At 47.7% G+C, this 64,015-nt stretch overlaps 1 protein-coding gene across 2 annotated transcripts; it reads left to right on the top strand.

The window, feature by feature from the left end:
- Nucleotides 1-8,985: 8,985 nt before the first annotated feature.
- On the top strand, nt 8,986-33,586 carry SDC4 (syndecan 4). Of its 2 annotated transcripts, none has more exons than XM_034787197.1 (5): nt 8,986-9,144; nt 28,240-28,390; nt 29,674-29,714; nt 30,007-30,196; nt 30,644-33,586. In XM_034787197.1, the coding sequence occupies exons 1-5, from the start codon at nt 9,058-9,060 to the stop codon at nt 30,793-30,795; spliced, it is 621 nt and encodes a 206-aa protein (XP_034643088.1). In that variant the 5' UTR covers nt 8,986-9,057; the 3' UTR covers nt 30,796-33,586. The 2 variants fall into 2 exon arrangements, with proteins under 2 accessions (XP_034643088.1, XP_034643087.1); XM_034787196.1 differs by having other exon boundaries at nt 8,987-9,144; nt 29,671-29,714.
- The last annotated feature ends 30,429 nt before the right edge of the window (nt 33,587-64,015 follow it).

Below are 64,015 nucleotides of genomic sequence, written 5' to 3'. Positions count from 1 at the left end.
CCCTCCCCCTCCAACCTCCCGGAGCATCCCCCCAGCATCTCCCTCAGCTCACGAACACCCCCCCCCCTCCAATCTCCCTCCGCACTCACGAGCCGCAGCCGCCAGCTTCCGATTCCCGACCCAACCCCACCCGGACAAAGTCCCCCGCCTCAGCCCCGCGCGGCGCCCTGGCTCACCCAGGACGAGTCGGTAAAGGCCACCTCGCAGCCAGGCCCGGCTCGGCTTAACACCACGGACCGCAGAGGCCGCAACACTCGCCTACAGCGGCACCAACATCTCTGCCAGTTACCATAGAAAAGGCGCCAGATGCCTAGAGCAGCATCACCGGGACCGGATTTCCGGAAATACCACAGAGACGGCGCTCGGGCCTAGAGAGGCGTCTCCGACCAGGCCCCCCCCTTGCGCATGGGCAGCAACGTACAGTGCTCGGCGCCCTCTCAAGGCGTCAGGAGACCGGTGACACCTGATCTCTGACCTCGCCAGGGCTGCGCACAAAACGAGGCGTGACTTTGTGAACTTTGGCTCCAGTGCAACTCCGCTGGACACCGTGGTGTGACCTCTGACCCTGGCTGCCTATCAGGCCTGGGCTCATTTTGACACTCTGCAGGAGAATGATGGCCTTCTGACCTCCCCTGCCTAGCCCAGGTGCTGCTAACATGAGGGACAAGGGGTGTCATAGTGATGCCCTGACCTTTGTCCCTGTGAAGGTGCCACAGGATCAGAATGTGGTACTGAGGGGTAGAATCAATGGGAAAGACCTCACTGCTAACATGATTAGGGTCAAACAAATGATAACCTACAAGTTAGCAGCCTTGGTAGACCAACAGGTTCATAGATGGGCCCACTGTGATCATCTAGTTTGTCCTCCTGTATAACACAGACTATAGAACTTCCCAAAAATAATTCCTAGAGCAGTACCTTTTAGAAAAAACATCCAATGTTGATTTAAAAATTGTCAGTGATGGAGAATCCACCACGATGCTTGGTAAGTTGTCCCACTGGTTAATTGCTCTCACTGATAAAAAGTTATGCTTTATGTTCAGTCTTATTTTGTCTAGCTTCAACTTCTAGCTATTACAACTTGTTATACCTTTTTCTGCCAGACTGAAGAACCCATTATTAAATACTTGTTCCCCATGTAGGTACTTACAGACTGTGATCAAGTTACCCCTTGACCATCTCTATTAAACTAACTAGATTGAGCTCCTTGACTCTATCACTATTGGGCACATTTTCTAATCCTTTAATCATTCTCAAGGCTTTTTTCTGAATCCTCAAGGTTATCAACATCCTTCTTGAACTATGGGCACCAGAACTGGACCCAGTATTCCAGCAGTGGTCGTACCAGTGCCAAATGCAGAGGTAAAATAACCTTTCTATGCCTACTTGAGATTCCCCTATTTATGCATTCAAGGATCGCGTTAATCTTTTTGACTACTGGGAACTCATGTTCAGTTGATTATCCACCACAACCCCCAAATCTTTTTTCAGAATCGCTGCTTCCCAAGATAGAGTCTTCCATCCTCTAAGAATGGCCTACATTCTTTGTTCCTAGGTGTATACATTTACATTTATCCACATTAAGACACATATTTTTTGTTTGTGGCAAGTGATCCAGATTGCTCTGTATCAGCAACCTGTCCTCTTTATTATTTACCACTCCCCCAATTTTTGTGTCATCTGCCAACTTTTTCAGAGATGATTTTATGTTTTCTTCTAGGTCAGTGATAAAAATGTTAAATAGCATATAGCCATGAAACTGATCCCTGTGGGACCATACTAGAAACACAGCTACTTGATGATGATGAATCATTTCTCCTCCCTTGGTGTTCACACTTCAACTGCTAGCAGAGCACCTCACCCTCCCTGATTGAACTAACCTCGTTATCTCCATACTGATTTATACCTGCCTCTGGAAATTTCCATTACTTGCATCTGAAGAAGTGAGGTTCTTACCCACGAAAGCTTATGCTCCCAATACTTCTGTTAGCCTTAAAGGTGCCACAGGACCCTCTGTTGCTTGATTCAGGTCACCTTGTTACCAGAGATATACACAAACTGGAGGTTGTTTGAAGAACCGTAACCAAAATGATCAGAGAGCTGGAGGGCTAACAGGAGGCAGATGAGACATGGTGACAAAATAACTGTCTGCAAGATCTGAGGGGAAAAACAATGAGGGAGAGAAATTGTTCCATGTGTTACACTGGATTATAACTAAGATTAATAACATGGAATTAAGAAAGGGAAAATTGAGGCTGAATTTCAGGGAAATCTTCTGTCAATGAGATGTATCAGACTGTGGAACAGTTTCCCAAGGAAATGTGGGAATTTTCCTCACTTTAGACATTTTAAACAATTCTGTTTTCCAGAAATGTTTGCTTATACTTGGGGCTGAATTTCTGACCGGAAAGCTACGGAGCCATTTGTCTTGGTGCACTACTGCCATGTAGTCACTAGGTGGCAGTTATCTTTTGTTATGTATTTGGTGGTTTGGTTTTAGTAAAGCAGGTTTTCCTTAAAGGTGACTGGCAAATACTGTGCATGTGTACATATATATCTATATCATCTAATGAGGTAGATATCTTGAGGGATTATAGATGTAGAATTCCATGCTGATCTGAATGGCCCAAAATAACCAAACCGAGGAGGGGTACTGCACACATTTTAATGTCAAATCTTGATTTTGTGCTGGACTTGTGATCTACAATACTCAGAGCTGTCTTGGATGACATAGTATTCCATCATGCTCTCTACTGATGGCATCCCATCCACCAGTTAATCCTGTTGAGCCAATCTATGTGGGAAGGTAAATGCTATATTTTGGTTTAGAATATTGTTCCCATTATCGTTAAGATCGTAGTCCAACACTCTTCATTCTGGGGTTTGATTCTTGAAGCTTTTTTTTTTTTTTATCATTTTCCACATTCCAAAAATTCATTTGGACACTGTGATCAGACGTGGGTAGTCGCTGCCCTCTATATGATGATTGAGGGGACCTGGCAGCTTCCTCCCACTACCCTTGCTATCCTTAATGTTTGGGTAAATATGGCCTTTAAGAATTTATATTGGATTTACTGTGAAATGTTAAATGGAGCTATATAGCAGTTACTTGAAGCTTCCTGGCTTTTCATTATTATTATTTATTGCTGGTAGTGCCCAAGAAGTGGGCAGTACCAGTAGGCACTACCAATAGGAACTTTCTAAACAGAAATAAGTCACAATTCCTGCTCAAGTACCTTCAACTCTAAAGTATGACAAAAGAACGGAGAGGGCTGCAACATATATGTAGGTCTAGGTACTGCTTGACTGCACCTTGGACTAGATAGTATATGTCCATTAGATTCCCCATGGGCATCGCAGCGGAAATGGGTCTTCAACAAGGACTTAAATACAAGGAGCTTCATGAGAGAGGGTGTACCAAGCATTCAAGGCAGTATGGAATACTGTATTTTCGTAGGGAAGGTCACTGCACATGCTGATTTACTTTAGATGGGAAATTCCCCAGTTAAGTTAGAATTTGTTTTTCTCTGGTCAGGTGAGTGACCTAGTTTTTTCCATGGTTTTTGATTTGTCCTCTTCTTGAATAGTGTGAAATTTATTTAAATAAGGTATTGAGCTGTCAGGCCAAAAGGAAACCTGGATGCTGTACATAAAAAGAATTCAATAGTTCAATTATCCTCCCCGTCACTATTTGTTCATTTCCTGTGGACCATGAGTAGTTAGTTCATTAGCTAATGCCCAACACTGAGATGGTGGAGACACCTCAGGTTCTCTGGGGGACAGGGGAGGGGAAGAATCCCAGGTCTTTGCGGGATGTAGGAGGTAACAAAGGAATTATAGGTCCAGGTGAGATGGAGGAGGATGAAGAATAGCCAGGTCTTTGTGGTGTGAGAAGGTACTGGAGAGCGGGGGGAATGTTCCTGGCAATAAGAAGTTAAGTTTCATTCTCTCTGGCAGATTCTCCCGTGACGCTTGGTTTTTCCCACTGACCCAGCTGGGAAGTTCCTTGTGTAGTTTTGATGCTTGCTTTTACTTCCCCATTCTGGGTGACATCACTGCAATGATGCAAGCTCAGCTCTTGACAAGTTTCCACCCTCTGAAGCCAGCTGCTTCCCTCCTCCCTCAAAAGGGCTTGTGCAAGGAAGAGGAAGCTCTTCATGGCTGCACCATTTTCAAAAACGTGGCTCAGTGCCCTCCATATAGCTTGATTCTGATGTAATTTCTAGACCTTACAAAATGAGTGTGGGAAAGTCCCAGATCCTGGCATGGAAGCCCACATAGTTTCTCTGCTGCCTGCATATCACAGAGAATTGCAAGCCATAGCACTGCCTCTTTTAGTACTTTGTACACATTAGTTTCCAGTTTCTAGCTCTGCTGTGCAGTGGGAACTGAAAGCCATCAGCTAGACTTTAACTTCCACTTCCTAGTTTCGTTTCAGTCTTTACAGACTGACTTTCCCTTTGATTATGCAATTTTTAAGTACAAACTGAAGCACTCAAATACTATGGTAGTGGTGACTTTAGAAATGCTTGTATAATAACAGAGGGGTAGCCGTGTTAGTCTGAATCTGTAAAAAGCAACGGAGGGTCCTGTGGCACCTTTAACACTAACAGAAGTATTGGAAGCATAAGCTTTCGTGGGTAAGAACCTCACTTCTTCAGATGCAAGAATGCTCCCAATACTTCTGTTAGTCTTAAACGTGCCACAGGACCCTCTGTTGCTTTGTATAATAACAATCTCCCATCAATCCACTATAGAAAACCCAGCTAGAACTCGTAGCAACCAGCTCTCTGACTCAGCTTGTGATCATAGAAACCATGTGATTCTGTCTGACATTTCTGAGAATTACAGAATTTGAATCCCTGATAAACCACAAGACTTCCACTTGCACAGCTACTGGACAATGGTTGAAGGAGCCAACCAAGCAGCAGTCACCTCAGAAGCAGAAGAGTACAGACTCCAGACAGTTGCTCACTCCCATTCTGTGTTGAGAGAATGTAACAGTGAGTTCTCCTCCTCACATATTTGGAGCAAATGTCAGGGAACAGATGGGAAAATGTGCACCTAATCTGCCCCCAGGATTTTAAGGAAGGATGAGGAGGACAAGCCCAGAGAGGACTAATGTGAGCCTCAAAAGCAGAAATTGGGGGGTAATTAACAATCCATTTTAAATTCTCTTTCTTTCTTTTAGCCCCAGCTAGAGGAGGAGGCAGCTTTCAGGGAATGTGGGTTTGGGGATGAGGCCACATAGAAACACTATCACTTTCTGATGGGAGACAATTATATTCACCCTTTTAATAGAACAGCTGTTTTCTCCTGAATCAAAATCCTTTATTTTCCTAAACAGCGGCCAGTTTTATGGTTATACCCCTGGATCATGAAGAGCAGCACCCCCTGGACAAGTAGCTAGTAATAGACCACTAAGGTCATCTTGGCAGGGAAAAAGGAAAGGGTAGATTTTCAAAAAGCTCAGTATCCACAACTGAGGCCAGATTTTAAGAAGAGCTCAGCTCCCTTTTAGGCACCAAAGCAAGTGGTCAGATTTTCAAAAGAGCTCAGCATGCTGAATGCATGTTAGGTGTGAGGTTTTTAAAAATACTTAGTAATGGGTTCTGACTACTTCAAAATCCAGGCCTATGCTCTTTTAAAAATCTGACCATAGAAACTGTGCTGAGCAAGTCTTGGCTGGAAGTTGTCTTTCCCTGGCCAGTCCACTAGGAACTATGATGGATTTGACTAGATGTTAGTCTTTGTTGGCTTTATGCATGGCCTCCTGAAGATAACAAAGCCCGTGCTTTATATGTGACAAAAGAAAAATGTGGTTTTAGAACTAAAATCTATCTGGAATCATAGTTCCTCCTCCTGGATGTTTTTGTCACAGATTCACAGTTAGAAGTGAATTAACTTTTCGAGATTTTTTGTTTTTTACCCAGTTATGGTTTGATTTTAAGATTCCATGAACAGTGAATTATTATTAAGTAATGGGACTGGAACAGCAGAGGCTGAGCCAAGCTGACTTTTGTGCAGTTTCTTTGAAAACTGTAATCTTACATTGTACAAGGGCTGATGTATACCTAAAAATGCCATAATTCACAAGTCTGATCAAATCACAACATTGAGATGTGACTTTTTATGCCACTTGATGGTAGTGGATTTCAGAAGAGAAAATGTCAGTTATTCATTCTCTGTGCCCATTTTATCCTGTCGCTCTCTGTGAGTGTCATGTACATAAGATTTCTCCTGCATTGTTCTAGTGAGAGTAAAATATAAACATTTTGAAAGGGGACATTTGAAGGGCAAAATGAACAAAGCAATTTTGTGTCATGACTTCACAGCATAGTGTTAAGATTTTTAGGGTTGTATTTCCTACCATGCAGTTTCTTTTTGTGACAGTAGAGAGAAAAGAAGAAAGATAATCTACAAAATGTGCTCAGGAAGTCTGTCATTACTGGATTTATGCAAATTTACTCTAAAGGTTGGAAACCACATTAGAGGCAATTCTCATTTCCCACTATATTTCTGACTGAGTCTGAGCCAAAGATTTTATCAGTTTGGTTACAAAGAGATGAGGTTCTTATTTAAAGGGACCTTGTCAGTTTAAAAAGCATAAACAAATGCCCTTACTTGTGTTACTAATACCTTGAGTTGATTAAAATTGAAATGTTTAAAAGTCTTTCTTTTTACCATCTGTGATGACTATTTGCTCTGTGCACTTGCCTCTGATTAGACACAGAAAACAGACCAAGCAGTTTTGCTTTCAGGTTCTCATTCAGGAACACAGTGATGTAATATCCCAGTTTCCAAAAACAGCAGTGGCAATTTTAAATGTAAACCGAAAACTATTTTCATTTTTTTATCAAATGTAACAAACATTTGTATTCATGTCTGGCTGTGTAAAAGTTACAAAACCTACATTTTGGACCTACATTACTTACTCGTGTTCTTTTATGGATTCCACTTATTTATGGCAATATTTGTTGCAGCTTAAATATTAAAACAAAAGCTACCTAAAACCCCAATTCTGCAATGAGCTCCATGCAAGCAGAACCCTACACTTGCATGAGATTCATAGCAGGATCAGGATCAAATTGCTGCCTGTCCCAGATATTAACAACATTGAAACACTTTTGTTGTTTTTAAATATCTGACATGAAGTCTGGAAATATTCCTTAAAATGCTATTGCATTAATCAAAACAGATATAGATTTTAAATGCCTTACTGTGAAGCTGCCAGGAAAAAAAATAAAACATCTGTTTGCTGCTATCATACATGAGTAACAGATTATTTCCATGTTTATCAAAGATATTTGTATCTCGGCACCGTAGTATCTAAGCGCAGTGTTAAAATGTCTGTTGTAGTTGCAGTTAGTATTCAGGGGCAAAATAGATTTTCCTGGAAGTTATTTTGCATAAAGATTGCCTGATGATGAAAACTTGCCCTGGAAACATTACCAGCCTTCACAGCTTAGTCTTAAATGCTGGAGAAAACATTGTCATCATGGTTTGTGTTGTTTTAAATGTTGTTCTGGATTTAGATATTGGCCTGAATCCTGTAATTAAATCCTTGTGGCAGACCCTTATGTTGGAGTGGTGTCTTATTGAAATCAACAGGGCTCCTCATAGGGGTCCGAGTGCATTAATCAAATTACAGGATCAGGGCCTCATTCCTGTCATAAAACATGTGCCCTGCTTGTTTCAGTTGAATGACCAACAGAACATTTTTGGTACCCTTAAAATACAACCACCTTTATTTTATTTTAAAATGTCTTCCTTTTTTTCCCCCCCCCCCCAGAAAACTAAAGTGACCAGTCTTTGTTAATTTCATGGTGCACTCTTGTTAACATTAATTCCCATTGGCCCCTTTTGCAATAATCTATTATTTGTAAACAGCCAACAGTATGATAAGCATTGTATAACACCCAGAAGTACAACCAGGCTTTACCTAGAAGGATTTAGAATCCACAGGAGAGACCCAGAGAAGATGGGCAGAAAAGGCAAATCCAGAGGGGAGGACAACAGGAGGATTTAAAAAACAAATCCTATTGTTATAAATATATATATAAATCATATTTAGAATGGTATTTTCATATGCTGGTTTCTCTCTCATACGTTGATTTTTAAGAGAGACAGTCGAGGTAGCATGGCCCAAAATCTGACTTCCCATTTCCCTTTCTTCCTATGTATTCATAAAGTTCTTATTGGCGTAAGAGGGTGGGGGTGTATGGGAAGGTAGTACAGGGCTAGGTTGGAGGTGGAAGGGGGATGGTGGGAATGTGAGGGGAGTTCAGGAAGCAGGGTGTAAGGGGATGGCAGGACCTTCAAGGGTGAAGGTGAAGTGTTAGAGTTGCACATGGCGGCATTTAGAAAGGGGATGTAAAGGAGCTGTAAAGTGGTGGTGAAATGGGAGGGGGTGGAATACAAAGGACCAGGGAAGGAGCTGGGAAGGGGGCCGTTAGATGGAGGGAGGAACAGGGTGGTATTGGGCCCCAGAAGGTTGGGGAGGGGACTGTTAAGTGAAGGGGGGGAACAGAGTGGTGTGAGGCCCTAGGAGCTTGGGGAGAGGGTTGTTGGGAGGGGAACAGGGTGCTATCGGGCCCCAGGAGGTTGGGAAGGGGACTGTTAAGTGAAGGGGGGGAACAGAGTGGTGTGAGGCCCTAGGAGCTTGGGGAGAGGGTTGTTGGGAGGGGAACAGGGTGGTGGCGGGCCCCAGGAGGTTGGGAAGGGGGCTGTTAGGTGGGAGAAGGCAGGATGGTGTTGGGCCCCAGGAGATTGGGGAGGGGAATTGTATGGGAGCAGAAGGGGAGCTTGCGAGGCGGAGGGGACTGCAGGGTGGGTGGTTACCCATAGCCCAGGAGTGCCCCTTCCGGGACTAGAAGGGCAGCAGCACGTCCCGGACTCCCAGCAGCTTCGGGCATTCCCCTCCCGCTTTGGGCCTGCAGCTCCGCCTCCCCCGGGGGCGGGGCCGGGCCGCCTATAAGATGCGTGGCTGTGAGGTTCGTTCAAGCCGTTTGATCGTGTTGCTACAGCCGCCTGCTCCGCTAGCGGGACCCGAGCACCATGCAGCTGCTGTCAGCAAGGCACCCCGGGGCGCTCTGCGCCGCTCTGCTTCTCCTGGTAGCCGCCAGCGCCGTCTCCGCCGAGTCGGTGAGTGCCCGCCCGCGCCGGGGGGTGTCGCGGGGCTCCGAGCGAGGGGGGCAGCGCTCGGGTCCGGACTCCCTCTTTGCAGGCTACCGGGGTTGGGTCGGCCTCTTGCCACTCGCTGTGTCCCAGATGGTCCCTCCCGGCCCAGCGCCAGGGAAGGGCTGGGGAGCGGCCGCACCACGGCTCCAAGTGGGACAGCTCCAGGAGTCTCTTCCCGTCCCCGTCCCCTGCTGGTGGGGTGCGTGGGTAGGGCAGAAGGCCTCCCCGTCCCGGGGGTGGACAGCGACAGCCCTTGGCCGGACGTTGCCTCCTGCCCACCTCCTGCGGCCGCCCCCGGGCTCCAGGATCCGCACATGGCGCAAATCGTGCCCAGCCCTCATAGCTGGGGTATGAGTAAGGCTGCCCCAAACCCCGGCTCTGTGGCAATCGCCTCCCGTCACCGGGACCTGCTGAAATCCCCCTCCTACGGCGCGCCCCGCAGCTGCGGTTTTCCTTTAGCGTGTGCCAGTCCCCGATTTCCCCGGGCCGAGAATACCGGGCTGCCGAGGGGAAGCCCAGATAAGCGGCTGAGCTTCCTTCACCAAAGGGCTCCCGCACCCATACTCCAGCTGGGGTAAGAACAGCATTGCTCCAATTCCATCCTCGCCTCATGATCTCCAACTAGATCTAATTCCTCTCTTCAGGGGGCGTAATGGATTATAGCCAGCCTTGTTAATGGAGGAGAAGAGAAGTGTTACACAGGCTTTCCCAGAGCTCAAACACCCCATTCTCCGCCTCCCCCCCCCCATCTTTCGGTATGTTTAAGCTGTGGAGCCAGGATTCCAGGATTAGCTCCCCCAAATATCCTGTGAGACTTTGTCCTTACCTGACTTAATATCATATGTGCTGGTGGCAGAAACCTGGCTTTTCCCATCAGGAGGAAATTAGGTTTTTCCAAGGGAGAACAGAGGCCTTTCTTTCCAGATGATTTTGTGCCTGCTTCTGAAGCAATTTATAGCCATTATCCAGGGAGGGAACATACTACTTGGCAGGAGGCTTTGAAGTAAATATGGCCACGATTTTCCCCACTTCCATAAACTTGGAGTAGGTGAAAGGGGCAGATGTATCTAAGGGTACATCTACACTACAGGGGGGAGTCGATTTAAGATACGCAAATTCAGCTACGTGAATAGCGTAGCTGAATTCGACGTATTGCAGCCGACTTACCCCGTTGTGAGGACGGCGGCAAAATCGACTTCTGGGGCTTTTTGTCGGGGGCGCTTACTACCACCTCCGCTGGTGGAGTTAGAGCGCCGTCGGGACGCGATAAATCGATCCCCGAGAGGTCGATTTCTACCCGCCGATTCAGGCGGGTAGTATAGACCTAGCCTAACTGTCCCTGTCTTGTGGTTTTAAACTGTCCCTAGTTTTTCTGGCTTGTGTATTGAATGGAGTGGGATGAGGGAGAAGAGTAGCTGGTTTCCATCTGAAAATATCCTGATGATAGCACCGCCTGGCTTGATGGATCCGGAACTACTCACCGTTATTTATGTATTGATGACCGATTTCTATTGTTTAATTGAGTAACACTTACTTGGCTTGCCATTCAAATGGATCTGCCACTTGCCTTTGCACTGCTATGCTTCCAAATACCTTTTTCCTGTCTACCTGAGTTTTACCCCTCAGGCTCAACTCCTATCCTGCTCCCCACTTGCCTGTCTACACCAAGTTCCTTGTTTTCTTCTCAGTCTGTACCACATTCTCTTCCTCTGCTGGGTCAGAGACTCCTTTCCTCTCCCTTCTCTGTGCCAACATTGGGTCCTCCAGCTCCTTCTGATTATTCATAAATCTTCCTCTTTTCTCCTCCTATCAGGCGATACCTCTTCTGATGCTGACCCTACTTTCTTACCAACCAACTTACCCACCTTCCTGCCCTGCAGGCTCTGTTTTATCAACATTAGTCCCATGCCTTACAACCTTCCTCCTACTCACTCTGCAACTAATCTACCACAATACATGCTCTCTTTTGTGCTCCTTTACCTCTGTACCTTCCCCTTCTGATTCTGCCTCTGTGACTATCGTGCCTTTGGATGGACCCTGCTTTTCTTGCTTGTCTGTACCCCAGTAGTTCTCAAAGAAGCTCAGGAGTGGGCTAACAGGGACGCTGCAGGTTAGGCTTGAGGTGCAATGGCAGAATTTGGGAAAAGGGGGGGGGGGCAGAACTTGCATATCAAGGATATAGATTAGGATTGGAGAGCAAAGATGTATGGAGATCAAAAGCTGAGGGAGGATGGAAAGGAATTTTTTAAAAATCCCTCAACATTATATTTTGAACTTGTAAGGTGCTCAGATATAGTGAGTGCTGTAAAATGTAATTACAAGCGTCTCTACATGTAGTTCTATTGGGACCCCTCATTTTTATGGGCATTAGACCCTCTCTAACTTGCAAAATGAATCCGGATCCTGTACAAACACAGGCGTGTATGTAACTCAGAGGGTTTCTGGCTTTTAACTTTTAATTTTAACAATTGTCTACGCTCCAGTCAGAAGGCACCCTGCTCTGACTCCTGCTTTGGTGCTGGTTAGTAGGGACTGCATTGGAACTGGGGCAATTGCAAGAGATTAGAGTACCCCAAACTAGGTTTAATTGTCCCCATTGTTTCACTTGCAGCCTGAGGCTCTGTAGGCAGGTCACCACTTATTACTTTTTGTTCAAGTTTCTGCCCTGAAGCGCTAATCCAAGATGCTGGTGGTTTAGCAAGAAAGCTCTCAGGCTAGAATACATGAAGTGTCTACTCCTTTAACATTTGGCAGCCCTCTTTATGACCAGCTAGCCCGAGTGAATTCATCAGATACCGAATCCTTGTCATGGCTGCCATCAGGCACAACTAAATCCAAAGCCTAGCACAGGGCAAAAACGTCTTGGGTAGTACAACTTTTGGATGCTCTTTGACCACATGTGGTATGAAATTAACATTGCAACCTAGTGTGCTTGGGGAATATAATGGGCTGTGGATTTGATAGGCTGTGCCCTAAAGAGTTCAGATGCCTCCAAAGAAAACACTTCTGCATAGCTGTATCTATAACTCCTTATGCTGAGTTTACAGAACACTCAATACAGCATATTGCCCTATGCTTCATTAGTTTGGCTGTATTCTAGTGTTGGCATATTGACTTTATTTGCACCACCAAGTTTGCTTTAGTAGAATGGGCCAACCCCCACTGAGGAGCGGTCTCTGGTGATACAGCATCTAGGTTAGTGTGGGAGGAGTTAGTCCCTTTTTGTAGTGTTGGTACAACATGCTGGATCACACAGCATGTGGCCTGTAATTTTTGTACACCCAAGATATGGAGAGGGTGCAGACATATTGTTGAGACTCCACAGGACATGGAGTCTATTTTGTGTTTGTGTAAGGGCAGGCCTTGAGGGCTATGTGATCCTGTATGGTGATGTTCCCGCAGAGCCTGTACAATGCAAGAGCCAGAAATGCTTTGGAGCAAGCTCTACTTCTTTCAAGTGGCATGTGATGCCCCATGCGGCTCTCACTGCAGCCAGGTTTTCTCTGGCTGAGGCAGCCTTACCACATGTAAAAGGGCTGAAAATATTCCTGAAAGCTCCATGGCATAATTCCTATGCTCTGTTTATGTTAAGTAACAGACTGGATCATGTTAACATGATGTAATATTTAAATGTGAGACCATTCCTATGAGCTCCATTGATCCTACGTACCTAAAACCAATCTTTGAGGTGCTGTGCTTCAACCTTTTAGGGGTTGGCATGCCAGATCATAGCACCATTTCATATACTAGTCCTGCACTGATAACATCCAGATGATCTCTTTAATCAAGCTCTTATTAAATGGGAGATGTGAGGGGAGAGAAGGGGTCTGAGTGAAGCAGGTAGTAGGCTCTGCTTTTCTGCTGCAACACCTGCCTGCTTTATTACTAATGCTTCAAAAAAGTGTTCACACTTCCCAGAACTCACTGGGCAACTGACTGGCTGAGCTGATGTTTTGTTGATGGTGGTATTTGGAAAGTAATGCAGCATTATTAATGTTTAAACCGGTTTGGCTTGTCCTTCTACCACCAGTCCCTGAGGCCTGTTCTTTCTGCTCTTTGCCCAGTTTCTCATCTGTCCCTCCCAATCAAATCAAGATATTGCTATCTGCATGTATAACTTTATTTTCCATCTGCTTCACCTTCTGACTTGGGCAGGCTCATGGAGTGGGTGTGATTTAACTTGGCCAGAACAGTACCTGTCCGACATAGAGCAACAGACTGTATTACAAAGACTAATGCACCTGGAACAGAGTTTTGAAGGAAAAAGAGGAGATGATGGGCTCTTGTCACTAAATCAAATGCTTTTTAATGCATCTTCTCAAACTAGCAGCTGTATTGGAGGGAATAGACCAGTGGTTTTCAACCTGTGGTCCATCAGAAGTGTTGTCGTTATCATAGATGCCCACAGTTTAGTGCCCTTTTCACGGTGCATCAAATGCCATGCTGAGCACGTGCCGCATTTACAGTTGAATTCTGTTCAGTCAGTCTTTAGTCTAAGACTTCTGTGGTAGGGGTCCTTGGACTACAGGTTGAATTTCCAAAGAGGTCTGCACCACCATTTGAAATTCATTAGGGGTCTGCAAATGAAAAAAGGTTGAAAACCACTGGAATAGGCAGTTAGTTGCTTTTAGTTTTTAGCACTTCACAGAAATGTTTCTAATATGCAAATTGGTTACACCCAATAGGGTGGGAGTGATATCTGTGTAGTCCCTCAGTTGAGTACTCTGAATACTAAGAACAAGATCTTCATCAGTAGCTTTTACGCAGGAGTCCCCAGAGCCCTTACTTGTGGCCCAGAGAATGAAATCCTTTGGAAACTGATTGGCAAGATGGATCCTTGAGAGGAACTTCTCTCATGAAGTAGTCTCCACAATGGAAGCTGGGGAACAAATTCCTTGCATAAGTCACTTTGCTGAGTCCCCTATTTGAGAAGAGGGCTCTTCCATTCTGAACAGATGGAGGTAGCCCAGGGCTGAACTCACTTTTTCAGAGAATTCTAATATTCGAGACTTCCAAACCCATTATGTAGTTCTGGGTCTCCCAGTTTGAATTCATCCTTAAACTTGGAACAGGTACAGACAAGGGCTACTAGGATGATCTGAGGAATGGAAAACCTGTCTTATGAAAGGAGACTCGGAGCTTGGCTTGTTTAGCCTAACCAAAAGAAGGCTGAGGGGAGATATTATTGCCCTCTATAAATATATCAGAGGGATAAATACCAGGGAGGAAGAGGAATTATTTAAGCTCAGTACCAGTGTGGACACAAGAACAAATGGCTATAAACTGGCCATCAGGAAACTTAGACTTGGAATTAGACAACAGTTTCTAACCATCAGAGGAGTGAAGTTCTGGAACAGCCTTCCAAGGGGAGCAATGGGGGCAAAAGACCTATCTGGCTTCAAGACTAAGCTTGATAAGTTTATGGAGGGGATAGTATGATGGGATAGCCTAATTTTGGCAATTAATTGATCTTTGACTACTAGCGGTAAATCTGCCCAATGGCCTGTGATTGGATGTTAGATGGGGTGGGAACTGAGTTACTACAGAGAATTCCTTCCTGGGTGTCTGGCTGGTGATTGTTGTCCACATGCTCAGGGTTTAGCTGATCGCCATATTTGGGGTTGGGAAGGAATTTTCCTCCAGGGCAGATTGGCAGAGGCCTTGCGGGGGAGGGGGTTTGCCTTCCTCTGCAGTGTGGGGCACTGCTCACTTGCTGGAGGATTCTCTGCACCTTGAAGTCTTGAAATCACGATTTGAGGACTTCAATAGCTCAGACATAGGTCAGGGGTTTATTATAGGAGTGGGTGGGTGAGATTCTGTGACCTGCGTTGTGCAGGAGGTCAGACTAGACTATCATAATGGTCCCTTCTGACCTTAAAGTCTATTATTATCCTTGTGCTCTACCTTGTTCTACTCCTCCCACATTACTGTTAGTGCACCAGGTCCTTGAGGTGGCTGGCAATGGCTTGGCAAAGATACGTGGACTGTTTGTCTGCTGAAATCCACCTCCAGTCCAGCAGCTGTGAAAACTGTTGTTTATGGCTGGATACCATGGACTCTTCTTTCTGGTTTTGGGTGGGGAGAGGGGACAATGGCCCTTCCAATGTGCATGACTTGAATCCATTTCAGGATATGCTCTCTTATCCTGCTGTTCCTGCATAGTGTCTGGTGTCTTGTTGCCCTATTTCTGTCCTATTTCCCAACTGTAAGGCTGAGATCTGTTAACTTGACTTCTAGCCTAACAAAGGGGAGGAGAGTGTCTACCTTCACAGTGCAAACTTCAGCCTGTTTTTACCACACTTCAAACTCTTATTGCTGCTGAATACTCTATTGAAATCTCACTTGCTGCTAGAATCCACTTGGCTGACTCGGAATCCTCACTTGGTTTGATTCTCTCTTGCTTTTTAAAAAATAAAAATAAAAAGTCCTAAAGTGGGAGAATCTTTGTGTTGCTCTATACGTGGTGCTTACTAAATGCCTGGTGTGATTTTTGGCTGGAACTGCATCTCTGGGAATAGTGTGGTATAGTGGGTGCTAGTATCGGTAAAATAAGTGACCTCTATTGTCAAAGTAGCCCCTGTTTCACACTGAGATGAGTGGAATTAAATTTGTGTAGTGATTGACAGCTGGGCAATTCTCTGGTGCATATAATGGACTCCCCCAAACTGGAAAATATCTTCACAGCAGTGTAGAGGTGTGTGACTTCATGTTAGCTTTATCCTGTCCCTACAGGAGGCTTCTCTCCTGGCTGATCTGAAAAGGGGTTTTATTCCTTTTGGGTACCACTTTAACTATGTTGGTTTAGCAATGGATTGTAGTTAGGGAAGTAGAATCCCCTATGTTGACACAGTTATATTTGTATACAGGTGCTGACAGAAATAAGCAACATGGTAGACCTTTTTTCTGTCATCACCCTTCTACTGCTATAACTGTCAAACGATAGAGAGTTAGGGAAGTGTACAACCACAATATAGTTAAAATAGTCAAAAATTGTGTAGACTAGCTGTGAGTATATCTGACCTCTAAACTGTTTCTATCAGTGAGCAAGTGGATGCTTGCTGAAACCTGGTAGAATGCAGACCCTTTAGATTAAGGCATGAAATGATTTCCACTAGAATGGAGCTGTTGTGGTAAGGCAGGGCTGAGTTCATTGCTAGTGAATGGGATGGGGGCAGTGGGTTAAATATTTCACACTTTAGATGTGGTAAGTTACTGCATTGCTGGGCCATAAAAGATCCTACTTGAATGTGGCCGCCTTGGCTTTTTATTGGATTAAATACTTCAGACTCCCATTTCCAGTTAGGACAGAGTGGGTGAGAATTTTCACTTAGTGTTGGATACATAGCTTAAGTTACATATTTAGAACCTAATGCCTCTTCGTCATACAGATGAGTTGCTGAAGCATTAAAGCCACAGCTGCCTCTGTTCAGAACTTCTCCAAGAACTTCTTACTAATAAAAATAGAGATTACATTCTGATTTGGACTTGTGGAAGTCACACTTCTAATACAGAAGCTTGTTGGAGTCTGAAAATTACTTTTTCTAAGGCAGAAGTTTGCTGTGGTTCTGTAAACCTCTTGTCAGCACTTCAGTAATAGTTTTTTCTCTTCTGAGAATCAGTGACTCAAACTTTCCTTGATGTTGCAGTTCTGGAGTGTGAGGAGGGGTTGAATTTTCTGGAGGGTAGCAATTCTTTAATTAACAAAACCACCCCCACCCTCTTTTTTTGGTGCAGTGATGACATCCTGTATCTGAGGCTATTCCAGCTGGACAGATGTATTATGAGTTTTTTTTTTTTTTCAGTCTATCACATCAGGTTCTGGCTACTTTTGATGACCAGAGACTGAATTATTGGACCAATGGCCTGATGTAGTGTGGTGGGAGGAAGATGTACCTAGCATGATGGACCATTGTTCAAATTTGATAAGGCTAAACTGCAACTCCTAAATGGGATTTCTTCTCCCTGTCTGGCATTATGAAATTAGGAATTTGGTCAGTACAGCAAGCCCTCCTGGCACTGTGATTAGAGTCACCTGTTCTAACGAGACTGGGATCTTTTCTTAAAGTGGTAAGGATTCCAATTTTATTTCTGAGTCCATTTAAAAAGACTGCTTCTACTTGTGGTGGTAGGTGGGGGAGACTTCATTTGCTAGAATTCATTTATATGAGGATTTTTTCCAAGAAAAGAAATATTTATTACAAATTGAAATGCATACTGGATACAGAATATTCTCTCTCATGCTCTGAAGCCTCTTATAGAGGAGGCTGTTTATACATTCTGTCTTGGCACTAACTCTAACTAAAGGTCAAGCATCAGAAAAACTGTCGTATAAACATTAACAGTAATAATGTGCCTTGTCATTGCATGCTGGTAACTAAATGCCTTGTTAGTGCTGTGAGGTCCATGGATTCCAGAAGCCAAAGAAGGGGTGAACAACAAAATGTTCTGGTCTTCTAGATTACTAGCATGCATTTAGAAAGATTTCCTCTCTCTCCTCTCCCCCCCCCCCGCCCAAACACGCAGATGATTGGAAGTCAAGGAGGGAGAGTGTATGTGTGTAAAGCTGAAATATTCCTTTGTTGGAGGGGGGGGGGGAAACCAAGCCCTAGAATGCTGGGGTGCTGTAAGCATGTTTAACTTTAGTAGGGGTGACTTGCATGATTCTGGGAAGTGTGAGTACCTGGAAATAGTTAAGACGTGGGCATTAGCTTTCTGGGCCTGGACAAGACCTTAGTGGCGCCTTTCTTAGCTACGCTTAAAGGCTTTTCTGGTTTAACTACACTCTTAATTAAAAATAAATAAATAAAGTCACATCTATGCCAGCAAAACCTTCCTAAACTAACATAGCTAAGTGTAAATCAAACCTAAATCTCTAGTCTCTTGATGTGATTAAACTTAAATAGATTGTGGGGGAATTGAAACACTTTCAAGGTGCAGTATCAAGATCTCAACTGTACAAACAAGCCTAGATTAGTGGCATGTCAGGCCATTTTAGCTCTGTATTGGGCCAGCTAGGAAAGGCACCAAACTTCTGCTATGTGCCTTATTCTCTTTGAAGTCTGATCTTCCTAACACTGTTATAAAGGTGCAAGACACATGAGCTAGTAATGTAATACACACGTAAAAGTTTTTAAAAAAAACAACCCCAAAACATAACAGCCCTGCAAAATAACTTGTGGGATTGAGTTATGCTCTAGGAAGGTTCTCCAGATGTTTCCCTCAGGTGAGGGAAGGAGAAGACTAAACTTTGGAAAACAGGTAAATTACATTGCATTCTTTGACTCTGGCCTTTTTATATACCAAACTTTGATGTTTGAATGAAAATCCCCTGATAAGAGGATCATCTCCCTGGGAGAACAGGCAGAAAGGACTCTTCCCGCCCATACCCTGAATTTGGACACTGTGGCTGGCTTTATTTATCCTGCCTTGAGCTGCTTATCTGAATCTCTCTTTAAAACATGAGTAGATCCCTGTGGTGAAGATGCTGAAATTAGACTTGGTAACCAATAGATACTTAAGATTCCAAACACCTATAGCTGGTTCAACAGAAAAGGTTATGATGCTACTTAATGAGTCCCCTTGCTTTTAAATAGATCCCTGCATGTGCCCATCTGTCATGGGAACTGTACAACCTCTTTTATGGCTCTGTTTGCTAATTATCAGACTATTAAAACAAGAAATCCCTCCCAATCAATTCTTTCTCCTCCTCTTTGCATCTTCTGGAGGTGTTGTTTTTTTTAAAGTGACACGGATACCTAGTCTTAAATAAGTGTGGGCTCTGTTAGGCAAACGCACATGGGTCAAAAGATAACAGAGCCCAGAGAGCATGAAACTCAGACTACAATGTTACCAAGAGCTTGCTCTGGATTACATATTGGAACTCGCTCTCCTTGGGTTCTGGCTACAGTAAAGCCCTCTTGCTGAATTGGTGATGGCAAATTGACTTCTGCTTAGTACGTTATAATCTATTGCTACGGGATTATCCTTTCACTGCAGGGTTGGCTGATGGCGGGGGTGGGGGTAAGCCCCTCATTGCCACAGTATTTAAAACATCACAATAGGAATGTATAGGAAGAATAACAAGTGATTCTATTCTTACTGTTATCCACCGGCTAAGGTTCTTGGTAGGGAACCTGAGGTGGAAATGCAGAAGGACTGCACTGTAATTGAAAGTGAGTCTCCCAGTCTCCGACAACTAGAATATGCCTGCCTACGAACTTGTTCTTGCTCCAGTCTCGTTGCCACCCAGACACCTGGACGGTAACTGTCTGCAGAAGTCCTGGCCTGCCGTTCTGTCTCTTGCCATTTCCTACTCGGCACAGGCTTCAGGATCTAACCTAAAGGTCTGGGTTTATTTTGGCAGTTTGTTGACCTGAGGACACCCTAGCCAAGAAGTTATGTGATAGTTTGGGTGTAAAGGTAGTTTTTGCTTAGTGAGAGCTGCTGCTGCTTTAAGTATATTGGAGGAAATGCACACTGGCACTTTCTGTCTCCGAAAGCTCCTCGAACAATTGGCTCAGCAGGCTCCAGCCTATTTAAGTGCATGCACGTGCAGGGAAACCTTGATTAAACTCTTCCTTGGCCCCTTCTGGCTTTAGTGCCATCTATCCTGTGAATAATGTGGCGCAAGCTGACTACCAAAGATGATCGGAGGGCACAGTGAGCCAGCTAATGTGGATTTGTTACAGTACTTGCTATGCAGAGGAACGCTGATATAAGATGTGACCTGGATTGAAATAAGGTTATTTGCTGTGCTCCCAGGCATAGACTGAAGATTTCTTCAGTGTCTCTGCTAAGGAGTTTATGTATCTAAAGAGGAGGAGTTTTGGAGTGAGGAAAAGAAGCAACCCACTTTCTGCTGGTGAGATTTGGGGCTTGTCTATTCTCTCTGGGAACTACAGTGGCACAGCAACAATGCTGAAGTGTAGATGCTTTCTACAGTGATAGAAGTGGTTTTTTCCATCATAGTAGGTAACTCACTCCACCGAGCAACAGTAGCTAGGTCAACAGAAGCATTCTTCCATCAACCTACCCACATCTACACCAGGTGCTAGACTGGCATAGATACAGCACTCAGAGGTGTGAATTTTGCACACCCCCGAGCAACATAAATGTCAATCTAAAGTTTAAGGGTAGACCAGGTCTTTGTGCTCACCACATACAGAAATGCTCGTTAACATGGGAATAACTCTACTACCGCAGTGTGCAGGACCCCTCAAAGTTAGAGTTCAGTCACATGTGACTTTTTCCACAGTAGCAAGCAGTCACACAAGACGGAAGTCTCTAGAAACTCTTGCTTCTGAAGCGGTAATTTCCTTCTAACAGAGCTCTTAATGGGAGAGGAGGATATTGTCTGTGCTTTAAAGGGGCAGATGGATGGTAGCATACCCCATGGTGCTACAGTGCATCTGTTGGAGAAGCTGGAAGGGAACAAGAAGTAGCTCTTGTTTTGGAGGTGTTTTGAGCCTGATGTTACTCCAAAACATCTCTTTAGGAGAGAGCAGTCTGGTGGATATTGTAAAATATGCTAAAATGGTCTGAGGTTCGGTATCTGAAGATCACTGAATTCTCTGGAAGTTTCTTCTTGAGGGCTTGTTAAAGTAACTGTCTACTACTCTCCCTCCCAGCAAGAGAGAGACTAGGCAAGCCTGGGCACAGCGGTGCCATGTCGTGAGTAGGGGGCAGAGGGGAGTGCCAGTATGTAAGCATGTGAGTTAAGCTCTGTCTGCACTGCTTTGTCACTCCTGCCCCTTACAACTTCCCCTCAGGTTGCTCCCAGATCATTAGTGTAGACAATTTTGCATTTTAAATTTTAACTATGGTGTCCTTTACATCTGCTCAAACTGACCAGCTCTAGCCAATGTGATGGTTAAAATGCTCGCAACTGTCAGTTTGTGGTCTACACTAGCACTCCCACCATTGTTACCTATGGTAAGAAAGTGTAGTGGAAAAAACATGTAGTAGACAAGGCTTTCAGGGAAGAGATTAAGGAAAAGAGAGAAGGAAACTGGAGGAAAATCATGCAAATTATAATGATGCAAATCAGACAGCACATACAGTAGAAGAGTCGAAAAACTAGAATGAAGGAATAAAGGGGAAAGGTGGAGGGGGGGAAAGCAAGGCATTCTAGTATTAAAATACATTAAAAATAACAAGACAAGTATAATACACAAAGTTTAAAATCTTTTCCAACAGATTGGAGTAGAGAGGAGCCCCATGTAAGTAAATCAACAAAGGGCTGTGGGTGGAAAATTCCCTCCTGTTTTAGGCTTAGCTCCTTTGTTTTTAGGAACATGGTTTTTGTTCTTTTGCCTACCTTGTCTTCACGGCTCTTTTAGCACATGCGCGCTGCAGCTTGCTGGCCTCAGCACTTCCATGACCGTATCAGATTTCCAGTGGTTTACACTTAGTTTGACAAGCTGGATCCCAGCCATGTGTCATGGTAGGACAAATCCATTTTGGCCAAGATTACTTCAACAATGGCTTAGTTTCTGGGATTTCCTGATACAAGAATAGCAACTCTGTGGTGGCCTGGAACTAAGGGCGAAGGGGCAGAAGTGAAGTATTTAAGTGAATTCAGTGCTAATGTCAGGACAGCCATGGAGATTTCAGTCAGTCACATCACAAGCATCAGCAGTGAAGCGACAAGTATGTACTCTACCAGTGTGCCACGCGTCCCTGCCCTTGAGGGGTTACATCTGGTGCTGACACAGTTCACTTTCCATGGTCTAGGTCCTTGGCCTCTCTGCTGACCCATCCAGCAAGAGGGCTAATTAGTGTCAGTTGTGATGGCTTTTGTGTAGGCATGCTGCTTTTAAACGCAGATTCTTAGAGTACAGGCTCTAGGGCTGGCTTCCGTATTGTGTAAGCCCCATTTTGAGAATCCTTTAACTTGAAATCTAGATGTGCATTTTAGTAATATGACTTCTGCTGCATGGGACATTATGGGTGTCTGGGGAGAATGGGAGTACGCTCTGGTGTCATAAGATAAACAACGCATGCCACTCCTTTCTAAAGGCTCCTATTGAAACCTCTGAAGTGAAGCCAAGAGCAAACACACTAAATGATTCAGTTTTAGGTCAGCTATGTTGTAAGGGCTCTTGTTTCTATCCTGAATTCCCAACTAATATGTTAGCCTATAATGACTCTGTTCTAGTCCCTAAATCCACAAGCTTTAGCATATTCTCGAAACCATTCCAGCCTGTCTGGGTAATTGGGGATCCAACAATCCTCCCGACAACTAAGTTGTGTGAGTAGTTTTCCTTGAGTGGTTACAGTTTAAAAGCCCTAGGCCTCACTGTGGACAGCTCAATGGAAAATTTCTGCTCAGTGTGCAGCAGAACTACAAGAAGCAAGGAATTGGCTGGAGAAGACTACTGAAAAGATTCAATACTATTCTATAAATCCATGGTATACCCTCACTTAGAGTACAGTGTTCAAACCTCAGAACACAGTGTATTCAGAGATAGCAATGGAAATGACTAGAGGAACACAGTCTTGCATTAAGAGACTGAAAAGGTCAGGACTACTGAGTTTAGTGAGAGGGACAAGATGGTTCTCACTATAAAATGGTGTATAGAGAAGGTAGATCAGGAACTTCTAACTTCCCCCATGTCTTGTAACACAAGAACAAAGAGACGTTCAATGAAACTGAAAGGTGGCAAATTCAAAACTAGGAAATATTTTCACACAATGCACCATTAGTGTGGAACTTACTGCTTGAAGATATTGAGACAAAGATCAAAGTAGAATTCAAAAGGATTAGATATCTATTGTGATCTGGCTGTACTGAGCAGGATAATTGCTTCAGAGCACAAATCAACTACTGACAAGATTAGGAAGAAACTTCCCATCTGGGCAGGCTAGTCCATGATTTTTCCAGTATGGAACATCTCACATCTTCCTCTGTCAGACCAGGATACTGGACCAGATGGATCCCTAGTCTGATCCTGTATGACTCGTTCTCAAATTCACTCTGTGAGGAGCAGGGGGGACTTGCAGCAGGACTTGTCTGGGTTGGAGTCACTTTCCAGTGGTCATATGAATGGATGTGTATGTGTGAGAGACACCTTCTGTTGAGCAATCTGATGAAAATCAGTTCTTGATTTTCCTAGGTGTTAAAATTAAGAATAGAATTCTTTTACTATCAGTAAACATGATTATCGGCAAAGGAGCCATCAGACCAGCTCCCCATACCTCTGACTTTGCAGGGTGCAAATAGTTAACTAAGTGCTGATTTGCCTCTCTTGTCACTTCCCGCCCTCTCAAATTTGGCCCATGTCCATGTTCTTTTGTCCATGTTCTTTTGACTTTCAACTCACTCCTGTTTACTCCTGGGCTTGTGTACACAGTGCTGGGAAACAGAAACGCTGAAGCAAGTTTTAGGGCTCCATTATCTGGGTTGTTGGAAACGCTGGAAAGCGCTCCCTGCACTTCAGATGCCTGGGACTCTGCATGTGCAACCCCCATCCAGCTCACTTTCTACCAGCCTTCAAAGAAGCATGGAGTGAATTCAAACATTGGTGTGTTTGATCAGAGACAATGGCCAGCACTAAAAGTTGATCATGTGCATTTCATGCCCTTGCCCTAGAGAATGTTACTCATTTTCTGCTCCTGTGAAAGGGCACGTAAGCTATGGCAGTGGTGTGTGGGCTGGAGGAGGCAGGCTTGGTTAGAGTTTACTGTTTTTCCTTCTCAGAACTAGTCAGTGGCGGAGGAAAGTTACATGTTAGATGGGAATTTTGTGGGCGGCAGTGTGAGCAGACTTCACTGTGAGAAGCAGCGAGTGCTGATCTGGGTTTCTGAAATCAAGCCAAAGCCACTCTGAAATTGGACTCCTCATCCGGAGAGGGGATCAGGTATCACAGCCCTGCCAGCTCCTCAGCCTGAAGCCTTAGGCTTCTTCTACATGAATGATCCATGCAGAGGTAGGGGCCTCCTGTGCATCTTGGCACGTCTAGTGTGCTAATCCTTGTAGTACCTAAACATTCACTTCCCCTGCGTGGATCCTACTGAAGCAGCATGTGAAGGTAAAGGCAGAGTGCGTGCATACCTGCACACGCTCTGGCTGGCAGCTAAGAAGTAAACCTCTTTTTGCTAGGCAGGGAAAGCTCCTGCCCTTTCTCCTTCCTTCTATTCCCCTCCCCCAATGATGTATGTTAATCTTACTTGGCACTCACGTCACTGTGTGAGTAAAAGCTGCTTAACATCCAGAAGAAATCCTGGAACTGGACTTTGGCAGAAGCAACATCCTTCTGTAGTTAAAGGATTCTATTTGCTAAAGCATATTGGCAGTAAGGCTTGACTTCAGCTGCCAGAAGTAGGTGAGGCTGTGCAGTCATTCTCTCATCATAAGGGTGGCTGAACTTAGTTCCAGCGCAGTAATAGCAGGTGGCAGAACAACTGGCCACAAGCCATTTCGATCCAATGCCAGCCTCCAGCTGGTGACTGCCGCAAGTGTTAGGCCGAATGTGGCTGTGGGGGACATTCGGCAAGTGCCAGATGCTTTTGAAAAGGGGAAGTGGTTCTCAACCTGTTTACCAATGTGTTGTGTGCTGCATCCAGTACTACCCATATGGCCCTAAGGATGCCCTGTGGGCCGCAGGTTGAGAACCACTGGGTTATTAACTCTGTACCCCCATGGGCTGCAAATTCCCATTTGGGAGGGAGTCTGAATACCTGGAAACTGCCTCCTAGGGCGGCCTGTAGAATATATATATGGGGAAGCAGGGAGACTTTCCTCCAGCTTTAGAAATGCAATGTCCCTATTAGACAGTGTTAAAAGAAACAGTAACATTGCACTAAGCCTCTCCCTGAGCCCACAAACCCCATTGGGGTCTCTCTCTCTGAACTGCTCCTGTGTGCCCTTTGCAGGTGTGTATGTGAGGAATGTCACTGTTCCAGATCCACCCTGCAAAGAGCACAGACACTTCACTGTTAACTCTTTCCATTCAGAGTCCTCTGCAAGGAGGGATTTGCACCTAGCTCCAGGGAGGTGCCTGCTTGTTGTGGGTATGTTTTGAGTTTGTGTAGGGAGAAACCTGGAATGAACTTCACCACATTTACCCACACAGGAAGGAAGTGAGATGCCCAACAGCACCCCAGGACCTCAAATAATCTCAACTCCAAGCCCCTAAGAATACTCAATTAATCTTCTATGAGTAAATGTGTAGAAGTGTAGGTCCCTCTGCTACTGCTCACCTCCCCCAGTGTAACTGTCTGGATGTTTTCCAGGAAGTTACTGTAGATGGAGCATGAGCTTCCCACTTGCATTCTCCTGGGCCCAGGGCCAAATGAGCAACGGCATAAAACACTCCATAGAATCTTATCGACTGCTGTGAGTCAGTAACTTCGTTAGTATTGGACCTCACTCACTTGTACACACTGTCTGTGTGTATTTTGATGAATAAGTTCCTGTGATATCTGAACCTGGTGCATTCCAAAGTACCCACCAATAACAAATGTCTACCATTCTTACTCATTGTTGGCTTGATCTAATAAGGCAGGTTACTCAGTCGCTTCAGACTCTCTGATCCAGCCTAGTTATCGCTTGAGCCTCCCTTGTTAGGCGTTTGCTTTCTGTCTGCCTGATGGCTCTGATTCACCAGTTGTGAGTACAGTCTGGGTGAGCTGACACAAAGATGTAACCTAGCACACCTGCCAATATTTTGTATGCTCTGCAAGGGAAAACCTCCTCCACCTATTGCCATTGTACTACATGAAAGCTAGTTGGTAAGACAACTCCCACCTGTTCATGCTCTCTCTGTGTGTGTGTGTGTGTGTGTGTGTGTGTGTGTGTGTGTGTGTGTGTGTGTGTGTGTGTGTNTGTGTGTGTGTGTGTGTGTGTGTGTGTGTGTGTGTGTGTGTGTGTGTCCTCAATATTTATTCCACTCTATATGCATCCGAAGAAGTGGGCTGTAGTCCACGAAAGCTTATGCTCTAATAAATTTATTAGTCTCTAAGGTGCCACAAGTACTCCTGTTCTATTATCTGGGGGGACACCCTGACTTACTGAATAGTGGCCAATGGGAATCAAACCCTTTCTGTATCTTAATAAAACATCCGCAGTCTGGGATGAGAAGCAGCTTCATCATTCCAGCTGTGGCCTGTGCTGAAGTACCATTTTAGGGAGCCCTGGTGTCTTGGCTAGCTTCAGATGCCTCTTTTCTAACTAAGGTTGGCATAAAAGTTGTCCTATAAATGACCAGTGATGCTGGGAATGTTTGTTCCAGGCTGTATTTCTAGCAGTCTTAGTTGGGGCATGAGATGGGGAATGGGAGATGAGGAGTCTGGCAGCATCAGACTCTTCTTGGTTTTTCAGGATGCTCAGTTGAGCGTTCTGGTCCCTTTTGACTCTGAAGAGGTGGAATGAACCAGAGCTGCCTGAAAAGCTATTGCATCACTGTTCTAGCCCCTGGAATTCAGGATATGAGGAGAAGCTTCTCATACCCTGACTGCAGAGCCTGGTGGCTGGGGCAACCCCAGTATCTACAGATGTGGAAGTGGATTGTTGGTGTGAGGGGAAAAGACCACTTTTTTCTGGCACTGTAATAAAGCTTTTATGGATTTACCTATACTACAGTTTTTAGCTCTGCAGCCTGTGCCCCACAAGTTGAGCAGGGCTAGCTGCAGCCATGCCGCAGGTCTCTTATTGCAGTGGGACCATGCCTGGGGCAAGGCAGCAGACAGGCTGCTTTCTGACCCCACCTCCCCCCCTCACTCTGCCTTGAAGCACTGAGAGTACTTAACACTGATGATGAAATGGTTCCAGTAGCTACCAGATAAGGCAGCATTCCATCTGGAGGAAGGGAGGGTGAGCTGCTTTGGTGGAGAACCAACATTTTGTGTTCCCCTCCCCACCCCCCAGTCTCCACTTCCCCCCTCTCCATTTAACCCTGCATCTCCATGCTTGTAACAAGTGGCGCCCCTAGCCACACTAGTGCTCCCAGTATTTCTATCACTAGTGGAGCAGAACTGGTGATAGCAATGGGAATCATTAGCAAAATAAGGCTAGTGAAACGAGTGGTGGTGGCAGCAGCTGTCCGTTCAGTTTGCATTGTACTTCCAACTGTAAGGAAAGGGTTAAATTCCTTAACAAGCAAATGACTTAATGGCTGTGGAATTGTGAATTGCTGCTGGAATTCCACAGCAAATGCTGGATTCTGCCAGTTTGGAAGTGTGGACAGTCCATGATCTCAGTTATGGAATTCTCTCCTGGACTGGCCCTAAAGGGTCACTAGAGTTATACAGAATAGTTATGGGAACTTGTATAATCTTGGTCTAAATCTTCTACCTTCACCCCCTATGCCCTGCAGACTGGCTTCAATGTGCTGTTGCTACCACGCTAATGCACATATGTCTGTTAGTCAGATCCCAGTATCATGGTTTTAGTTTCAGATGGGAACTGCTGAGCGATTTGCTTTTTGAATTGTGTGTTGTTGAGGGGACACTTTATACAAATGAGTTCCTGTTTGTAATGCCTTTGATCTTGTCGTATTGTTCCCCAGAATATACAGATGTGAGGAGCAAACAAATTTCTGTTTTAACCTTTGTATGATAAAGTATCTGAATTGTAAATGAAATAATGATGCTATTAAACATACTGGCTTTGGGGTTTTAATGCTACAGGGAGAACCCAATCTAGCTCTTGACACAGGCTTGGAAAAGATTCTCTGGGTATAGGTCCCACTACTCCTCCTCCTGCCTGTCACACTAAACTTATTCCTCCCTTCTACCTCAAGGGGTTTTGCCATGAGCTCTTGCCCAGAAAGCTGTTTTCAGTAAATTCAGACCCTGGTCACTTCATGGGAACCTTCTGAACAGTCTTTCTGGAAATCCCCACCCTGGCTGATCTTTGTTCCTGGCCTCAGAGAACTAGGGGAATTCGGCTGTTTTCAAGCTAGTAAAGGTGGTGCTTTTCGCTGGGCTGAATTGAACTTCACCAGTAAATGGTGAAATATTACTGTGCTGGCTCAACTGATCTGGTTGCAGATGGCTGCTGGCAGCCTGAGAACTGTCTGGGTTTCTGCATAATGTCTAATGCTGGTTTTCCCTTCTCAGGTGAGAGAAACTGAGACCATGGACCCAGAGAGGTATGGAGAGGACTATTTCTCTTCTGGAGCCTTGCCAGATGATGAAGATATCAGTGACCTCAGGCCTGACTTGACCGAAGAGAGTGACTGGTTTTCTGGTTCTGGAGATGATGATGATGGTATGTAGGCAAGAAATAGTCTTTACATTGGAGTCTTCCTCTGACTATTGCATCTTCATATCTCTGACCTGGAAAAACTACATAGTCCCCTGAGTCTCACAGGCTCTCTAATCCAGTGGCTCTCAAACTTTTTTTTTACTGGTGACCTCTTTCACATAGCAAGCCTGAGTGTGACACCCCCCCCCCCTTATAATTAAAAACCCTTTTTTTTTAATTTACACCCTTTTAAAAGCTGGGGGGAAAACACGGGTTTGGGGGGGGGGTTGACGGCTTCCGCCCCCCCCCCATATAATTTCATGACCCCCTGAGTGGTCGTCCTCCCCTCCCTCCCTCCCTCCCTCCCCCCCCCCCTGGTTTGGGGACCCCTGCTCTAATGGGACTTCCAATGGGCTACACAGTCTGTAAAGCTAAGCTTAGCAAGTCATTGAGAGGGATCAACAGAGCAGCCTAATCAAATACCTCCCATATGGAGGCTTCCTTGGGTGCAGTACACTGATAGGAACGGCAAAAGGGCACCGTGCCATGATGTGGGACTCCTTCTGTCTTCCCTCTCTATGGGGGCATCCAAGTAAGTCACCCCTGTAATGAGATTACATGCTATCTTCAATGGGTAGACAGACAATGCATTACTTAAATCCTTTCCCCCTCTTAATATGAAGGGGCTGTAAAGTTTAAATAGTTTTGTTAAATCTCATCTTCCTCCAGCCCCAACGTTTCTGAATCTTCCCACTTTGCCCCTAAAACCAGTGTAGTAGTGAAAGCTAGTTAAGTCAGTGTTTTCAGATAACTCTTTATGGCTTTCAAAACTCCTAGCATAAACTAGTTTAAACAGCTCTTTGTTGCCCTTTTTATGTGCACATTGTGTTCTCAAAAGGTAAAGAACAAGCTCTGAAATTAGTACCAGGCATGTTCAGGCAGATCTTGATGGTTAGTACCTTAGGGATGGGTGTTCAAAAGAGTGCCCTCCTGAAGCCAGCCTAGCACACAAGAGCATATTCGCTTTCTGAGCAAATCCTGGTACCCTGCAGCAAGAGCCACTTGATGGAACTGAAGATTTCTTCTCTGAATGAGGTAATCTTGAGCTTGCATCATGTGGCTTTGTGTAATCAAAATTATATTTAACTGGTGAAAGTACTTGCAGATAAGAGGGAACTTTAATCAAAGTAGAGCCCTCGTTAGACAATAGCAGCTAGTGCTGCTATATAGTGTGTGTCTGGGCTTTGGGAAAACACTCTGAAAGCAAAGGGAAACTAATTCTGTATTGTTTGCATGTTGTTTAGATGCTGAAGATGACATGACTTCAACCACTGAAGAGAGTCCTATGGTAGGTGGTGGTGTTTGAGCACACTCAGAAAAACCTAGCCCAACAGCCCCTCTGTGTGGTATCTGGCCGGCCTGCCTGCCTGTGAAAGGCTCTTGTCACCTTAACCCACTCCTCCTCTTCCTCCCACACCCCCCAAAGCAGCTGGCTTCCACATCCAGTCCACTGAAATAAGGTGCTCACAATGCACTGAACTCTTAAATGACCTCACCTGTCCTGCCCCTCCTGTCTCTCCTGTTTTGAAGTGTTTTGTAGCTGCTCATGACAGGGTGTGGTTTGTCTCTGCTTTATTCAGCTCTCGAGTGACAACTATATCCCTGAAGATCCTGGTAAGGGGACAAAGGATGTGGATGAAAACCTGGTGGTAGAGAATGAACTAACTCCACGTAAAGTCTTGCCCCCTGAGGAACTGAACCCGTCCAACAAGATTTCCATGGCCAGCACAGCTAACAGCAGCCTCTTTGAGAGAACAGAAGTTCTTGCAGGTAACTTCAGTCCCCGAAGTCTATTGACTCATTAGCCACACTGTAAATGTGGGAGGAAGGGGAAATGGGGATGCCAAAAATGGGGTTTGATTGTTCCCACTACTTTAGAGGGCAAGAATGCTGACCAAAAGCACACAACCCAACTGACTTTGTTCTAGTAAGCTGGGAGGCACTGAGTATTAGGGAAGCTTCTGTCCTGCTTTAATCAGAAGAAACTTTTTTTTATTCAACTCTGTTTTTTAATTATGGATAAACTGGGTGGAAAGTGACTTCTGGTCTCTAGATGCCATTTGGACTGAAAATGTCACTTTCAGCAAGATGGAAGCTGCCAGTAGAAAGCTCCAAAATGCTGGAACTCTAGGATAGATTTCATGGGTTTATGAGGCAGCTTCTCACAGGGTAGCAGTTTCCTCCTAAATGCTATATTCATTCCATACTCTCTTCCAGCTCTTATTGCAGGTGGGGCAGTGGGGCTGCTGTTTGCTGTCTTCCTGATCCTCCTGTTGGTTTATCGCATGAAGAAAAAGGATGAGGGGAGTTATGATCTTGGCAAAAAACCAATCTACAAGAAAGCCCCTACAAATGAATTCTACGCTTAAAGTCACCAGCACCTTGTGCCCCTCTGGGGAGAAAAACTGACTGTTAAAGCATTTGGACCTCAGCTGAGATGCTCCAAATCGATGCTCTCTTGGATCTAATTTCAAAGTGATTTTTAAAAAAAATATTTCTGTGCGACCCTTCCATCCTGCTAAACTAACAAGGGCACAACAAAATGCAAAGCGTCTGGGGGGAAACCTTGTCATGGCTATATTGGGGGGGCAAGGGAAGGAGTGCAAAAGATTGCCAAATTCTGTATTTTTGGTTGAGTGGAGGGTGTATATAATGCAGCTTATATGGAAGCCAATTGTGTGTGTTTGCATCTGGTGTGCATCTCTCCAATTTGCCTTGTTTTGTAGAAGGTTTTTTATTCTATTTCCCCTGTAGTATTTGGCCTGCTGCAGGACCGCCACATGTAAAACATTTTCTAGAGAATATCTATGAATCTCTTACACTACACTGTACCATTGCCTTATCTGGGAGGAGCTGTGCCCTTGGGAGAAATAACTTTGTGGCCTAAATGGCTCTTAAGGAGAAGTTTCCTCTTCCTTTTTTGGCCCTTGGTAGGGTCACAATCCGCAAAAATCAGGAAAGCCTCTTGGCTTGCTTGACTCTGAGACTAACCTTTCCCTGTACCAAGTCTCTTACAGGTGGAGAAATATTACCTTTTAATGTAGGATTTTATAAAAAAAAATGTTGTTAGGAAAAATAGCCTAATGTTTTATGTTTTGTAGAAACGGTTCTGAAATTTAAAAAAATCTAGTGTTAAAAAAAAAAAAAAATGTTAGGAATTTTTTTTTTTTAATCCTTTTAGTTTCCTTTGGCTGGGCATTTCTCTAGATGTGTGTGTATATATATTGTGTTTTATACAATTCATATTCTGAACTGAAGCAGCATTGACTACAGTATGTTACAGGTTTCTCTTTCTATATAGCAGCTACTGTATGCAATTGATATTTATGGGGATTTTCCATAATTTTTGGATTTGATTTTTATAGGATTATTTATGGTTCTTCTCATGTTTTGTTTATATTTTTTTCATTTTTATATATAAAACACTAATATAATGAATCTCTTATGATTGTCAAAACTATTTAAGCTTTATTCTGTGAATTTTTTTAATTATAAACTGAAGGCAATAACTTCTGCAAGAATTACTCTGTATGCAAAATTGGATTCTTAAAACATGATTAAAGTATATTGTAGGGAAAGATGGGGAATTTTTTAGCCTGTAATATATTGTAATCAGTCCTATAGAGCTATATATTTTATATATATATTTTTCCAGCAAAGTGTACAAATGTTAAGAATAAAAAGGCTAGAGATTTTTGGGCTTGTGCAGCCTTACTATGTGTAAGGGAGGGCGTATTGGTCTAGTTTATATGCTGCTCTTTGTGCAATGTCTTGTTTATGTTGAATGCAGTAATATTTTCCTTTTTTGTTCATAAACAGCTGGGGGTCAGGCTAATGGTTGCTGAACTAGCCAGGTCACTAACACTCCGCGTGCCCTGAATGCAGTGGCCATCAGATTAACTTCCATGAATTAGAAACAGTTGCTGTGTTTGAAAATGTCAGCCTTGCTCCTTCATAGCCAGGTGGTGGAGCGGAGATCCCTTGCCCCTCATTTCAAAGTGACACTTCTAATTTATGGGATGGGATGCAAACAAAAGTTGGAAGCTCACTGTGCAAAGGAAGTAACCTTTACCTTTTCTCTAGCAAAATTGCTGTTCAGTTTATAGGCTAAGCTATTTTTAAGAGTTTGAACTAGTCTCCTTTATTCCCTTTCCCTTCAGAAGGATGGCTTTCGGTATTTAGAATATTGTTTGTTCGTGTCTCCTGCTAAGGTGGCTCTCTGGGAACACTGACTTCCTCAAGCCATTTGCAGTTAACTTTTTTTTTTAAAGATGTTCTAGTGTATCATTTTAAGCAGATCCTACCTCTCAGAGTTGGTCCAGTTCCACAAAACATTTTTAGGACAGGCATGCATCTTCTACTCACTACAGGGTTTTCTGGCAGTCTTTGGCTAGTTCCAGAATTGGTGTATAAAACACCCACTTATCTTGGTCCTGTTGCATCAGTCTTATTTGCTAGATCTGAGTCGCTGCTTTTCCAGATAACAATGAAGATTACAACATAGCTGACTGTAGGGTGGCTTTTTGTGTATGTGGGGAGAGTGGAGGCAACTGCATACAACGTAGCCCATAGTGGTCTGATGTCCTCTTGCACAAGACTGCTTGAAATCATGCTGGTTCTGAAGGCCCTGGAGAATGTCTTTTTGTAGACCTTAGACCTGATTCTCTTTCCATTTGTAGTTCTGCACCTGTATAATTAAACTGGAATCAGTGCAGTTGCACCTGATTCTAGTGGTGTAAAGGAGAGGACAAGTGGATCTCTTCTATGTTCTGTAGCTATGGGGCAAGGGGTCTCCTCTCTGTGGACTCTCTGCTAAGGTTTGATCCTGTAGCTTGAGAACCCCTGCAACAAAGTCTCTAGCAGGAGTTGCCCCTTTTATTTTTATTTTTAAATGGGTTCCTTTCAATTCAAAGACTAGCCTGTCCCAGGGCCTAGCTCTGGAATGAATGAATATGTGGAAACTTTATTTTTTTTTTTTTCATTCTGCTGTTATGGAAGTAACCCATTTGCAACTCTTGTCTACAGACAGCGCCACCTGTGAAGCATGAATTTTTTTTTTTAAATGTGTGAAAGAGATTCTCTCATGTAATTGTGCTTTTTTTGTTTTGTTTGGGGTTTTTCCCACTGGTACTTGATCAAATAAACTGGTACTTTCTAAAACTTTTTGTTGTGTGTTTTTTTTTTTTTTTTTAACATAAACAATACCTGGCACTTAGGCCTTACCTGATTCAAATTTGTGTGTAATCTAGTTAAATCCATGCAAACTGTTGTGTGGAGATGCACATTGGTTTAAAACTGGTTATTTGGGTTTAATGCCTGCAAGTCTACTGCCCAGCTAATTGAATAGGTTTAAAACCACACTTCTAGAGCTTGTCTACATGAGGAGTCATTCCTGAATAGCTGCTCCTGATTAACTCCATGTGTGGATGCTCTTATTCCAGAACGAGCACTTTAGTCCAAATTATCTTAATCCAAATTAGTTCACTTTAAATTCACACTTTATCTTATTCCAGATTAACTAAGGGTTTATCTACACATAGAAATTAAACTGATGCAACTCCAAGAACCTTAGAGCTACTGTTGCCTTCAGGATCCAATGCACCTAGTCAGCCTCTTAGAACCTCATTGCCTGTTCTCTAATAGTGTGAGGCTGCTTAAACACAGCCACTCCATAACCATACGGTAAGGGAAGGCTGCAAAACTGCCTGGCCTAGGGGCTACAGCAAGACTGCTCCCTAGGAGAAGTGATGCACCTTCTACAAGGTGCTATATTTAACTGGATTAGAGCCCCTGTGGGAGTTTTAGGGTATGTCTATGCTGGAAACTTCAAAGTGCTGCTGTGGGAACGCTCCCACGGCAGCGCTTTGAAATGTGAATGTGGTCGTGCTGGAGAGAGCTCTCCCAGTGCTCCTGGTAATCCATCTCCACAAGGGGATTCGCTCTGAGCCCCAGCACTCGGAGCCTGTCTATACTGGTACTTTAAAGTGCTCAGACTTGCTGTGCTCGGGGGGTGATTTTTCACCTCCCTGAGCCAGCAAGTTAGAGCGCTATAAAATGTAAGGTGTAGACAAGCCCTTATTCCCTTCTAGATGCCCCAGGTGCTTAGTGGGCAGCATTAGCAGATGTCTAGGGAAATGGGATGGGGCTCTCCCATTCAGACTCCTACGTGGTTGTAGCAGAAATGTTTATTTCATTCCTCATTGTTTGCTAATGTTTTATGTCCTGTCTACTAGGCTCTTGAGCAATCTGCTTCTTCTATAAGGCCAATATATCCGCCAACTTCTCTGAATCATGTGTGATGTTTACTCCTCTGGGACTTGCTGTTTGCCGAGGGAACTGAGGCTGATTTATTCCTAGGTTCTCCATGTTCACATGCCTCTTGCTACAGTCATGAGGGGTGGGTGGATTTACTTTTCTGAATAAGCTCTTCTGCCCAGACTTCCTCTTTTTTGAGCTGAGGAAATGGCCTGAACTTTCCAAAGCTTCCACCACAATAGTACCACAGATGAAACAAATAATAATGCAAAAACTTTGTGTTGTAAAGGGAGCGTGGTGGCTTTTGCCCACATCAGTAACCTGGGCCCTGCTCCATTTTCCCCAGTCTCTGGGGAAAGGGCTTTCTCAGACACTGGGTTGAATTTGCAACATCTTGGGGTTGGAGCAAAGTAGCAGAACTCAACTGTTCAGTTCCAGCAGTCACTGCCCTCCAGAGTTTACAGCACAGGGACTCTGTGCATAAGACTTTAGAAAAAAGGCTGATTATACTACACCTATGACCCATGAGATGTAACTGAATCATTTCACCTGCTGGAACAGGAGTGGTATAAACCTGCTGCACTTCTTAAAAATAAGTCTATAAAGTCCCACTTCACCCAGCTACTAATAACTCCAAACCCTCCCAGATTCCAGTCCAGCCAAGTCACATGGCTTTGGGCAGCTCTTACTTACATAAAAACAAAGCTGGCAGGACAAAGTTCAGAGGCAGGCCCCACCACTTGGAATCAACGTAACAATTTTTATCCTCTTAATGAGCTCTCTTGTACTCGGAGCTAAAGGTAACCTATGTTTTAATCAAAAAGAAAAATCTGTTCATGTGCTTCCCCAGATGGCCTTAAATATACCCCAAAGTGAAATGAATGTATATCTCATGGGGGGAGGAGTGTCCCACTTTCAAAAATGTTTCTATTTCCGGGCCGAGGGAAGCAGGAAGCTGCCAGGGAGAGGGGATCTGCCCGCCAGGTGCGGAGCGCTGGGCCACCAAGCCCTGAGCCACTGCAGGAGGTGGCCGTGCTGAGCGTGGGGCACGAGGGCTGAGGAGCCCGGGCTTCGCTCCTCCGGTCACGCCCGCTGCCCCCCCAAATGGATCCTCTGGAGTCTGGCCGTGCTGCCCCCCCCTTGCCGGCAGGAGCCCAGTGGTGGCCCTGCAGGCTCCGCTTTTGAAAAAATTGCTGGGCTGCCCAGGTGAGGGAACTAGGAAGCTGCCGGGGAGAGGGGATCTGCCCGCCAGCTGCTGCCTGCCCCACTGCTCTTCTCCCCCCAGCTCTCGGGAGAAGCGAGCAGTGCCCGCCCGCCACCCCTTCCCCCGCGCCGAGCCCCTCCGGGGGGGGGGGGCACAGCATGGCTGGAGGAGCCCGGGGGGGCTGCGGAGCGGCCAGAGGAGGAGCCAAGGTGGGGGGACGCCTTTTTTATGGTTGCTCCCCCCTGCACTGAGAAACTGGCTACGTCACTGGGTGGGATACTCACACCTGCCCCTACTGAAGCCTGATCTATGCTAGAAAATTAGGTCAGTTTAATGTCATCAGTGTGAAAAATCCACATTCGTGAGCAGTGTAGCTAACAGGACCTAAGTCCCTGTGTAGACAACACTAGGTGGTTAGATATTGGCAGAGTTCTGAGAGACCCTCAGCAGAACTGTCCTTTTGCTCCCAATTGCTGCTTCCATGAGTACAGTCACTGCACTCTGCCAGTCCCTTCTCTTGGGCTGAGCAGTTTTTCAAAAGCCAGTGTTATCAGGATGAAATCTGAAAAGGTTGGGGTGGGAAGCCAGTGCCATCCCTGGGAGACGTGAAACTGGCTGCCATGCTACCTTAAGGGAGTGAGCCGCTCCCTCAGGGAGCTGCAGGGACATTCCACAGAGGGAGGAGACAGATTGCTTGACCAGGCCCCAACAGTAGCTAGGAGACTTTTTGTAGCAAAGTTCAAGTGAAAACAAAAAGCCCCTACCGGTCAAAAGAAAATCTGGCAGAGAGACTCCAGGGGTGTGCTGCTGATCACAGCAGAGAGAGGATTCCTGCTCCAGGCAGATGATTTACCAGGGCCCTGCTAACAGAGAGATCTTAGTGCTCAAGAGAGGAGCAGTGAGTTATCCCTGCCCCTGGGCCCAAAGAGAACCCAGGCTGGGCTTTCCCCTCTAGAGAAGGAAGGTAGCAGCTATGTCTACACTTCGGCAGCACGTAGAGTATAGGCACTACATGTATAGCCAAACGCTGGAGGGACAGGTCAGCTGGCTCCACACTTGGATGTGTAGCTATACATTGCATCGGAAAGCTCCGGCCATGGGGAAAGGCTCCAACAGCAGGGAGATGCCAGAGTGTTGTTTCCCTGCTGCCAGAGCCTTTCCCACTGCTGGAACCTTTCACTGTAGTGGGAACAGGCTCCTTGCAGCGGGGCAGGAGCAGGCCACTGTACTTCTAAAGAGAGCAGAGTAGCTGTGGGAGGCACTGCTTGGGCATGTAGAGAGCCCTGTGGAGTATATACACTCGCCTAAGCCACGCCTCACCATCTACACTGCTGTTTATGTCCATGTTAGCTGGGCATACAGTGTCTGTACATGCCGCAGTAAGTGTAGATGGACTCAGAGATGGCAAAGAGGGAGGAGGTGCTGGAGGCTAAATATGTGACCTCTGAACAGCCCCAAGTAGGATGACCAGATCACAGGGATGAAATATCGGGACGCGGGGAGGGGCGGGGGGGGGGGGGAGCAAAAAAAAATGGCGGCAGAGCAAAGAAAAAAAAAAGCAGTTTCGCAGGGGCAGGGGGCATTAGCAGGCCCCAGCCGCGCCGGGCGCACGTGCTGCCCACCCCAGGGCAAAAGCTGGCCCCGATGCGGAAGGGGCTGGGGATAAAGAGGGCATGGGGGGGGACACCGATAAGAAGCAAAGTCCGGGGCTGGCCGCGGGGCAGCGGCAGTGCATGTGAGCCGGGGACCCCGGGGGCAGCGCGGCGCGGGAGTGCAAGGGGCCAGGGCTGGCACAGCCGAGCCACAGCAGCGGCCGGTCACCTGAGGGGCTCCCCGGGGCTCCAGGCTGGGCAACGGGCAGGAGCCAGGGCTTTTCCCAGCCCCTCAGAGCCTCCCGCCCCCCAGCCCGCCGTGGGCACATGCGGCGCGTCCCGCCGCCGGCAGGGAGCCCCGCGCCTCTCCCGCTCGGCTGCGCTCCAGCGGCTCCTTCCCGGCGGGGCGAGCTGCTGGAGCGCAGCCGAGCAAGAGAGGCGCAGGGCTCCCTGGCAGTGGCGGGGAAGTTTATGGGGACCCCGGCTGGCCCCTCGCCCCTGTCCGCCGGCCTCCCTGCCTGGGACAAGTCTCGCCCCCGCAGCCCCTCTTCGCCGCGTGTCTCCGGCGGCCCACGCTGCCCACCCGAGCCAGAGCCAGCCCCGGCTGCTGTCTGCACGCAGCCCAGGCCATACCCAGCTAGCCCCCGGCAGCCGCAGCAACTTTCCTTTCCCCTCCCACGCTCCTAGTAGTTGCCCGACCCTCCTCCTAACTTCCTCCCTCCATGGAGAGATCCAATGGGGGAAGGAGGGGGCGGAGTCGGGGTGGGGGGGGGCGTGAGCGCCGGAGCGGAGGGCAAAATTGCTTTTTTGTCCAGTGTCCCGACCGAACATCGGTCGGGACGCGGGACAAAGAAGGAAATATCGGGACTGTCCCGATAAAATCGGGACGTCTGGTCACCCTAGCCCCAAGGCCAGAGGGACTCTAACCTCCCAGGGCTTTAGTGTAGATGTCACCATGGCACTGGCTATGCAGCTGAAGGGCCTGTGCTGAATGCCCCTGCTGGGGATCTCTGACTACTACCACTGCCAACACAATTCCCATGTGCTCAGCCTCAGTGCCAGCCGGGGGCTTTGCAAACTAGAGTCACACCAGCCAACCCAATACACATCCTCCTCCTCCACAGCTCAGAAACAACCCTCCGCCCCGGCTGGCTAAAGCACAGAGCTACTGATCTCTTCCTTATCTAGGCCTGTAATTCTATAGCAGGAAAGAGACCCCATACACGCACCAACAGCTGTCTGGCTTTGGGGATAGAGTGTGAGGCAGGGCCAGCTCTAAGTTTTTTGCCGCCCCAAGCAAACCTCCAAGAGCGCAACTGCCGAAGCAAAAAACAACAAAAAAAAACCCCTCCGAGAGCGCCCGGAATGCCACCCCTGAAATTGTGCCGCCCCAAGCACGTGCTTGGTTTGCTGGTGCCTAGAGCCAGTCCTGGTGTGAGGGGAATGGCCTCCACAGTCTCAGGACTTTTGGCTACCCTCTGGCCACAGCATCTCAGCGGGGAGAGGCACAGGGGCATGAGAGGAGCAGAGTAGGGCCTTGTGGGGGCACTGCATCCGTCCTGCAGTCCCACAGTCAGCTGGAGGGAGGGAATGGTATTTTCCTGAATTGAGAAACAATGTATTTTCCTGTCAGCACTTCCCCCACAAACAGCAGAGGGACCAGCTCTGAGGCAGGAAGGGAGGCTCATGCGTAACTTTCTAATTGCAGGCAGGCAGGGCTGGGAAGGGATAAGGGAAGCAGCAAGCAAAGGGAATCAAGAGCCCTTGGCCATGCCCCGTGCGTGCTCACGCATCCTCTCCCTACCTCCACTGTCACCTAAAGGGAAGAGGGCAATATGGTAAGGCACTGGACTGGGACTCAGGATACTTGGCTCTGTCACTGGCCTTCTGGGTAACCTTGAGCAAGTCACTTGCTTCTCTCTCTGCCCGTTTCTCCTCCCACCCTTGGTCTGTCTTGCCTATTTTGATGGTAAGCTCCTTGGAACAGGGACCATCTCTCACTGTTTGTACCACGCCTAGCACAATGGGTCCTTGAGCTCTTCCGGGGCCTCTCCGTGCTACCATAATACAAATGATAACCGATGTGCTGAACTCTGGGATGGGCAGCAGCAGCCCTGCTCGGACCATGCCAAGAATCCTGCAAGTACTTCTGGGCCCTCCCAGTGTAAGAGAGATGTCAACACATTCAGGGTAGATCATCAGAAGGGACTGGGCACTTGGAGAGGCACAGGGACCAGAGTGTGGGCATTTGGCTAACAGAAAGTGGAGCTGGAGATTAGACTCGTCTGTTTATATCTGGAGCATTCACCACACAATGCTTTGGGTCAGCAGGAGCCTGCCCTAGGCCATGCAGTCCACTCCCCAGTATCACAGCAGGGCTGGCTTCATTATCCCTGTTAGCTGGTGACTAGCCTGAGCCGTGGGCATCTGTAATGATGGGGATTAGGCAAATCCTAGGGCTCTGAGGGAGGAAATCAGGCAGGTTGCCTTTGGGCATGAGACAGCCATCAATTAAAAGCCTTTGTTCTTGGTGTTCTCTGTCATCCCAGGATGCACATGGCACATGTCAGAACATTTTTTTCCTGGAATCCAGCTTAAAAACTTCCCTTTGCCCATTTGGAACCCGTTCTTTTGAGTTGCACCTCTCTAAACCGCCCTGGATACCTGCCGCTTCCTTGCAGATGGTGAATTGAATGTGAATCAACGGGAGGCTGTTGCCAGAAGGGCAAATGCTCTATTGAGCCGTATTAAGAGGAGCATCGTTTGTACACCACACCAGGTAGTTTTTCTGCTCTACTTGGCACAGGGGAGGTGCCAGTCATTGCGTTGTTGAAAATAAAAAGCCAGAGACAAACCGGTGCATTCAAAGAAGCGGGACCAAAAGGAGAGAAGGTTTGGGACCTTTACAGACACATTGGCATTCAGAGCTATTAACTGCACCAAATATAAAACAGAGTCCAAGCCACCAAGAGAGAGAGAGAGTGCTGTTAGTAGAACCATAATTAACCGGCGGAACTCACTGTTGCATGATAAAATATCATATTTAAACACCTAGATTAGTAGGATTTAAAAAGGGAGCAGCTCTTATTATGTCTAAATCACATCTGCAGTGACTCACTGGCATAAGGGCTCTAGAGTTTCCTGCTTAAGTCAGTAGTTGATCAGCAGCGGGGGAGGAGTGTTAGTAAGAATTCTCCCTTCCCCCATGCCATCTGAGTGTTGCACAAATAAGTGCATGATGGAGGTTTAAATCTCTGTACGGGTCCCTGTCTGACAGATGGACTGCTGAGCTGAGCTGAGCAGTGATGTTTCTGTTTTTGATGGAGCTGGGCCTGAGACACCAAGTTTGGACCTGGATCCTAAAGTCTGGGATTTGGATCTGGATTTCGGGCTTGGGCCTGTCTATAGTTCCCTTATAAGAGGGGACCTAGGAGGAAAGGTGACGAGACCCAGTCAGAAGGAAAGCAAGTGGGCTCGGAAAGGCTGGGAATGTAATGAGTTTGCAAATCTGGAATGGAAAAGAGGGCAGAGGGACTGGCCATTCCCCTGAGGGAGGGACAAGCCATGGCTCCAGTTGCAGCACGTTAACGCTGGTGAAGTGTCAGTAAAATGTGGATGATGAATTGCTGCATGCACCTAGCTAAGCGCCTGAACCAAGGATAATATTTAAAATCCCCTGTACATAAATAACTCCCCATTCATTTTGTATGCACTGCCATCTGCTGGGCTAACCCACTCCCTACGTCCCTGGGCCCTCAAGCCACCAAGTGCCCCAAGCTGCTCTGGGAACGGTTTCGTTCCATGTCCGTGATGTCATGGTGAAAAGGAAATCAGCAGGGAGCTTTTTCCAGCTGTGGAACAGGTACACCCCATTGACTGTGGAGCGTGCGTGATGGGCGAGATAAGCACTCGGTGTGCGGCCTACGCCTGCCGCCACATTCAGAGCGCTCACTTCTGCGTGCTTTGCAAGTTAGTGGTGCTGATTTTCCACCCTGGGTAAAATGGAAAAGGGCAGGCGGAAGGGGAGTAGTTTCCATACGCCTGCAGCTCACCAGCTCAGCTCGCCTTGGCAAAGGGCCTACTCCTCTAGACCAGTTCACTGGGTGGCAAGAGAATCAGCCACTGAACGGACACCCACCTCAACCCCTCCCCAGCCACTCTGATTACCCCCTCTCCTTCCCATCTCACTGCTTCACTTGATCCCAGCTGTTCGTGTGCTGAGGCCAGGGCACCCCCTAATTGCTTCTGCTACCATCATTTCATCAAAAGCTGCAGTTCCGTAAGGAAGCCTGGGGCCTTGTCTAGGCAAAGGATTTGCCCTCATTGCAGCCATCGGTGGCCATCTTTGAAACCAGGATCTGCCAGTGCAATTGAGCGGCTTTGCCTGGCTACACGATGGGTTTACATGTGTGTAGCCATACTAATGGTGGGAGTCAGAGCAAATCCCCAGTCTCGGCAAGCTTTGTGTCTGCACAGATCATGCTCCAGGTAGGCCACATCACCTTGCCGGAACAAGGACGGGTGCTGTAGACTGTCCCAGACATGGCCGCTTAGGGGCAGGACCGAGGGCCGTTCTTGGGATTAGCAGCATTATATGCCGCAGGGCATATTATTCCTTCTCGTGTATATTCTCAGTAAAGCCCGGAGTACCAGCAGCTGGTAATAATCTCATGTCATTCAATGTGGCTTCCTCTTGCATCAGCAGAGAGCAGTGGAAGTGGTGGTGTTACCAAGACTTGGCAGTCTAACTATTTTGCAGGTACATAGTGCCACTAATTAATGACCAGCTGGCAAATGGAATTTTAAAGAGCCTCAGTACTTAGATGCCACAGCACCGTGGTGCAGAGACAACCTGTAACTCTTGATGGTGTTGGTGGGGGGGTGTCGCAATGTAAAGATTCAGGGGTGGTGGGGTATGTGACCACCCCATGTGTTGCCTCTGGCCCCTTTCCCACTCCCTCTGCACCTCCCACACCTGCTCCAAGCCGGCACCACCTTGTTCCCACCCCCCTCACAGCTCCTTCCCCACTTACATCGCCTCCCTGCTGCGGGCATGCTGCGGGCCAGAGCAGGCTCCGGGCACCTACTGCTGAGCAGGTAACTGCAGCTGTGGGCGAGGACGGGTCCGGACTCAGTGGGCTTCCTCATGCCCCCCCTGGCAGAGCTGTACTGCTAGTCCCATGTATCTTCCCTGCCTCCGGGTGCCTCCTAGCAGGGTTTAGTGGGAGCGCTAGGTGCCGATGCCTTTCCGAGGCACATCCCTCTAAGTAACATTCAGACTGACTCCCACCCTGACAGAAATCGGGGGGGGGAGGGGGAGAGGCACGTGACCCTGTGTGCCCCCCCCCATGCATTGCCTGTGCAGTGATGGGTGCTGTAATAAACCCTGATCTAGAGGCACTGGGAAGGGGCGGGGGAGAGGAGATTTGTGGTGTGGAAGTCCAGGGGGCTACCAAAATCCAAATTTTTAGCAGCCCTGGTAACCCAGATCATTTTCACAGTGAAAAGACTCCAGAGAAGATGAACAACACTAAGTAGAATCAGGAGGCTAAACTTCAGCCAGCAAAACAGGCCAATGGACAGGATGGTTGAAGAGGGAGGGGGATTTTAAGGGATTCTAGAAAGAAGGTACAAAGAACATCCCACTACAGAAAGGAATTCAAGGAGCCTGTGTGATGCCTGTGGAATGGGGAGGCATAGGATCCTCCCAGAGACAGCCTCATGTTCAGATAATGCTCAAGAATATTTCAAGATGCATGTTCTAGACTTGCTAAATCGATGTCTTCCATAGCAGTGAGTTGGAGCGAATGCGGGGCCTGTCCTGATCTGCATTTGATCCGGGAGTGGAGCAGCTCCCAAAATTTAGCCTCCAAATTCCACAGCCCAGTAACCAGATTGAGCAGGGTCGAGAACCCAGGCTCGTTCTCTGACAAGCCAGAGTCGCTGTTTTATGGCTTGTTGGCTGTGATTGGTCAAAAAAGGTGGGGTTACTTCCCAGGGAGAGATTCTGCTTTGAAAAGGACAATTCCCTGCCTCCACCAACCTCTGAAAGGAGGAGGCCATCAGTAAAGCAGGGAATTCTCTCTTCTTCCTGATGCCGAAGCCTAGAGAGTGGAGGAGACTACACGTTTCCTGTCTGTGGATGCTCAACGAGCCCTTCGCAAGGGCGTAGGAAAGTAAAAAAACTGTACGCTCCCAAATTATGATCTTATGACTTTTACAGCACCCAAAAACACATTGGGCATTTCACAGGGCCGTGCCCCCAAGAGCTTACAGTCTCACGCGTGAATGAGATGATGGATAAATTGAAATGGAAAGGGCTGTTCCCTCCCAGGATGATCTTAGAGGCCAATGCCAGGGAGTTTAGGAATCATTCAATTTAAGCAGATGCCTATTGATTGAGGTGTATTTTGCTTGAATTCAAAGGTATCCTGCCCTGAGTGGAACCAAACCTTCCAATGTTGTGCTAATATCTGAGACCACAAAGGGGCGTGGCTTGGTCTTTTTCCTCCTTCCAGGCTGAGTGAAAGGCAAAAAGAGGAACAAACAGCAGAAGTAGACTGAAGCCCACATTCGATTTTCAAAAATCTCTCAGTTTTAGTAACCTCTGGCGACAGTACCTCGGGGGAGGAAACTGCATTTTAAAGCCACATCATTTGTTCTCAAATGGAGCATTCCAGCCGTTGCTATGGAACCAAATGGGGCACAATAGTTCTGTGAGGTGCCATGTGTTTGCAAAAACCATTACGAGGTCTTATGAAAGGAAGCTCTAATTGGCTGATGCCAGTTAGGCCCAGGCCTGAAAGAAGTTAAACTGTATCTGATTGAGCGACTGGGTATTAGTTGTAAAAAAAGTAATCAGCATGTTATAAAAGTCACTTTGTGCATCCAGAAATCACTTTGAAAAGCCCCTCCGTGAGGATCTGCTGCTCTGCAAATGACAGAACATTTGAGGGTTAGCATGCTTCTGCCTCTGCACGTAGGGTGACCAGATGTCCCGATTTTATAGGGACAGTCCCGATTTTTGGGTCTTTTTCTTATATTGGATCCTATTACCCCCCACCTCTGTCCCGATTTTTCACACTTGCTGTCTGGTCACCCTACTCTGCACGGGGGATGGACTGGATGACCTCTCGAAGTCCATTCCAGCCCTACATTTTTATGATTCGATGCTTTGTGCACTGAAATATTAACTGGGAGAGTTACAGTTAAACATTAGTGACATGGAGAAATGGAGTATGGGAAGTGTTTCAAATGGGCAAAGATGACAGACTTATACCAGGAACAAGTCGGTTTTATAATATATGGTTACCAAAATCAGTGCACAAATTATGAGAAGTGGATGACCACAGACAAATGTGTCTTTTAAAAGTAAAAGTACTGGTTATGAAAAAGATTTGTTACTACTCCTATGGAAAGTCCATAGATATTAATGATCAAATAAAAAAGTTTTTAAAAACTCCCAGAAAACAATTCACTCTTTATAATAGCGTGGTACTGCAATGGGACTTTGTGCTGCAATATATTTCCCTAGACTGTGCATACATTCTCTGGTTTGTTATTGTAGGGTTACTGCTGAGCCCTGGGCGGCACACACTGGTTTGTCACTGAAGATCAATCCTGAGTACTGGGGCTGCACCCTGCTTTCTTATTATAGGGTTGCTCTCAAGCGTGGAGCCATTTGTGAGCTGCGTGCTGTGTGCGTGCTCTGGCTTGTTACTGATGACAAGCACTGAGGATGTTCTTGGTGCAGTAGGAGACACAAACAAAGCTAGACCCTGCCCTGAGGATCCCACGCTCTTGGAGGCAGTTTATTGCAGGGCTGTTGCTGGGCTCAGTGGTGTGAACTGGAGAAAAATGTTTGTTTGTTAAAGAAGGCTGTTCCGCCTTGCCTTTCCCTGTGATGCTGGGAGCACCTTTCTCAGCCCTTAAGGGGAGCTCTGTGTGGCTCAAAAGCTTGTCTCTCTCACCAACAGAAGTTGGTCCAATAAAAGATGTTACCTCGCCCACCTTGTCTCTCTAATATCCTGGGACCGACATGGCTACAGCTACACTGCATACAAAGATGGCACCAGTCATGTATAAAGGACAGCCCAGATTCTGGAAGCAGGTGCCTGGGACTAGTTTGGGCCTTTTCGCCTCCACCAGGCCCTCGTAGTGCATCCAGTCTGTGGATTTCCTGCCTGTAGTGATGTGGCTCTTTTAGCACCAGCCAGCTCTCCGGAAGCCTCCAGAGGGTTTACCTAGGAAACCAGAGCACTTTTCTTATACTAAGGCTAGAAAGCCCAGCCAGTCCCTGGGCTCCTTATTCAAACAAGGAGGCCATTTTCCTGCTCACTTTCACCCAGCCCAGCTTTCAGTTGAGATACCTGGTGTCCCCAGCTCAGGGATGCAGCAGCTAGTCCAGTGAATCGCACGTGTCACGAATCTGACTCCTGATCCCTGCTGGCACCATTGTTCATTGGCTCTGGAGGGTCCTGGTGTCCTCCCTCCACCCCACTGCAGGCCTTTGTCTGATCCAGAAGGACTGAGTACCCGCCTTTGGAGAGGGCATGAGAACCTCTGTTTAAATCAATGAGAGCGTCTCTCGTGTCCAGCGGGACCCGGAAAGCCCCTTTCGCTCAGGAGATTGTCCCAGTCTCCATATGTGGGATGAGCTGGTGGGTCTCAGTCCAGTTCCAGGTGGACACGTCTCAAAAACAACCTGCCACCACAACCTGCGCCAAGTGGACCCGTTGCTGGGGGGGTTCTGCTCGGGGAAGGATTGAATGGGCCTTGCCCTTGGCAGGCAGGGCTAAGCGACCTGGCAGAGGCTGGTCTGCCACTCTCTGTGTTGTCCCTGCTCTGTGGATTAAACTGGACCTTTTAGCCTATGGGACTCTCAAGCTGGCCCCTTTTCACCTTCTTCCAAATTGGGAGGGACCCGTCCCCACACACAAATAGGACTGGTCTCTCTAACCTCCTGCCCCTTCGTCCTGCTTAGCCAGCAGGGCCCATCTCTGCCTGCTCAAGGGCAGGCGTTTGCTTTTCCCCTTCCCCTCTCTCTCAGGCCCTTCCATAGTCCCTGCAGCTGCCAGCCGGCCTGCCGCCAGCCCTCCTTGCAGAGCCGCCTTGTACACAACTTAATCAATTGGACACGGCAGGAGCACCCAGGCAGGTAAACACAGCAGCAGGGGTGTGTCAGGGCTACACTAAACAGTGACAGGATCCAGGGCTGTGTCTGGTGTGAGCCTGGGGGCAGGAGTGGGAGGGTGTTTTATGGCCAGAGCAGATTTTTTAAGAAATCCTGTTCTATCATGACTGCCTCTTTGGCCCCAGGTTCAATAGAGGGATCTCTGGGGTAAGGACACTGTATTAACACAAGACAGTCTGGTCCATTTCATTAAGTGCCCTGTGCCACCCTGGTGCTACCTAAATAATGGTGGTGACTGAGCCACCCTTGTCCTGGCAAACCCTGCCCCAAGCAGCAGCTACTCGCCTTCCCCAGTAAGAAGAGGAGCCTGAACAGAAGAATCCTGAGCCAAGTCTCTTCCTGTCCTTTCTGTAGCAGCTTTTCTGAGCCCTCAGCAGCAAAGATGCCTGGCAATGGCCCAGCCAGAGTCCTGGTCAATGGGGATGCTGAAGTTAACAAAATCCATAGCCACAGTGTGCAGCAGCAGCTCCCCGGCCCCTCTTCCGATCCTGCCTTAGCTGACCTGACATCGTCACCCCTGGTTCTAGCCCTGTGATCATGGCGAATGGTTGGGGTTAGGCCCTGAGCATTTTGGGCAAAGCCTTGATTTGACTGGACACAAGCTTCTTCTAGTTATGTTTCATGGCATACATACAAAGAAACTGGATGAAAACATAAATACACTGGCTGGGAGGTTACAATGTAACACTACTTAGAATTCAGAACATGCCAGAACCCCAAAACAGAGAGAAACAAAGCAGGCTGCTCCCTAAAACAGAGAAGCACAACGCACTCCACCTTATTGTAGGCTGGCTGGCTGCCGCTAACATACTTCCCTACTGGGACTCCTAGCCTACCAGAATACCCTCCACTGTTAAATCCTGATGCGGACCTTCAGAGAGATGCCTTGTGGCTACTCATGGGCAGGTTGCTCCTGGTACTTCCCAAAGCTCAGTCTTACTCTTCTGGCACCTTAGAGACTAACAAATTTATTTGGGCATAAGCTTTCGTGGGCTAGAATTTGTTAGTCTCTAAGGTGCCACAAGGACTTCTTGTTGTTTTTGCTGATACAGACTAACACGGCTACCAGTCTGAAATACGGTGTCATTACAGTTGGTCAGTCCATGGAAAGGAAATAAAATTTTGCAGGCATGGCAGCACTGTGGGGAAGATTTTGATTGTAGGCCTCCCAGAACACAGTTCCCACCTCCTCCCAATGTTTCCAGTTTCCAAGGGGAATTCCTGCCTGATAGTGAGTGGAATTCCATACTGGCTGCTCCTAGATCTCCACAGTCCTTGGGGCAGATTGGAAGAGTCTGCCCAGATCCCTGCTGTGTGTGCGCACATGCATGTCTCCCTGTCTCCCCCTTTCATCTTGCCCATGCCCTCCCTATGGCTCTGTGCCCCTCATTCGTGCTTTCACTATCTCTTCTGGCACCTCTCCCTTTCTCTCGATTCTCCTGTCACTGGTCAGGGCTCTTTGAAAGCTGCTTGAAATGTTTACCCTGCAAACCTCGCTGAGGTTTTGGGTCTAGACAGCAGAGGAGGGAACGAGTTCCTGCTCAGAAATGTGGCAGTCTCATAAATACTAACTTGCAATGACTGCTTCGTGGTTATACTTTGACCAAGGTGCCAAAGAGCTAAGAAAGAAAGAAGAGTGTCAGGCAAGATTTGTCCATGTGCTTAGAGCCCTGCGCGGATACAAAATTTGTATCTGCATCCGATCCGCAATCTGCAAAAACTGTCTGCGGATATCTGTGGATTTGTAGGGCTCAACATGTGATGCCTCTGCACCAAAGAGATTCTGGCTCTTGCAGAGGCTTCTGGAAAGACCAGCCGTTCTCAGAAGCTGGGAAAATCCAGAAATGCAGCCTGGCAGCAGGGAAGAGCAATTGTTTTGCATGAACTGGGCTCCCAGGGCACTGAGGCCTAATCCTGCTCTGTCTTAAACTTTCCCCCAGCACTGTGTCATTTCCTCACTCACTGAGAAGTCTTGTTGTGCTGTGTTCACAGTCTGGTGCTCCTTCTATCAGACACCACAGGAGGAGCATGGTGTGAAACCAGAGCGCCAGTGGCTAGATCTCTGGGAGGTTCCCTGCCTCAGGGATGTGTGTTTACAAAGTGCTTTGCAGAGGGACATGCTAGCTGGAGGGGCTGATTTTACTTTACAATGCATTTACACAGTGGTGATTAAAAGAACAGGAGTACTTGTGGCACCTTAGAGACTAACAAATTTATTTGAGCATAAGCTTTGGTGATTGGCTCCATTTGGAGGCAAAGACCTCCTGCAGAGGCACAGCAACGTTTGCTCAGGGAATTGCACCCCCCCTTTCCCCCATTAGAGTATGTGTTAAGAGCCACTACACTTGGGGGATGGGCTTGGTCAGCAGCAGTAAATGAACCAGGGAGAGGCCAGCAGTGAGCAAAAGGCTGCATGGCCAGATATTCATGCTGGCAAACACCAGTTCATACCTAGGAACCAACAGGCCTTATAGTTTGCAGAGAGTCCCTGGTCTGCCATTGATCAGGAAGCCATTTGCCCATGAAACACATGGCACAGTGAGAGAGGAAGTCATTCCCTCTGTAAAGCATAGCAGGGTCCAATTCTTTTGCACGTAACCTAGCAGAAGAGACTATATGACTATGATTCGCCTTGAGCTGGGTTCTTTGGGATCGACACAGCCCTAGGCTGGCCTATTGGTTTGATTATATATATAGCCAAATATGCTATAGTAGCCTCACCGTTGGTTGGCTGGTGCTGTGTGATCCATGCTATTTGGATCTCTCCCCCCTACAGATCAATGGGGTTGAGACGGACAGGCTAGACACTTATGAACACGAGTTCAAATCTTCATGGGGCCAGAGTTCCAAAAGAGCTCAGCGCCCACCCTAGACACCTCCTGAAAACCTGGCCATGTGCTTTGGTACCCAAGCGGGAGCTGTTCTCTCTGGAAAATCGAGGCCAGTGTCAAAAAGTCTCTTAGGATTGAATGTTTAGACCCAGATTCACAGGGAATGAACCAATCATCTCCCTACTCCCCCCCCCCCCCTCTGCATGCACAGGGCTGTTCAGTGGTGTGGCAGGGGCATCAGGCATTGGATGGGGAGCTCATCATGTGCAGGATTGTTTGTATCTGAACACTGCGCATAATAAAGGACGTGGTGGATATTCCCCATGGGCAGTGGCTGAGCTAAGAGCCCAGATCACCAGCCTTGGGGCCAAAATTCTTCTTCATTCCCAAACTTGCTTCACCCTCCATCTTCCCACTGGTTATAAACCACTGTTACGTTCCACCTCGCTCCTTGCTGGGCTAGCCATTCCCCAGTGGGGCTTCAGAGTAACAGCCGTGTTAGTCTGTATCCGCAAAAAGAAGAACAGGAGTACTTGTGGCACCTTAGAGACTAACAAATTTATTAGAGCATAAGCTTTCGTGGACTACAGCCCACTTCTGGGGCTGGCTCCCAGGAGCATAAGTGCTGCTGGATGAAGGAGAAACTTTCAAGGTGCTCTCTGCCCAATATTGACTTTAGCTAAGTGAAAGGCCCGTTTTATCACCGGCTGATTATCCCAGGCTAACATACGAAATGGGGAGTGGGGAGCGTGAGCCCCCAACAGCCTGGCGCTGCTGGGAACAATGGGCTCACTGTTTGTTTGAACTGTGTTATTCCTTTCGAAAGCCTCCAGTGAGGAGTTTTCAGCACATTTCTATTCCATCACTCAGGTAAAATTACACAGGATAACAAAGAGCCCTTCAAACCCACTGCCGAGCGCCGGCTTCCTTCTGGCAGAGCTGGACTGGGGGGCCAAGGAATTCCAGCCAGGGGTCGGGGGTGTGTGTGATGGAGTGCAGGGTGGATGGCTAAGTGTGGGGCGAGCGGATGGCTGCTCTACAGGCTACTGCTGCAGTGTTAGTTGTATCCAATAGGTTATAGCGAATGGTGAATGGAACCCATTGGGCAAGTGCACACCTTTACAGTTAATAAAGACCCTGAATATTGTGTTGCAGGGAGAAGTCAGGGCGTGCATAAAACCCACACTGGGGGCACTCCCTCTCCCCCCGCCATCCCCTTTATAAGGCTGCCTATCATCTTCAGAGTGCCCTAGAGAGTCCCATAGAGAGTGGACAAGATCCTCAGCTGGTGTAAGTCACTGTAGGGAGTGGTGTCAAAATCAGAAACTACACTGATTTACACCACTTGGCCCCTTGGCTACAGTTCTGCTGCACCCTTTTGTCAGTCCCTGGAGTGGTCACTTAATAAGGGATTAGCTGTATTTATTACCTGTTCCTTTCAACCCCTTTTATTGGATATGGGTCTGACTTTCACATTCTGCACTATGTGTGTGCACACGCCCCCTATTGGACAGGAGCTGCACTGCAGCCTGCTGTCAGGTGAGTATCTACTTCTGGCTGAGCTAACAGCAGGAGATGCAGCCTGCCTCGGTTCCAGCCGGGTACCACCTGGGGTTGCCAACAGTCCCTTATTACACGGGACGACCCTTACTTTTTGAGCTCCCTACAACAAGATCGGGAGTTCCTGAATGCTGCAAAAAGCAGCAAGAAATACCCCTGGCGAATGTAGAAGAGCACTGCTTATTTGTTATTATTATTATTAATGACTGAGATGGTCCCAATTTTATCAGGACGTCTGGTCACCCTAAAGCAGGTAAACATGCACACACAAAAGAGTTACAGTCTCACGTTTCAGAGGTAATGGAAGCATCTATAATGAGCAAGTTCTATATGTCCCTTAGGGCTACCCAGGCTAAACACCGGAGATCTCTTGCTTATGCTTAGAAAATCTTACTCTCGAGAGTCCAAGCAGTTTAGAGATACTGAAGAAGTGGGTTTTTTACCCACGAAAGTTTATGCCCAAATAAATCTGTTAGTCTTTAAGGTGCCACTGGATTCCTTGTTGTTGTTGTTTTTCTTAGAGATACTGTTTCTCCTTGTCACAGGGATTTTTATTCCCTTTCCGCTTCTGTGAGCTGCCAGCTCAGCTGACGGGAGGAATTCACTTGCATGTCTGCACTTGGGGGTGGGGGTAGGATGGGAGGAGCAATCAACAAAGTCTTTTGTCATCTTATGTTCCACAATAGTTTGTCTGGTATTGATGGCCCTTCTTTGTCAGGCCGGAGATAACCCCTCCTGTTGGAGGTTAGTATTTCACAGTAGTTAATGCTTCTCTCCCACCTGCTGATTTACGGTTACAGAGGCTTACAATGCAAACACTTAAATGTTATCTTCTGAGACGGGATACAGATGCTATGGCCTGGTCTACACTGGTGTGTGTGTGGGGGGGGGAATCGATCTAAGCTATGCAACTTCAGCTATGTGAATAACGTAGCTGAAGTCGACGTACTTAAACCTACTCACTGCGGTGTCTTCACTGCGGTGAGTCGACTGCTGCCGCTCCCCCGTCGACTCTGCCTGCGCCTCTCGCAGCAGTGGAGTACAGGAATCGACGGGAGAGCGCTCGGGGGGTTAATTTATCGCATCTAGACTAGACGCGATAAATTGACCCCTGCTGGATCGATCGCTGCCCGCCGATCCGGCAGATAGTGTAGACATACGCTAAAAGTGGCAATTTACAAGCATTTCAATAAAGTCTAAACACTAAGCACATTTTTATAACACTAAGACCTATTTAACAATACTACTGCACAGGTGAGCCAGACTGGTTCCAGCTATTTGTTTGTCAGTGTTCGGTTGAGACGTGGGGGCCTTGGCATGAGCTGGCACCTGGTCTGCCAGCATTACAACCTCTGCTCAGCAGCTATTGTCTCAGTCAGTCTGGCAGTGATTTCTTGCCTGACCTGGCTTGACAGCTACTGACCAGCAGCCTCCCAACCAAGTGGCTCAGTCAGGGCCCATAACTGCTGCTTCCGGGCTGTGACATGGCGTGACATTGCATCCATCTGCACTGGAAGCTGCATCAGCTGCTCTGGCATCGGCCTGTTGGGATGATTTCTTCGCCCTTCAGTCCCTCCCCACCTCTGTCTGCAGCAGCATGTTGGCTGGGAGCTTTGTCCTGGGGCCAAGTTCCCATTTCTGCAGCAGGTGAGGCAGGAAGATCAAATGCCTTCCTGCTCCTGGGTGTCGATTCTTCTTTTTGTTAATCCAGTTGTTAACTGGAGCTGGTTTAATCAAGCGCCGTTTCTACTGCCCCTGGGGTGGCTCGTCTCACGGTTGGGAGCCTCTGGCCGCTCCTTGCCTCTGACTGCAGAATGCTTTCAGCTCCCCTCCACAGAGCTCAGTGTATGTCTATAGAACCCGCTCTGTTCACTACCATTCAGGCAGGTGGCTCCTGGCAGCCCCTGTGCACAGGGCTGTCTATGTACTAGCTAGTCAGTGCCCAGGGAGCTAAGGGAAGAGGAAATTACCACTCAGCACAGATGAGCAGGGGGAGGGGTGCAGTACAGAGCACCAGGGACTGTCCATTGAAAACGATGATAGTAGGAGCTGTGGTCCTGAGAGACAAGGAAGGTGTAGGCTGTGGCGTCCAGCTGCAATCAGGTCAGGATTTTCTCTCCAAGGTCAGCTGATTACATTTCTGATTCTGCTCCAGACTGGCTCCCACGTGCTACCCTTGGAAAATAACCTGACACCTAATAGATCCAACCTCTTCTCCCTGCCACATACCACCCAGACCGGCCGGTACTGCCCTTTGGGCGACAGGGCTGCGCTCCTGGGCAGGGCACTTGCCTCTGTGTGCAGGAGCATTAGCCCCAGGAAGCAGGAAGGACACAAGGACGCCCCTGGACAGGAGGGAGCAGCCACTGGCAGCCCGTGCAGCAACAGGAGAAAGTTTGGCCAAGGACCAGCAGGGGCCTCTATGACGTAATGTCCTGACTCACTCCTTAGGCCTGTGCCAGGAGCAGTGTTTTGGGCCAGGCTTTCAAAAGAGTTCGGTGCCTGATGTGCCACGCACCTTTGAAAATGGCCTCAAGTTCATTCATGGGAGCTGCTGCTCGGAAACCTGACCTGTTCTGCGGATTGCCCTGCAGGCCCGAGGGCCTGGCCCTAACACAGAAGGTGCATTTATAAACATGAGTGCATCACCCTCTGCCATCCCGCAGCGCTTTGTTTCTCCTCTGGAGCATTGTCTGGCTGCCAGTGCCATTCTGTATTCCCCACTCACTGCTGCACTGGCCGAAGTGCAAATGGGCCCTCGGCGTGTTTGCCCACCGGTGGGTCTGTCCATCCGGGCGTCTCAGACAACAGAGCAGGTCTTTAAACAAGAAAGCTGATGGTCCCATTCGGTTTAAGATTTTTATCTTGTTTCTTACACCCGTTTTACCCTAGTGTAACTCCACTGACTGCTGTGTCATTCTTGATTTACAGCCATATGAAGTCATTAGCATTTTGCATGGTGGCTGTTGACATGATTGGAATTCACAACCTCTCCACTTTCCCCTCACTGAATATGCAGGCCCTTAAAGCTCTCTGGGGACCATGGCACATGTGGTATCTGTAACAGCTCCAGCTCCAGGCTGGGGCATGGGGCATAATCCTGGCCCAGGGCTGGGAAACATCACTGCTCCCTGCTGTGCCAGTGCTGGGTATCGACACCCCGAAGGAAGGTGAGATGCTCGATGCTGACTGTTCACAATGCTTGTTTGCTCCCTGTGATTTCACAGCAGCCTCTAGCCTAGGGTGTTGCTGGTGGATGCCTGGTCATTTGCTGTGTCCTGAAAGATGCTGCCAGCATCCAGCATGAGAGGGAGGAAGGCTCTTGGGCCCAGCATCAGCTGGAGTCACATGACTCACCACACACAGGATTCTGAGCTAGGTGGGGAGTCTCTGTCTATGTTTGGGGAGGAAATGCAGGACTAAAGCTATGGAAACCCTTGGGCAGTGGTGTATGCTGCCACCTTACCCCAGCCGCGGTAGGAGAAGGCCAAGTGCTCCAAAGCCAGGTTTGCCCTGGATTCTCGCAAGGCTGGTTCTAGTTTGCGTGCTGCTGAATGGGGGCTCTTGGCGCTACCCCTCTGCAGGGAGAACTGACTCCGACTCACAATTATTGTCACCAAAGCCCTCGCTCCACAGTGACTCCATTAACCCCTTTGGTGCATCTCTGGCCCTGGCCACACCTGGCCTATGTCCCTCTCTGGACTTGTACTGCTCGAAGAATCATTCGTTTCCTGACCGTTTCTCCTTTTCTCTCACTGGGGCTTGTGCCGCTGCAGTGACTTCAACACAAAGACATCCCCAGCGAGTGAAGCACTGGAAAGGGCAATTTCTGGGAATGGGAGCTGCCTTTAGCACCTCTCTTCCTGGAGCTGGTTCCCCTGAGCAAGTCAAGCATCTCATTCCTTTCCCATCCACACTGGGCTCTTGTTAGCCAGGCCCAGGAGGTAGTCCTCCTCCTCAGGGATCCATTTCGGAAGGGCTCAGGGATGGACCAGAACAGGCCCCCAAGAGCCAACGTGTAAAACATGCACATCAGGAAACAGGACAAGGCTCTGAAAAGGAGTTCGGTGCTGAGCCTGACCTACGGTACGCTCTGCTGGCCGCATACCCCAGGATCATACAGCCATGTTCTCTGCTCCTGGCCTAATGCTCCCCGGGGGCTCACAGGGCCAACCTCACATATTTGCATTTGACTGAAGTCTGCCCACATGTCAGAGTCTAGGGGTTTTCTTATCAATTTCCCTGTCAGCCATGCCCTGAAGTTCCCAGAACTGCCAAATGCCACAGACTCACTCACTTTGATTCGCAGAGTCACAAGGCCCCAGCTAGGCACCCAAAACACCAGGGGATGTCCACGGGAATTGGCGATGTTCAGCTTCTCTGAAAATCAAGCCCATACTGCACTAGTTTGTGAGCATCCTGGTGATTTCAGATGTTCCCTTTCTTCTCTCTAATCACAGATGGGGGAGGGGAGGGAGTAGGGTCTAGTACAGGGATCGGCAACCTTTGGCACGCGGCTCGCGAGGGTAAGCACCCTGGTGGGCCGGGCTGGTTTGTTTACCTGCCGTGTCTGCAGGTTCGGCAGATCACGGCTCCCACTGGTTGTGGTTCGCCGTCCCAGGCCAATGGGGGCTGCGGGAAGCGGTGCGGGCCGAGGGATGTGCTGGTCACCGCTTCCTGCTGCCCCCATTGGCTTGGAGCGGCGAACCGCGGCCAGTGGGAGCCACGATCAGCCGAACCTGCGGACGCAGCAGGTAAACAAACAGGCCCGGCCTGCCAGGGTGCTTACCCTGGCAAGCTGCGTGCCAAAGGTTGCCGACCCCTGGTCTAGTAGTTAAAGTAGGGAGGGCTCTTGGGTTCTCTTCTCGGTTCTGTGAGGGGTGTGTATATTAGGGATGGGAGGGGGGGACAGGGATAGGAGTCAGGACTCCTGGGTTCTGCTCTGATCTTTGAGAAGGAGTGTAGTATATGGGCTAGCACAAGACAGCTAACAATCAAGATTCCTGGGTTCTATTTCTATGGTAGTTCTGTGATTATCTACTGTACCTTTGGGGCTCTATGCCTCAGTTTCCTAATCTGGTAAATGGAGATATTGTGAGGCTTAATGTAGATGCTTGTAAAGCGCTTTGAAATCCTTGGATGGCAGGTGCTAGAGAATGAATTGTGATTGTTTAACAACACATGTAACATAGTTGTGTTCTCCTGCCCCAGGACACTCGCACAACAGACAGACATATGCATGTCCTCCTGTCGGACAGATTTAGCCTTTCTGAACCCAGAGATCTCTCAATATTTCTTTAACAATAGTATCTGCTGCAACCGCCTTTTCTGTGGGTGGAATCAAAACTACTCCTCCCCCCACCCTGCTGAACTGCTACAAAGACTTTTTCTGTTCTCCATGATGACACAATAGGGCAAATTCCTTCCCAGTGTAATTAGTGAAATCAGATGAGCTACACCAGGGAGCTGCTATCTCAAAGCACCTCCTCAAAATCTGGAATAAGCCTCAAAATGGGACTCAGGCATTTATCTTGGAAGCGGAATAAATAACTCCATCCGAACCAAGTCACGTGGCAAGGAAGCCACATTAGAGAAGGGTTGGCTGCTGTTTAATCGGTCAAATTAAACAAGATGCAGTTAGGGCTAATTTATTCCTTCAACTGTTAGGTTTATAAACCTACCCCCCACGGGAGCCAGGATTTGGCGTGTGGACCAGTTAGTCCGAACCCTGTCTTGTTTACCTTGGCTAACACTATTCTGAGGTAGTTGTTTCATAGATCTCACCGCTTCATATTCATCCAGCTGGACTGTGCACTTTCTAACGTGGCTTATTTTAACTTAAGTGTTTTGGATCAGATACAATTTATACAAGGCTCCGTGTGTGCGTGTGTTCACGTGAGCCAGCGTATATGTGTAGCGTACAACTTTCTCTTTAAAGTGGTGTTCGTTCCTCTGGAGAGGAGAAGAGTTTTATTTGTTCAGACTTTGCCCTGGTGTACATTACAAAACGTATGTTGGTATAATTACGTCGCTCGTGGGTGGGGAAAATCCACACCCCAGCGCAATGCGGTTATACTGACCAATCTCCGGGTGTAAACAGTGCTGTGTTGACGGGAGGGCTTCTCCGGTGGTGGGGAGGTGGAGTACCCATGCTGAGGAGAGAAGCTCTCCCACTGCTGTAGGTAGTGTCTTCACTGCGCTATCAGTGTAGACAAGCCCTTTGTTTTTAAATTGAACCCAGCCTCCTGCAGGCTGTGCAGTGTTAAGAACACTCCGCTTCCCTGTCCTCCCTAGGCTTCCTTCCTTATTGCAGTTAACCATGACTGAGGATGTTGCGTGTGTAAAAAAACCCAGATACCTCCCTTTCTTCCAACGTGCTTCCTCCTGCCTGATTCATCTAGTGAGGTCACTAACTCATAGGCATGACACCACAGCCAAGTTGCTGATGAGGAATTAGGACGGCTCTCACGAGGACTGTAAGCACGTTACAATGAATCTGTCAGGAGGAGGAGGCTGGCTTGAAAAGGGGAAATTTCCTTAACATTCAAACCTTTTGTTAGCAGCACTACCAGGAGGCAATCAAAGGAGCAGGGACGGAGGGCTGAAGGGGTTCTAGTATTTTATTTTAAGCCACTGGAATGTGTTGGTGGCTCTTTAATAGTTTTAATTTACTTTGGTCTTTGTTCTCACTATTAAAAATTGCAAATACCACTTGGCTTCATGAAATCTAATGAAGGGCTGGCTGTCTGCCCCTTTTCCAGACTCCGAAATGGGGAAATGGGCTAAGTACTGGATGTTTATGGCCATCTGAATTTTAATAGCACCAAATTCAATTCCATTTCTCTTGAAGGGTTTAGTAACAATGTCATCACCCTAGTACCTGGGCACTTACCGCAATCAATACTCAGTCCCATTTATCAGCCACAGATTCCAAAACACATAGCAAAGATGGGTCAGTGTCATTATCCTCATTTTACAGATGGGGACACGGAAGCACAAAGAGCGGAAGTGACTCTCTCAAGCTCACAAAGCAAGTCGGGGTGGAGGTGGGAAAAGAACAGATTTGGAAAGGCAGCCCCCTCAACATGGAACCACCAAATAGTCCCTGCTAGGTGTCAGCTTGGACACCAACGGGGTTAGTGTTCACACCGCCTTTCTGGATGTTGTGCATTTGGGGCTTGATGCAGGGAAAGCTGCCACTGAATTTAATAGTACAGAATCAGGGCTCTGATCGCTGACTGTTTTTGGAGCAAGTGTGTTAAGTCCAAGCCCAGTTAGGAAAATGGAGACTTATTGAGAGACACACTCCACTGCTCAAGCGGGGAAGAAGGAGCATTCCTTCTAGTCCAGAACTCCAACCACACAACAGGCTAGTATGAACCACCAGGTCTTCAGTGGCCGCTGAGGGGGAGGACCTCCTAGCAGAATCCCTGCTACACAATCCACACCTTAGTGTGCAGGTGGAGGATGGTGCCTGGCTAGTACTACCAGGCTCAGAGACCTCCTGGATTATGATCAGGACTGGGTTGACACCACGGCGCCCGGCCAGTGCCTGGGGCTGCCCACCCTGTGCATCCCCAGCCAGGTGCTCCAGGAGATGAGTTGCCTCCTGCTTCTCTTAATTTCCTCAAGCAGGTTCTGCAAGAGGGTGCTCCCCACCCACCAGGCACCCCTGTCCCTCTGGAACTTATTATTGGGCCCCTGTCCCATGAGCCTCCCTGGTTGCCCCCAACATGCCACAATACCCAGCCAGTCTGCCTCTGAACCGCACGCACAGAACATCTGTACAGGCTCATGCTTCATGCCATCTACTTCCTTACTCTCTTGTCCCGCCCCAATCCCAAGTGGTGAGACCTGTTGCCACCTATAAGGGTGAGGAACCCCAGGAGGCCAGCCTGTACTCCACTCTGGTTCTATGGCCCATGGGGGATATTAGTTGGCAGTTCCTCCATGGGGCCGTGAGCATGGCCACATACCTGGAGCAGATCACGAACTCCCCTGACAGCGGTTCCTTTTGTGGTGAGAGGAAGACCCTAGCCCACCTCTATGTAAGTGTGTCAGACTGCAGCCCCCCTTCCAGCTCCTCCTACTGAGGTTCTCGCTCCAATTCTTCCTACACCTCCTCCTTTATGCACACTGCATCCATGGCCCCACAAAGTCACAAGACCACCTTGTCAAGGAGGAGGAAACTAGGGTGGTGGTGGTGAGGGGGGTGTTCTGTGAGTGTGGAGCCTATTTCTGGTCCCTTATCCCCTCACATCTCCAGGCAGAGTTCCTCTGGGCAGTGTCCATTGACTCCCCAAATGCCTTTGAGGAGCAGTGGGCACTGTCTGGGTTCTCGGATTAGTGTCCCACCTCTGGATCCCTCATTTTCAGCCCTTGCCTTGACCTCATTCTCTTTCCTATTTTTTCATTTGTTGTCCCAGTAATCAACTGTAGCCTAGGCTTAGTGATTCCTCCCCCTAAATTAAGGGAGAAGGATCTTTAGTTTTGGGTAGGCCTAGACCTACTTGCCTCAGTGCTGCAAATAGAACAGGCTTGTGACACAACACACTCCACCAAGGAAACACAAGACAAGCATTACATCACCGGAAACTTTCACTGGCTAATCGTACCTTCAGGGCACAGTTATTTAGCAATGTAAAGGGTTCAGCCACCTCCTGAGTGCCTATTCATGGCTTGAGGTGGCTCTGCAGGCTCCCTGCCTCAATTTCCCTCTTCTTTAGTTCAGCCCCCCAAAAATCAAACTGCCCAAACAAACTCTTCCTGGTTCAGCCACACCATGCTTTGGCACTGGATTTATTAAAATAACAAAATCAATCACAAAATAATGTTCTCAAAATCCCCATATACCCAGTGTTTCCTGCTAGGAGTCTGCCTGAAGCCCTCTCCCCAAAGACTCAGGGTCCCTGCTGGAGCCACCTCACTCCCAGCAGTCCCTATAGTCTTCCCCACTTCACTCTAGTTGTCTGTCTCCCCAACTATCACCAGCTCTGCACCTTCCTGCTGCTCTTTATAGGGGAACCAGTTCATCCATGGGCAGCTTGTTCCACTAAAGGTGTGGCTGGGAGCTAATTGGATGGGGCTGGGCAGCTCCAGGTCTCCAGCCCTTAAAGGAGCAGGGCCTCACCATTACAAGCAAATCCTGATTCACTTGTCTGTGGTTGTTTCATCCCATATGCTGGCTGCTTGTGGCAGGAAATCTACAATCTCACTTGGACTAATCTGAGGGTATAATTGAGGTGGCTAAGGCAGGTTATGTGATGTAACAGAGAGAGAACTTCAGCCAGTTTCAGTGGCACTGAACAGTCCAGTAAGTGGAGGAAGTTGGCAGCAAACAGCGGCCAATTGAGACCGAGTGGACTCACTAGCCTGATCTGGCTGCCCTGCTGTGTGTTCAGCTGAGCAGCCATCAGAGGGCAGTAGGGATGGATACAAAGTGAGAGGTGATTTTCTCTGTCCCAGAACACAGGCCTGCTTCGGGGTTAATAGGATAGTTGGAGGATGCTCATGGCCATTAGTGAGGGCTCCTAGTCCAGGCAGCCCATTGCTGCCACGCAGACAGAAATGAGGTACCCCCAGGGTCCTAGGAAAGTACCAGTGTGAATGAAAGCAAACAGGCTGAGGCTGAGGCTGGCCAGCCGGCCTGCCACCACCAGTGTTTGCTCACTGTTGCTGCTCTGTGTGGTTACTGAGCAAAGAGCAGCTAGAGAGACTGATGGTCCTGACAGCTATGGCTCCCTGAGTCCAGGGCAAGAGACGTACGACTCAGGAGGGCTTTAAATGCACCCAGATGTCTCCTGGAGGCTGGTCAGAGGCTGCCTTGTGCAACATGGGGCCCCAAGAACATAATACTTCTGTTAGTCTTAAAGGTGCCACAGGACCCTCTGTTGCTTTTTACAGATTCAGACTAACACGGCTACCCCTCTGATACATGGGACCCCAGAGCAGTCTTGCAGGTGCAGTGAGGTACCTCAATTGTCCAAGAGTCTGAGATAGGACTTGGTGGGCGGACTTGGTGCCAATGAGGTAAATCCAGCATTCCTAGGGCAGAGTTAGCTCCCTCCGCTCTCCGCTGGGTCACTTTGGGGCAGTAGCAGCCGAGAAAAATGACCGCTGAATGGCTTCATGATCTCCTGCACATCCGGCAAGATAACCACACTGAGCAGCACAGGGAGGGGAGCCGGCTGGGCTAGCGTGCGGGGTTGGGGTGGGACACTGGGTAGTGCCAATAGCATAGACCCTACATGCCCTCCTGTTACAGCCACATGCAGGTGGTAAAAGGAGGAGGGTGTCTGGGGATACCCAGGCTGCTCCAATGCCCCATGAGATCACATTCACCAGGAAGAAGGCTCTGGTCTCAACAGAACCTTTCCCAATGCACTTGGGATTTGACCCATCATTTCTGGAGCCTGCTGAGGGCATTGCCAACCACCAGGGCTCCTCCTTCCTTGCATACATGTGTCCCACCCCATGGGGGGATTGGATTGGATGGGAGATGTGACCCCACTGGGTTGTCGGAGGGACAGTTGGGACCCAGTCATTGCTTTCTAAATCCTGAACCAGTTTGTTAAACACATTAGAGATGGAATTGCTTGCCTAATTTGCAGGTATAGATAATTACAGTGACCATGCATGGAAATTAGGTCTGCATTTGCCATACCCTATTGTTTATCTGAGCTGTTTAAAAATTCACCTTCCTGCTCTAGTGAACTCTGAGAAAAAACATCCGTGTGTTTCTTCTGAAACAGAGTTAAACAACATTGCCAGCAAACTGCACATGCTGCTCCCCAGCACTGTCCCCCCCCCATTCTGGCTCCCCTTCCAGGACCCCCTTTCCTCCACCTCCCTTTAGCACACTATTGACTCTGCAGCCTGCAAACTGCTTAGGAAGAGTCCTTGTTTGTTTGTGCTCCTGTTTTTATGTATGAATGAATAGTACCTAGGGCTGGAGCTCCAGATACCTGTGTCCGGCCAGTTTTTCACTAGTCTGCCTCAATGGACATAACTAGCCAATCCAGACGAGACCAATGACCCAGTCTAGCCTCCTTTGCTGCCTTTAGCAGGGATGTCATGCTTTGGAAACAGCTGTAAAAGCCCAGGGCCAATGAGGGGAAGGGGAATTCCTACCTGGCCCTAGCCAGCCGTCAACCTAAGACCTCCAGCGTGAGGACTGAGAGCGCTTGTTGGAGCAGAGCCTATGCAATAGTCTGCCATGTCCCCTTTATAGACATTGCGCAGGAGTCTGGAGCAAGGTGTCGCTGTTCTCCCATGATTTCACCTCAGCTATTTCCGGTCACAGCGTCCATGAGACCTTGTGTCATTTATCCCCTGCCCCTTGGATGGTGGACTCTGTCCTGCTGGCTCTTGGGGAAATGGGGATGTTTGGTGCTTCCAAGGGAATTTTAAAAACGGGTTTCTGTAAAAGCGTTCTGGGGGGTCAGGAAGGACCTGCTGGACCTCATGGCTCATGGGCTGGGGAGGGAGCAGCAGGGATATGCCCTGCAGTCACAGCAGTGTGGATCTCTGGCTTTGGGACAGTAGCCAATAATACCAGAGCCTGGTGGCTTGAGCCATCTGGTGTAATTTTAGTCCTGGCTGGTGTCTGACCCACTCTATGTTTAATGCTCGTTATGTTTGATTCTGGTCAGCACGCACATATGCATAGGCTGTTCTGGGAGTCCTTTGAGCAAGTAATTGAAATTCCTAAGCAACCAAATTCAGCTTGGTTTGGCCAATGGACCGTTTTGCATCCCTGCTGCCTCAGGCAGCACATTTATAGTCCTGACAGAAAAACAGAAAGTCAGCAGATATTTTATGGGCTCTGCTGCTACCCAACACTCCTGCAGTGCATACAGGGTCAGGGGAGAATAGCTGAGGTGAGGAGACCTCAAACAAATGCTCAGCCAAGCTGAGCAGAACATTCCATTTGAGGTGAGCTGGGGCCTGCTGTGTAGTCCAGGGGAGGCTTTTCAGGAAAGTGGTGCATTTTCTCTCCTAATTCACCCCACACCTTGCTTGTAGAGTAGAGTCATCTCCCACCTTCATGGCTCCAACACATAATCCCGGGGTAGCAGGCTGTGGGGGGCTCCAGCATAGAACTGTCTAATACATTAGCATGGAGGATTGTTCCCAGAAGAGGACCGCTTGGACACACTTGCCTTTGTACGTCTGCCAGACTGAGGCCCAGGGTTCAGAGTCAGTGATCTCTAGGGGCTATTAGCTATTGGCACTAGAAAGTGGTCAGACACACTGAGACTGACTGCCTCCTTTAAATCAAAGTTCCCTTTTCCAAGACCTAGTTTATGGTGGCCTGCATGCCTTGGGTTGAACCTGAGGAAGCATCATAAGCATCTCCATGTCCATTTTGGGGGTTCATCTATCACTGTCACTGTATGTGAGTTCCTGTTCCGACTCCTGCCTGCTGCTGTGTCTTACGTGGGTAGTGGTCGGACATGGAAATTTCCACCCCAGTGTCTGGGAGAAGCCTCAAGGCTTGGTTGCCCTTGTCAAGTGCCCTTTTCAGTCCCCAGCAGCGAGCTGTGCCCCTGTGATCCCTGCCACCCAAGCAACTGCTTTGATTTGATTGTAGGTCTTTGGGAGGGCTCTCAGCCAATGCCCAACTTCAGGCAGCTGCCCCAGGCTCCTCTTGCCAATGCATAAGCAATGAGAGTAAAGCTGGGAAACCAGATTAAGGACAGGAGACCAGCCCCATGGCGAGGCCTGTCTGTGCCAAGCTGCAGATGAGGAGAGGCCCTGGCCCCTGCAGAGTTAAGCTTCTGTTACACTTCCCCCATCAACCTCCCATACTTCTTCCCCATCACTATGCAAACACCCCGCTCCTTCATCTTTTTCACGGCTTGGAGCTCACTTGCAAAAGTTCCCTCCAGTTTGGAGTTTCTCAGGAGTTTCTGTATGTTGGGATTAAAAATACTGGGTCCAGTTCTGGTGTCC

The sequence above is a fragment of the Trachemys scripta genome, chromosome 12, assembly GCF_013100865.1.
Source record: "Trachemys scripta elegans isolate TJP31775 chromosome 12, CAS_Tse_1.0, whole genome shotgun sequence".
NCBI lineage: Eukaryota > Metazoa > Chordata > Testudines > Emydidae > Trachemys > Trachemys scripta.
The sequence above is the reverse complement of the archived record's forward strand: the minus strand, read 5'-3'. Positions and strand labels throughout refer to the sequence as shown.

Bases quoted from the DNA above. Each gene is read 5' to 3' on its own strand.
- SDC4 (XM_034787196.1), top strand. From the start codon at position 9,058: ATGCAGCTGCTGTCAGCAAGGCACCCCGGGGCGCTCTGCGCCGCTCTG. The intron at 28,391-29,670 runs GTATGTAGGCAA...CATGTTGTTTAG, and splicing joins TTCTGGAGATGATGATGATG to ATGCTGAAGATGACATGACT. The intron at 29,715-30,006 runs GTAGGTGGTGGT...TGCTTTATTCAG, and splicing joins CCACTGAAGAGAGTCCTATG to CTCTCGAGTGACAACTATAT.